The sequence below is a fragment of the Primulina eburnea genome, chromosome 16 (genome assembly GCF_022965805.1).
Source record: "Primulina eburnea isolate SZY01 chromosome 16, ASM2296580v1, whole genome shotgun sequence".
Taxonomy (NCBI): domain Eukaryota; kingdom Viridiplantae; phylum Streptophyta; class Magnoliopsida; order Lamiales; family Gesneriaceae; genus Primulina; species Primulina eburnea.
In genome coordinates, this window is record NC_133116.1 from 28,191,056 (window position 1) to 28,263,144 (window position 72,089).

General features: G+C 38.8%; 1 protein-coding gene, 1 long non-coding RNA gene and 1 pseudogene across 2 annotated transcripts; all 3 read left to right on the top strand.

The window, feature by feature from the left end:
- The first annotated feature begins 25,214 nt into the window (after window positions 1-25,214).
- Window positions 25,215-36,448, top strand: LOC140817440 (uncharacterized). The gene is made up of 2 exons (XR_012114768.1): window positions 25,215-25,503; window positions 35,956-36,448. It is a non-coding gene; the product is annotated as an uncharacterized lncRNA (long non-coding RNA).
- A 920-nt stretch (window positions 36,449-37,368) lies between these two features.
- LOC140817439 (uncharacterized) lies at window positions 37,369-48,204 on the top strand. Its single transcript, XM_073177118.1, has 2 exons — window positions 37,369-38,214; window positions 47,897-48,204. Exons 1-2 carry the CDS (start codon window positions 37,491-37,493, stop codon window positions 47,950-47,952), a joined length of 780 nt encoding a protein of 259 aa, XP_073033219.1. The 5' UTR covers window positions 37,369-37,490; the 3' UTR covers window positions 47,953-48,204.
- On the top strand, window positions 42,347-43,707 carry LOC140817227 (uncharacterized; annotated as a pseudogene).
- Window positions 48,205-72,089: the final 23,885 nt, after the last annotated feature.

Here is a 72,089-nt window from a genome sequence, read left to right on the forward strand (position 1 = left end):
ATTTTTACCTCAAAAATTTCTAAAATTGCAATTTGGCCCTACAATTCTCAAAAATTGCATTTTTGTCCCAAATAATTTCGAATTTAGCCCAAATAAAACCTTAAAATTCTCGGAAAATTAAGAATTTGACCCCAAAAATTCGAAAAATTCAAAAACAGCACTTAAAATTTCGATTTTGCAATTATGTCCCCATACATTCGGTTATTGCAATAAGGTCCTTAAAACCTTTAATCGATTAAATTCAATCCTTAAGTCCAACTATTTAGAATACACAACCTAATTTATTATGATTTTCTCTTAGATTCAACAATTTTTCCATGAACTTCGAATAAGCAATCAATTGTTACATTATCAACCACTGAAGTTGAATTTGTTGCAGCGACTTCATGTGCATGTCAAGCTATTTGGTTGAAAATAGTTATCGAGAAGCTTAAATTCAGTAATCGTGATCTTATTGCAATTTATTGTGATAATAGTTCAGTCATAAAAATGTGAAAGAATCTAGTACTACATGAAAGAAGCAAGCACATTGATATAAAATATCATTTTGTAAGAGACCTCATAAAAAATGAAACAACTTATCTCATATGTTACAGAAATGAAAACCAAGTCAACAATATGATAGTAGTTTACTTTATTGATATGAAAGAATACATAGTAACAAAAAATGCAAAAGAGTATTGATAGTATTCGAATTTTTATTTGAAAGAATGTATAGTTATGTATCAATTATATTAATTAAGTATTTAAATTAAATTAAAAAAATTATCAATTATTAAGTAATAGTAGGAAAAATGAAACAATAGTAATGTATAATTATCTATTAGTTAATTATATAATTAGACCAGAAAATTGAAAAGTCACTTAAATAAATAAAAATAAATTAGTTAATTAGGTAATTAAATCAGAAAATTGAAAGTCACCTAAATAAATAATAGTGAGAAAAGAATAACTAAGTAAATTCACAAATCAAACTCATATATTTATATATAGAGTTGACTTCATATGTATATTTTGAGAAATGTGTCCAGAGTTATAAACTGTTACTCAAGTCATCATTGAATAAATGTTTTGAGAACACAAAACAATATTTCAACAACAAAACTTAATATTTCCAATTGGATATATGTATAAAATATATATCTCAAGTCATCCTTGATTAAATGTCTATATTTAAATATTTGTATAACTTAAATATTATCATTGCTTACGCACAAATTTCAAAATGTATTTTTAAATATATTACTCACAAAACCATAATCCAAAACACCCACAAAATATTTGAATATCCCAAGTCGCAGAAACGGTCTGACTAGAAAATCATTCAAAACTTGATCGAAGAACCATCGTTTATTGAAGAAGCTATAGAGTCGATTACACCTTGATTGAATGCCTCAATTTTTAATTATATTATATACGAGATATAGTCTATGCATCACACAAATGAAATACTAGTACATATGTTGCATATTTTCACTATCGTAAGTGTACGGAGTCAAGTTTTAGTACTGTCATGAGTACAGATATCGATCCCAAGAGGAGTAATTATTTAAAACTGTATATTAAGTACCATAATTGACATAGTTCAACTTTATTTAGAAAAATTCAATGAGATAGTTTATAATCAATTCAAAGAAAATAACGAATCATGTAAATCTTAACACGCAGTTGAAATTCAGTGATTAAATCAATCTAGAGATATGATTTCGTCTGATCTCCCCTATGCTAAATTAAAATTGACTAACATTAAATCTCGTCATGTTTATTAACCAAGAACTCGCAATTTTTCTATTTCTTTTTTCAAGTGATAAATAAAACTGTATTATCTAGTACTGATTTTAATATATCTATTCAAAATCAAGTAACAAATAATATATGCAAACAATGTTCGTTTTATGGATTCACCATAGTTATACATCTTTTGCATGTTATAAACATCAGACGATGTGATTTCCCCAATCCTAATTTCAATCCCCTCTCTCGAGTGTTAGATCTTAATTATTTGATCAATCGAATTATGGCATGTAATCCAAAAGCATTAAAGGCAAGAGATCACAAATAAACACGATAATTTAATTCAATGAAAATTCAAAAATCCAATAACATAGGTTCGACCAAGACTACGTCAATATCTAGAAAATAAAATTAGTTCATACTCGAATCTAGATTACAACAAAATCTGTTTGTAATCACTAAAAACATAAAAGTAAAGAACCGAATTAGAAACGTGTTGAAGAGAGATGAAAGTGTGTCTCCATGTCCGGATTAAGAGTCTTCTGTCTCCGTTCTTCGTGTCCCGTCCTCTGTTGGCTCTGAATTTTTTCGCTCTTTTTAATCATGTTGTGTCGGCCGTTTTAGAATAAATTATATCCCCCTTTTAAAGTTCACGACGAAACCTAATTAAATCTGAGATCTGCACCGCGCGCATATGCATGCCAAAGACTTGCACATATGCGTGATAATCTATGTTTTGTGTTTGGGGAAATTTGTCTCGCGCGCAAATGTGCTCCTCTGACTCGCGCATATGCGCGGGTCTCTCTGCTTGCCAAGCTCACTATTTTCTTCCAAGCGTCATTTTCATTCCTTTTAAGTCCATGTAATACGCCATACCTAGATTCCTGAATTCACAACAAAAACAAAAAAAAAAAGCATAATTCCGCCCAAGAAAACTAACAATCTATACGAATTATAAGGATAATTTAAGTGCACGAATTACACTTATCAACATATAACAACAACCTCTCTATCTCTATATATATATTATCAGAGTTTGTAGGACCGAGCGCTTGCCGCTTTACCAAAAGTTATAGCTAGTGGTAATTGTACAACTCAAATATTTTAAACCGCACAGCAGCACAAGCACCACGGTTCGATTGCTCTATCAAGCAGGGACAATTATTGCACACAACAATCTCCCTCCTAATAATTGCACTCCTTGTAATCAATGGAATCGAAACCGTGACCTTGGCTCTGATACCAATTGTAGGACCGAGCATATGCCGCTTTTCCAAAACCTATAGCTGGTGGTAATGGTGCAACTCAAATCTTTTAAACTCAACAAGCACCACGGTTCGATCCCTCTACCAAGTAGGGAAAATTATTGTACACAAAAATCTTTCTCCCAATAATTGCACTCCTTGCAATCAATGGGAATCGAACCCATGACATTGGATCTGATACCAATTGTAGGACCGAGCGCTTGCAGCTTTACCAAAAGCTATAGCTAGTGGTAACGGTGCAACTCAAATATTTTAAACCGCACAACAGCACAAGCACCACGGTTCGATTTCGCTACCAAGCCGGGACAATTATTGCACACAACAATCTTCCTCCAAATAATTGCACTCCTTGCAATCAATGAGAATCGAACCCGTGATCTTGGCTCTGATTCCCATTGTAGGACTGAGCGCTTGCCGCTTTACCAAAAGCTATAGCTAGTGGTAATGGTGCAACTCAAATCTTTTAAACCGCACAGCAGCACAAGCACCACGGTTCGATCGCTCTACCAAGCAGGGACAATTATTGCACACAACAATCTCCATCCCAATAATTGCACTCCGATCCTTGCAATCAATGGGAATCGAACCCGTGACCTTAGCTCTGATACCAATTATAGGACCGAGCGCTTGCCGCTTTACCAAAAACTATAGCTAGTGATAATGCTGCAACTCAAATCTTTTAAACCGCACAGCAGCACAAGCACCACGGTTCGATCGCTCTACCAAGCAGGGACAATTATTGCACACAAAAATCTTTCTCCCAATAATTGCACTCCTTGCAATCAATGGGAATTGAACCCATGACCTTGGATCTGATACCAATTGTAGGACCGAGCGCTTGCCGTTTTACCAAAAGATATAGCTAGTGGTAATGGTGCAACTCAAATATTTTAAACCGCACAACAGCACAAGCACCACGGTTCGATTTCGCTACCAAGCCAGGACAATTATTGCACACAACAATCTTCCTCCAAATAATTGCACTCCTTGCAATCAATGGGAATCGAACCCCTGACCTTGGCTCTGATTCGCATTGTAGGACCGAGCGCTTGCCGATTTACCAAAAGCTATAGCTAGTGGTAATGGTGCAATTCAAATCTTTTAAACCGCACAGCAGCACAAGCACCACGGTTCGATCGCTCTACCAAGCATGGATAATTATTGCACACAACAATCTCCCTCCCGATAATTGCACTCCTTGTAATCAATGGGAATCAAACCCGTGACCTTGGCTCTGATACCAATTGTAGAACCGAGCACTTGCCGCTTTACCAAAAGCTATAGCGGGTGGTAATAGTGCAACTTAAATCTTTTAAACTACACAACAGCTCAAGCACCACGGTTCGATCGCTCTACCAAACAAGGACAATTATTGCACACAAAAATCTTCCTCCCAATAATTGCACTCCTTGCAATCAATGGGAATCGAACCCATGACCTTGGCTCCAATATCAATTGTAGGATCGAGCAATTGCCGCTTTACCAAAAGCTATAGCTAGTGGTAATGGTGCAACTCAAATATTTTAAACCGCATAGCAGCACAAGCACCACGGTTCGATCGCTCTACCAAGAAGGGATAATTATTGCACACAACAATCTCCCTCCCAATAATTGCACTCCTTGTAATCAATGGGAATCAAACCCTTGACCTTGGCTCTGATACCAATTGTAGAACCGAGCACTTGGCGCTTTACCAAATGCTATAGCTGGTGGTAATGGTGCAACTCAAATCTTTTAAACTACACAACAGCTCAAGCACCACGGTTCGATCGCTCTACCAAGCAGGGACAATTATTGCACACAAAAATCTTCCTCCCCATAATTGCACTCCTTGCAATCAATGGGAATCGAACCCATGACCTTGGCTCTGATACCAATTTTAGGACCGAGCGCTTGCCGCTTTACCAAAAGCTATAGCTAGTGGTAATGGTGCAACTCAAATCTTTTAAACTACACAACAGCTCAAGCACCACGGTTCGACGCTCTACCAAGCAGGGACAATTATTGCACACAACAATCTTCTTCCCAATAATTGCACTCCTTGTAATCAATGGGAATCGAACCCATGACCTTGGCTCTGATACCAATTGTAGGACCGAGCGCTTGCCGCTTTACCAAAAGCTATAGCTAGTGGTAATGGTGCAACTCAAATATTTTAAACCGCACAATAGCACAAGCACCACGGTTCGATCGCTCTACCAAGCCGGGAAAATTATTGCACACAACAATCTTCCTCCCAATAATTGCACTCCTTGCAATCAATGGGAATCGAACCCGTGACCTTGGCTCTGATTCTCATTGTAGGACCGTGCGCTTGCCGATTTACCAAAAGCTATAGCTAGTGGTAATTGTGCAATTCAAATCTTTTAAACTGAACAGCAGCACAAGCACCACGGTTCGATCGCTCTACCAAGCAGGGACAATTATTGCACACAACAATCTGCATCCCAATAATTGCACTCCTTGCAATAAATGGGAATCGATGCCGTGACCTTGGCTCTGATACCAATTGTAGGACCGAGCGCTTGCCACTTTACCAAAAGCTATAGCTGATGGTAATGGTGCAACTCAAATCTTTTAAACCGCACAACAGCTCAAGCACCATGGTTAGATCGCTCTAACAAGCAGGGACAATTATTGCACACAACAATCTCCCTCCCAATAATTGCACTCCTTGTAATCAATGGGAGTCGAACCCGTGACCTTGGCTCTGATACCAATTGTAGAACCGAGCACTTGCCGCTTTACCAAAAGCTATAGCTGGTGGTAATGGTGCAACTCAAATCTTTTAAACTGCTCAACAGTTCAAGCACCATGGTTCAATCGCTCTACCAAGCAGGGACAATTATTGTCACAACAATCTTCCTCCCAATAATTCCACTCCTTGCAATCAATGGGAATCGAATCAATGACCTTGGCTCTGATACCAATTGTAGGACCGAGGGCGTGCCGATTTACCAAAAGCTATAGCTAGTGGTAATGGTGACATTCAAATCTTTTAAACTGAACAGCAGCACAAGCACCACGGTTCGATCGCTCTACCAAGCAGGGACAATTATTGCATACAACAATCTGCATCCCAATAATTGCACTCCTTGCAATCAATGGGAAATAAACTCATGACCTTGGCTCTGATACCAATTGTAGGACAAAGCGCTTGCCGCTTTACCAAAAGTTATAGCTAGTGGTAATGGTGCAACTCAAATCTTTTAAACCGCACATCAGCACAAGCACCACGGTTCGATCGCTCAACCAAGTAGGGACAATTATTGCACACAACACTCTCCCTCCCAATAATTGCACTCCTTGCAATCAATGAGAATCGAACCCGTGACCTTGGCTCTGATACCAATTGTAGAACCGAGCAATTGCCGCTTTACCAAAAGCTATAGCTTGTGGTAATGGTGCAACTCAAATCTTTTAAACTGCACAACAGCTCAAGCACCCCGGTTCGATCGCTCTACCAAGCAGGGACAATTATTGCACACAACAATCTCCCTCCCAATAATTGCACTCCTTGCAATCAATGAGAATCGAACCCCTGACCTTGGCTCTGATACCAATTGTAGGACCGAGCGCTTGCCGATTTACGAAAAGCTATAGCTAGTGATAATGGTGCAACTCAAATCTTTTAAACCACACAACAGTACAAGTATCACGGTTTAATCGCTCTACCAAGCTGGGAAAATTATTGCACACAACAATCTCCCTCTCAATAATTGCATTCCTTGCAATCAATGGGAATTGAACCCATGACCTTGGCTCTGATACCAATTGTAGGACCGAGCGCTTGCTGATTTACCGAAAGCTATAACTAGTGGTAATGGTTCAACTCAAATCTTTTAAACCACACAGCAGCACAAGCACCACGGTTTGATCGCTCTACCAAGCAGGGACAATTATTGCACACAACAATCCCCAATAATTGCACTCCTTGTAATCAATGGGAATCGAACCCGTGACTTTGGCTCTGATACCAATTGTAGGACCGAGCGCTTGCCTCTTTACCAAAAGCTATAGCTGGTGGTAATGGTGCAACTCAAATCTTTTAAACTGCAAAACAGCTCAAGCACCACGGTTCGATCGCTCTACCAAGCAGGGACAATTATTGCACACAACAATCCTCCTCTTAATAATTGCACTCCTTGCAATCAATGAGAATTGAACATATGACCTTGGCTCTGATACCAATTGTAGGACCGAGCGCTTTCCGCTTTAAGCTATTTCTAGTGGTAATGGTGCAATTCAAATCTTTTAAACCGCACAGTAGCACAAGCACCACGGTTCGATCGTTCTACCAAGCAGGGACAATTATTGCACACTCAATCTCCCTCTTAATAAGTGCACTCCTTGCAATCAATGGGAATCGAACATATGACCTTGGCTCTGATACCAATTGTAGGACCGAGCGCTTGCCGCTTTAAGCTATTGATAGTGGTAATGGTGCAATTCAAATCTTTTAAACCGCACAAGCAGCACAAGCACCACGGTTCAATCGTTCTACCAAGCAGGGACAATTATTGCACACAACAATCTCCCTCCCAATAATTGCACTCCTTGCAATCAATGGGAATCGAACCCGTGACCTTGGCTCTGATACCAATTGTAGGACCGAGCACTTGCCGCTTTAACAAAAGTTATATCTAGTGGTAATGGTGAAACTCAAATCTTTTGAACCGCACAGCAGCAGAAGCATCACGGTTCGATCGTTCTACCAAGCAGGGACAATTATTGCACACAATAGAGTTGTTGCACAAATGTTGGGTATTTCTAAATAAATTATATACATTAAACGTTAATATAAATTAAATAAGTAATATATTTTATATTTATTAAAATATAGATAGCTTAAAATTAAATATTTTATTATGATATAAATATTGGGCCTTTAAGGGGTGTAATTCTAAAAATGTTAAGAAGTTGTCGCAGTGTATGTCAACAAGCGCTGAAACAAGGCATGAATATATGTGTGTGTATTTTAGAGTTTCTAATTTTTTTATCCTTTCCACTTTGAGGTAGGGATCTATTTATACTTTTCCAAGGGTTGTGGTGACTTTTTCGCTATTTGTATCCTTGGCTTGAATTTAAATCCGATCTTTCGTATCTTGTGTTAAATCAGTGGCTGAGATTTCATCTTGGCAAGTGAGAATAATCTAGTTATAACAGTTATGATGTATTCCTTTTGTATATAAAAAAACTATTGTATTCTAGACTCTCCACAAGCAACAAGATTTCTCTTTTTCTTCTACACTTCTTATCATTCTCTCGCACAACACAAATGATCAAGAAGAAAAGTTCTTCTGGTGCATATAAGTGAGTCACGCATCCATTCCAACAATTGGTATCAGACCACCAAGCTAGTCCCGGCGTGTTCTTCTTTTGGAATGAGGTCTGCGAAGTACGACATTGAGAATTCACAGGAAAGAACGATTTTGGTCTATGGCGTCTCAAGATGCGAGCCCTACTAGTTCAACAAGGTCTTGAGGAAGCGCTGGAAGGAGAAAAATTCTCATCTACATTATCAGCCGAGAACAAGAAAATATTCTTTATAAAGCCCATAGCGCTCTGATTCTTTCTTTAGGAGACAAAGTACTGCGAGAAGTCTCTAAGCATAACACAATAACCAAAATTTGGCAGAAGCTTGAGCACCTGTACATGAAAAATTCATTGGTCAACAGGTTGTATCTAAAGCAGATGGCTGGAGGAAGATCTTTGGAAGATCATTTGGACGATTTCAATCAAATCTTCTTGGATCTTGAAAATATAGAAATTAAAATTGAAGAATAAGATCAGGCACTCCTCCTCCTCCGATCACTGCCCAGGGAGTTTGCCAATATCTCGGACACATTGATGTATGGAAGATATTCAGTTACGCTTGAAGAAGTACATGCTGCCCTTTTCTCCAAGGAATTAAAGAAATGATCCAAGGAAGTAGACGAGTCAAGAAGTGAGGGACTCAATGTTAGAGGAAGAACTAAGAAGAAGGATAAAAGGATGCGCTTCTTGTGTAAGAGGGAGGGTCATCTTAAAAAAGATTTCCCAAATCGAAAGCAATATAAAAAAATTTTCCCAAATCGAAAGCAATATAATCTGGACAAGAAAGGTGATCGTGGAGATGCTGAAGTAGCCTCTGAGTGGTACGAAAGTGCTGAAGTTATTTGTGTCTCAGATAACAGGATTACTCAAGAATGGGTATTGGATTCAGGTTGTTCCTTTCAAATGTGTCCTCACAAGAATTGGTTCACTTCATATAAATCTTGTGATTTAGGACAAGTACTGCTCGAGAATAATTATTCTTGTAAAATCACTGGCATTGGATCCATAAAACTCAATCTTACATATGTGACAAATAAGGTTCTAACATATGTGAGACATGTACCAGAACTAAAAAGGAACCTAGTGTATTTGGGAATGTTTGATTCCCATGTCTTTTGCTGTAAAACTTAAGGTGGTGCCCTAAAGTCTTAAAAGGTTCATTAATAATGATGAAAGGTAGATTAGAGAATGGGCTATGCTTGCTGCAAGCCAAAGTGGTCACTGAAGATGCAAGTGTTGAAACATAAGCTAACTTAACTAAGGGTCAGATTTGGCACATGAGACTAGGTCATATCAGTGAAGCAGGCCTCAAGGAATTGAGTAAACAGGGTCTCTTTGGAGGTGACCAAATATCAGAATTTTAGTTTTGTGATCATTGCATCTATGGCAAAGTAAAGAGACTCAGATTCTCCACTGGAATTTATAGAACCAAGAGTATACTTGAATATGTTCATAGTGATTTTTGGGGGGGCTGAAAGAGTACCCTCAAAGAGTGGTGACAAATATTTTCACTCACTGATGATTTCTCGAAAAGAGTTTGGGTTTATATACTAAAGCACAAAAGTGATACATTTGTGCATTTCAAAGAGTGAAAGGTTTTAGTTGAAACCCAAACTGGAAATAAAATCAAGACAATTCAGACTGATAATGGATTGGAATTTCAGAATAATTTAAGCAATTTTGCAACCTAAATGGAATGAAAAGGCATCTCACTGTAAGAGGAACCCCACAACAAAATGGTTTGGCAGAAAGAACCAAACCATTATGGAAAAGGTGAGATGCATGTTGTCAAACGCATCCCTGCCATTAATTTTTTTGGGCAGAAGCTGTATCCACGTATGTACACTTGATCAATAGGAGCTTGTCTACTGCATTAGAGTTTAAAACTCCTATGGAAATGTGGTCAGGAAATGCTCCAAATCTCAAATATCTCAGAATCTTTGGTTTCGTCGCCTATGTGCATGTCAACCAGGGAAAGCTAGAGCCAAGATCGATAAGATTTATGTTCCTCGGTTACCAAGAGGGTGTTAAAGGCTTCAGGTTATGTTGTAATGAGAAGGGTCAGTCCAAAATAATAATTAGTAGAGATGTCGTGTTCAGGGAAAATGAGATATATCATTTACCTAACTCAAAAATGAATGGAGGCTATTCGGGTGAAAATGAGGAAATTCATTTTGAGGTGGACTCATCAGGATTTTCCCAAGACGATGGTAATAATCAACAAGTAAAGCCTCAAACTGTTCACCAAGTCGAAAATGATTATATGCTTGCAAGAGACAGAACCATAAGGAATATTACAATACCTAAGAGGTTTCGGTATGCTGACATGATTTTGTATGCTCTTATGGCAGCATCTGAAAGTGAAGAAGAGACAATGTCCTTCAAAGAAGCCATGAGCAATAGCAACTCTGAAAAGTGGTTAGATGCAATTAAAGATGAAATGAGGTCTTTAGAGAAAAACCAAACATGGGTTTTGGTTGAAAGACCTCTGAACAGAAAGTGATAGGCTGCAAGTGGGTGTTTAAGATCAAAGAAGCTATTCCAGAAGTTGAGAAGGCCAGATTCAAGGCAAGGCTCGTGGCTAATGGGTTTTTACAACGTGAAGGAGTGGTCACAATGAAGTATTTTCCCTGTGGTCAAACACGACTCAATTAAAATTATATTGTCCCTAGTAGCCAATGAGAACTTGAAGTTGGAGTAGCTTGATGTAAGAACAACCTTCTTGCAAGGTGATTTAGAAGAAAATTTTTTTATGACACAACTTGAAGGCTTTGCTAAAGTAGGAGAAAAAGAGAAAGTGTGTCGTTTAAATAGGTCCTTGTATGGGCTTAAGAAATATCCACAATAATAAAAAGGTTTGACATTTATATGCTCAAATATGTAAGTTTGACAATTGCATTTATTTCAAGAAAAGTGAAAATGGAATTGACACTTATTTATTACTTTATGTAGATGATATATTAGTTGCATCTAAGTGTCAAACTGAGATAGATGTGACAAAACAACTACCTAAATATTGAATTTGAAATGAAAGAGATGGGGCCAGCTAGTAAGATCCTTGGTAAGAAAATCAGGAGAAATAGAGATACAAGTAAACTATTTATCTCACAAAGGACTTACATTGAGAATGTGTTGAAGAGGTTTAGGATGGAAAACTCTAAACCAGTTCAAAATCCTATGGCTCAACATTAGAAATTGTCACTCAAAGATTCTATTGAAAGTGAAGAAGAAGTGCAATACATGGAGAAAATCCCTCGTGCTAATGTTGTAGACAGTCTTACGTATGCCATGATTTGCACATGTACTGGCCTTGCCTATGCAGTGAGTCTGGTCAGTCAGTATATGAGTAACCAAACGAAAAGATCACAAATAAAGTTTGCTAAAAACACTTGTTTAAATATCGTAAACAATAACGTGAAATCATAGTATTTGAAACATTGCATAATTTCTTAAAAACATGGACGGCCCTCGGGTTTAGCCTCCTGCTCAGTCAAAGTCGGCTCATTGGTCCCCACCCCTCATCTCCTCAAATGTCATCGTCACCTGCATCGATCAAGTTTAATGAGTCTAAAGACTCAACATATATAAACTGGAGATGCAAGTAATACATAATAAAACTACATGCATCTTTAAAGTAGGGCTTACATACTTGAAACTTGAACATAATAGCATAAACATACTTGAACGTAGTTGCATAAACGTAGACGTGCCATCATCATAAAACTTTTCTTAAACATACTTGCATCCTTGAGCATACATAACATCATTTTGCATAGAGATATGTTTCAAAGCAAGTGACTCATACATAAATGTGCCTGATCAAAATAAACGATAGTACTGAGCTGACAAGGAAAATCCACTGCCACGTACATGAGATCCCCGGTCATGCTTTACCGGGTGGATTGGTCTCTGGTCATGCTTTACCGCTTTCCAATCCTGATCTAAACCCGGTCATGCTTTACCAGGGTGGAGAGGTCCTCGGCCACGTTCACCGACTTCCAAACTCATTCATAATTTGGTCACAAGATATTTGGCATACCTCAAAAACATAAAGATATTTTCTTTTGCACGTCGAACATACTTTCTTGGCGTTGAGGGATTCGTTGGATCTCGCTTGAGGCCACTGGTGCACGTACTAACTGTTAGAGTAGGTGCTCGTCGAGCCAAGTGTTGGCCGAGTGTTCACAATGAAACTCTATGTATAAACGATCTTTATTTTAATAATATTTGAAATTATTATTTTGGCACTTCTTTATCTGTATACCCATGCTAGTTGCATAGATAAAGTCCTTGAATATACAAATAGTAGAAAGAATATGAGATGCTCATATGATGAGTATCATGAAACTCATATTTGGAATACTGTGTATTCTAAACAGTTCCTAGTCGATTCAGCCGCCGCTAGTAAGGATATAGGACGCTCGAGTTAGAGACTAGTATCTGCGATGTGAGTACCATGTTTCATTGGTAGGGGACATTGTGATGTCCGAGCATGCAGATAGGTGCTCCTGGTAGAATGCACTGAACAACCCTCCATAAAGGACTTTCCAAGTGGTTCTCATTTATCGAGTGGAAAAGTCCTAGTTTATGGTTGTACACCATTAGTCCTTATGACCCGGGACAACATTGAGACTCTATGTGCTAGAATTACACTTTGACTTGTTTACCGACTCTCATGGGGTCATTAGGTGGCAAAGTTGGGTGTTCTGTCGAAACATATAGGAGTCGATGCATTGTAGTCGGCGATTCACCGCTTACCTTCGGGTATGGATATCCTATGTGTTCTCATGTGTATGTAGGTTGAAATCTCTGATCAGAGTATGGTGGTAATTATGAAAGGGGTTTCATAGATTACACCATCGATGCAACTACGACATGACACATAGTATCGATTCATTGACAACTCTCGATAAACCAATGGTTGTCGAATCGGTCGGGATATATGAGTTGAAGGGACCGTACTGTACGCTAACCATAATTGAATGGTTCTTGCAGGCACTATCATTTGATACCTAGGGAATCATGTAAGCGATGCTGCTAGGCATTTAACATGATTCGTTAGGTGCTATCAGACTTGAGTTCTGACATTCTTATTATCAAGGAGTTGATAATTAAGAATGGAGCAATTGGGGTATGCTCATATGAGGACATGTTTAGTCCGAATCACATGGAGATGTGAACCCACGGCTAGTTGTATCAATGAACCATTGAGGGCCACACAAGTACTAGCTTTCTAGATCTCGTTGAGAAGTAAAATTGTTCAATGTGTTGAACGGCTTGTAAATGAGTTTATAAGCATAAATAAAATAAAAGAATGACTTCTATGAGAGAAATGTGACTTTTAATTTGTGGAAGTGTTCCTAGATTAAAAGTTGACCAAATAAATAATGTATTTGAAAATTGTGATTTTCATAAACATTATTATGGACTAAATTAAATTAATTAAAGTGTTGAATTAATTAAACATTAGTGGGCCTAGTAGAGTCCAAATAATTAAATTAATTCAAGTGTTGAATTAATTAAATCACATTGGGTCTTGTAGAGCCCAATATTAAAATAATTATTCGACTAGTGACTTGAGTAAATTCTACTAATGTTTAATTAGTCTCAAATATGTTTGAGACAATTAAAATAAGTCCATGGATTTTTAATTGATAAAAATCAAATAACATTTCATGCATGGGAGATGAAAGGTTGGGAGACAAATTTTTGTATAACCAAGGCTTGGCACAACTTTTTAACTCAACTTTTCCCACAACCAAGAAAAGTCTTCCTCCCTTGTCTAATACATGCAATGGCCGAAATTCCAAGGGCAATACTCTCCCAAAATTCTCTCAATTTTTCTTCTTCAATAGTTGAGGAAAGAAAACACTTCTCAAAGAAAAATGCTCTAATTTTTCTAGTGCAAAATTAGAGTGGTTCCAGCATGTTGGTGGTGGGCTTAATATTTGAGCAAGGTGGGCTCAAAGGGAAGCTTGAAGATTGTCTTGCCATTGAAGAGCTAAGGTGTTTACATCTTAGTTGGAGCCATCATCAACCTCAAGAGGTTGATAGGTAACTATTTCTCAACACCCTATGTATGACAAAGTTGAGATTTTGTATATGCTACACCTATTACTAGGTGGCCGAATTTTTCATGTGATTTTTCGAAAATTTTTGTTGCTTCCGTTGCGTTTTCGGTCGCCTAAAATCGATCCCTTTCACTAACATGAGTTCAAACAGTTATCTTTCATAACTTAGATGTATTAGTCATGCTCACACCCAAAATAACAAAAGGGCACACATACCCCGTGTAAGGGTGCGGGTAGGTGCTAGAATTTTGTATTTTGAAGGAAAAAGGGCACGGACTCCGTGTAAGGGTCCGGCTAAAGGTCCGTGTAGGCTCTGAAATTGTAAGCCAACGGAGAAACACTACACTTATGGCTTATTCCTCCTAACTCGATCATACAGACTATGAACCATATCCTAGGATGCTATGGCACTTATTCAAACTCAAACAAATGCACCAAACCACTACGCGTCACAAACAACGCAACCCAATCCGTGAACCCTGACATTTGACACTAAAACGCATCATACGACTTCTAATGCAAAAAATTCCTATCGTTACAAAATGAAACACCAAAAATCATCCCAACATCATAATCAACATACTTAAATGCAGCAGCGAACACCCGTCGATCCCCAACGAAGCTTGGAACAATAAAACTTCAAGAACACATCCAGAGCGCATTTTCAGAAAATCACAGTTTGAGCAGTCCCACGAAAGCGATCATAACGCACTCATTTCTTATTCAATTATTTCGGATTTACTGTCAAATCGAAGATATCAAAAAGTTATACGTGTTATATGTTGAAATTTTTTCCAGAAAATTGACCAAAAAATTGCAGTATTTAAAATGACAACAAATTTCGAGTTTTTAGATCCAAAAGCGGTTCAAAACCGATCCAAAAAGTCTTTGCTCAAACTTTTCACAGCAAACATGGATTTTACGCATAATAAACATAAGAACATATAATATAACAAGATCGATGCAGAAACAAAAGATTATACATGCCTTTTGATATTTAAAATCACGATACGACGATACCGAAGCTGGACGAGTGCAAGGGTTGAACCAGAGCGATTTGTGTCTCGATTTTCTTGAAGAAACCAACGATGAATTGCTGGTTCAAAGGGAGAGGGGTGGCTGCTGTGGTATTAGAACCCTAAGCTTCTCTCAAAATATGAAGTGGAACAAACCAAATGAAGTGTGTGTGTGTAGGTCGTGTATGGGTGTGTGTAAAAGTGTGTGCGTGCGTGAGTTTAGGTTTAATTAAGGAAAATTTTGCTTAATTAGCTAATTAAAAAGTTAATCCACACTAACCTTAACCAATCCCTTAATTAAAATAAAATGCACATGTGCTAGACTTTGAAAGTTTTAAAGTCCTAAAATCACTGAATAAATAAATTAGGCTTTTAAAATGCTAAAAAATAAATAAATTATTTAAAATGTCGCAAACCCAACTTAAAATAAAATACCACATTTTAAAATGGCCAAAATCGTCGCCGGTCTTTTTTACTCGATCCCGCATCGAATAATCGCCTGAAACATGAAACTCAAGAAAATATTTTAACATACATCACATAAACATAAATAACTAAAATAATGCAATTTAATAAATCATGCATCGCTAAAAATTATTTTAAACTTAAATAAATAATTTAACAATTAAATAAATGCATGGGTTTTACGTGTACTGAATTTGGGCTTGACAGTGTACGCTAACCATAATGGAATGGTTCTAGCAGCCACTATCATTTGATACCTAGGGAAGCATGTAAGCGATGCTGCTAGGCATTTAACAAGGTTGTTTGGTACTATCAGACTTGAGTTCTGATGTAATTATTATCAAGGAGTTGATAAGTAAGAATAGAGAAACTGGGGTATGCTCATGTAAAGACGTGTTTATTCCCGAATCACATTGAGATGTGAACCTAGGGTTAGTTGTATCATTGAACCATTGAGGGTCACACAAGTGCTAACTTTCTAGATCACGTTGAAAAGGAAAATAGTTCACTGTGTTGAACGACTTATAAAGAAGTTTATAAGCGCAAAGAAAAATAGAAGTATGACCTCTATAAGATAATTATAGGGAATGTAAATTTTAATTTTTGGACGTGTTCCTAAATTAAAAGATAACTCAAATAAATAATGTATTTGAAAATTGTGATTTCCATAAACATTCTTATGAACTAAATTAAATTAATTCAAGTGTTGAATTAATTAAACACTAGTAGATCTAGTAGAGTACAAATAATTAAATTAATTGAATTGTTGAATTAATTAAATAACATTGGGTCTTGTAGAGCCCAATAGGAAATAATCATTCAATTAGTGGGTTTGAGTAAAATCAAGTAAAGTTTAAATGGTCTCAAATGTATTTGAGATATTTAAATAAAATTCCACGGGCTTTGTAATTGTTACAAGCCCAAATAAAATTGCATGCTTGGGAGGTAAAAGGTTGAAGGCAACTTTTTCAACAAACTAAGCATGACATGCATATGCAATTTTTTACTTTTCATACAACCAAGAAAATTTTTCTGTCCCCCTTCACTCCTAGCCATGGCCGAAATTTCCCATTCCTTTTTCACTCCAATTTTTGCTTCTTCAATTGTTGAGGAAACTAAACACTTCTCAAAGAAAATACTCTAATTTTTCTAGTGCAAAATTAGAGTGGAACTTCCTAGTTAGTGGTGGACCTAATTTGAAGGAAAGAAGAAATTTGAGCAAGGAGTACTCAAGGGAAGCTTGTAGATTGCTACGATCGAGATGTATAGATCATGTTCATGGATTAACGAAAATGTGCAAAAGCTCTACCTTCAAGAGCTAAGTTGTTTACAACTTAGTTGGAGCTAATAATCAATCTTTGTGATTGATAGGTAAAATTCTAAAACACTCTATGTATGACATTTTTGTGTTTTATGGTATTTGCTTCACACAATAAGTTGGGTTGCTCGGTTTTCTTGTAAAATATTTTGTTTTGAAACTTTTGTTGCGTATCTGGCACCGTAATCGATCCCCTTCAGTTCAGACCCTAGATGCTCTGGGTTGAGGCTCTAGCCAGTCCGTGGGTGGCTGGTCGTAGCGTGTGGCTTGGAACGAGAGGGTGGAAGCATGCGATGGCCATGTTTGGTGCTTTCAGGTGAACCAGCTGCAATGGATGGCAAGCCAGGGCTAGGTCGGTGTAGGAAGGTTTACTCTGGTCCTACGAGGGTCTGGTTCGGGTATCGTCCAGGCTAGTTTGGGCTAGGGTCGATCTACGGCTAGATAGTGTGGCGAGGGTTTTGCCGTTTATTGCGTAAAACTCCATCAGGTTTTTGGGCACCCTTCGAGGGTCTTAATTGGTCTGACTTAGGTTGTTTAAGGTCCAATTAGGTACTATTAAGTCATGGTTGAAGTTTGAGAAAGTTTGGTTGAGTTTCGAGTTGATTTGGGTCAAAGCCAGGACTCTGGTCCAAGTTTTAAAACGAATTATGAAACTTAGTCAATGGGCTTGGGTTATCTCTAAGAAAGGATTAAAAGTTTGTTTTAAGGTGTTTTGGTAAACTTGGATGGATTCGGGTCGAAGTTCTAAGGTACAGGGGTAAAATGGTCAAGTTAGGGTTTCAGGGACAAAATGGTCATTTTACACATGAACTATGTTAGCATTCCTTCAGTGTCCTGATAACTGAAATTTTATGTTTAAATATTTTTATTTTAAATTAATAAGGATTTTTTGTAAAATATTAAAAACACGTTGCATGCTTGGTTTCAAGAAAATGTTATATGCATGAATTTTCACAAGTGATGGATATGATAAATGTTTTTAAGGGGGTGATTTTATTGTGACTAATACGAGTACGAACACGAAATGATACGATGACATGTAAGGTCGAGGCTCAATTGATGGGTGAGAGTGTCGCTGATGTCCTTGCCACCTGGTACCATTGTAATACGTAAGATTGATCAATTGACAAACAGCTGATACGAAAGTCACAACTAATGATCTAATTTCATCTAAGGGGAAAACGTATATGTGCATGATGTAAGGAAATGATTATGTTTATATTTATGAAAGATCATGAAAGTTATGATAATTACAGTACTTTTCATTGTTGCATGTTATGTATATGTATAATCTGTTATCGTGGTTAAGGTGTGTTGAGTCTTTAGACTCACTAAGTGTGTTTGGTGCGGGTGAGCATGAGTATGATGAGACATGAGGTGCTGATGACTGATCTGACTGAGCTGGTAGAGCACAAGGACCCGAGGACGTTGCGTTATTTCACAAATATGATCTTTGAGGACATGTTTAGCTATCATTTTAAACATTTTTTATTTTAATGTGTTTATGGTTCGATAGATTTTAGCATTTTTGCTTGATGTTTTTGCTCTTGCACGGCAGACGCGTAGGGTGGTTCATTTCTATGAACTTTAACTACAGTGATTTATACGGTAGTAGGATTTATTTTAAATATATGTTTCGAATTTTTATATATAGTGGCGTATGTGTATGCTTCGGCTAATTGCTAGATTTTAACAAATAAAATATTCAGTAGACGTTTAGGGTGGTTTCAAAACAAATTGATGTCAGACATCATTTCATTAGAGATCATGCTTTGAAAAAGGACATAAGGCTGGAATAAGTCTCAACTGAACAACAAGCAGCGGATATATTCACCAAATATGGAAGGTCTAGGAAATTCGAATTACGTAACCAGACCGCAAGCAATCTAGGGTTTTTATAAAATCATTGTTTAATTATTTTAAAGCTTTCAAGACATGATTATTGCATGATTATATATGTCACTTCATGTTTTATTTAAATTTTCATGCATTAGGGCTGTAAGTTGCATTTCGCGCTCGAACAAAGAACGGAGACCGGAGATTATCAGAAAAAATGTTTTTGTTAAATAATTATTTGTAATTATTTAATATATGGTGTATTTAAGTGTGGTTTTCGAAAATGGGCCTTGGTTGAGTATTTTTACTAGTCGGGTCATATTTTAACCGGTACACAAATTTTAGCGAGCCGAAGGACTTTTTGAGGGTTCCAGCAATATTTTAAAAAACGTTATTTACGAAATTTTTCCGGAGTGTTTTTGGACTTGACGGGTTTATTTAATGGCATAATTGGCCTAAAACCTTTTTAAACTCCTTTAATGATTATTATTGGACCATTAGTGTATCTTTTTATTAACCTAATCACCACATAACCTAACCCTAACCCTAATTCAAACTCGGCCGCCCCCTTCCCTCACTTCAGCAGCACATTTCGAAGTTTTATTCAGCAGCGAACTCGATAATTCTTCAAATTTTTCAAGAAAGTTTCTCCCCCATATCTCCGGTGCTCGTCTTATGTGTAGTTATCAAAGTTTTCGAGCATTTAAACGCAAAGGCACGCCAGAAATCTTGTTTTACTCATCATTTACGCTGCTTATTGTGATGTGTGTGTATGTTTGCATGATAAGTTATTTAATCAAGCATGTGGTATCGTTTTCAAAAAATTTTACATGAATTATGCACAGTTTTGGCTTGTAACTCACGTTTTTCTTGATATTGATGCAAGGGGCTGCTATGGGCATGGGTTAAGGGGATGTACACATTGTGTAATGCCCAGAGCAATGATTGACATGTACGAATTCATAGATATGTTGTGAAGATTGTACATAACCATAAGAAATAAGAAATGATATCTATTGAGATTAGATTGACCGATATCGAGAATGTTGGATTATTTATATTTCGGTGAGACCGGAAGGACCGAACCAGGATCGGATCGTCCGATGCGTTCGGATCGTCCGTTCGGCGTTCGGAGCGTCCGAGCCAGGTGGCTGGACACATGGATGGCATGCAGAGTTCGGATCGACCGATCGTAGTTCGGATCATCCGAGACAGTTGGCTAGAGACGTGGAAGACATGCAGGATTCGGAACGTCCGAAGTGAGTTCGGAGCGTCCGAAGTGTGTCAGATCGGAGCGTCCGAAGTGGATCGGATCTTCCGATCATTGTCTATAAATAGAGGCACGAGATTTCATTTGATTAGTAAGTGTTAAAGAAACATTTCCTAGAAAGTGTTAGACATTCTATTGCAGATTCATCTTCACGACTGTAACAGCAATTCTACGACGAAAGGTATAATACATGTTTTGTTTTGGGGAATCACGACTCAAATGAGATCACATTTGAGTTTCCCAACCAAAACCACATACGAGTTTTATTGTTTATATCTTGATATAGGTATTATTATTATAGATTTGTTTATAGATCTTGTATGCAAATCTCGCTATGCTTTGTTTACAGATCATGTTACATTGCATTAGATGTTTATTAGAACTTGTATTCAATTCTTATTATGCTTTGTTTACAGATCATGTTACATTGCATTAGATGATTATGCTTGTTTACAGATTTTGTATTCATGCATTAAGATAGGACAGTCTGGAGATCAGGCAGACTTCTAGATGTTCGGTTCTATCCCAGCTTAGGGGAAGATCACCGCCCCTTTGTAGACGTGGATACAGATCAGGCCGAAGTCTAGGAATAAGACGTACCGTCACCCCGATTGGGAGGGTAGGTGATAGATCGTCTTATTCACACCGGGATCCCTAGAGTTTTAGTCGAGTCGCATCTAGACATGATTAGGCTCGCATTTCATGATTTTATATGAATGACATTCATATCAGCATGTTTCATGTTTTATAGTATTTATATGCATGTTCACATGTTTATACTGGGATGTGTTCTCACCGGTTTTCCGGCTGTTGTTATGTCTGTATGTGTGCATAACAACAGGTGGGGCAGGATTTGGGTCGAGACAGAGATGATCGTGTTAGCGTGGAGATCTCGGGCCTAGCAGACGGACCAGTAGTTGTCTTTTGTTATGTACTGTATTTTATTACTGGTTAGTTGAGGATATACGGAACAGGACATAGATTTTATGTTTGTATGTTGTAAATTAAATAAAGAACTTGTGCTTGTCTAGTTACATTTTGATTTAAATATAAAAGCGAAAAATTGACCCACATTTTAGAATAACAATCCATTTAATCCCAAGAAAAAGATTTAGAGCCCGGGTCCCCACACATTGTGAGTATGGTTTCAAGGGGATGGAGACAGTAGGTAGTCGAGGGTCAATGAAAGCCAAGCGCTGGTTACCTTGGTGGTTGGTTCGGGTATGGCTAGATAGAAAGATTTGAGTTTGCAGTGGCTGAAGGGTAGTCCCAGGCTGTGGACCAGGATCTGGTGGGTCTGAGACATGGCATACGATGTCTCGAGCATAGCTGTTTGCGGGCTAGGGACAGGTCATAGGTGATAGACGCATTTGGAGCTGGGCCTTGTGGTGTTTTGAGAAGCTGGCACGTCTGCATGAATGGGGCTGTAGGCGTGGGTTTGTTGGTCCAGGAGAGAGTTCACGGCTTTTTCTTGGTCTTAGGATATTTGTTTAAGGGCTGGTCACATTGGTTCGGGCCTAGATTCGAGTTTTGGGAGGCTAAGTGCACTAGGGTTTGAATTTTGAGAAGTGCCGAAATTTGCAACTGCTGGTCGAGGGTTAACAGGGCTTTGTATGGTCTGAACTTGGGTATTCGAGGTTTATTTAGGTTTCTTTAAGTCATGGTTTAAGTTTGGAAAATTTTGGTTGAGTTTCGGGTTGATTCAGGTTGATTCGGGTTAAAACTAGGACCCCGGTCCAAGTTTTAAAATTAATCGTATAAGTTATGAAACGGGCTCGATTTTACATCTAAGAATCGATTTTAATTATGTTTTGAAGTGCTTTAAGACTTTTGGTTGGCTTCGGGTCGAAATTTTGAGGTTCAGGGGTTAAATGGTCAATTAGGGTTTCCAGGAATAAAATGATCATTTTGCACTCGGGTCGAGTTAGCAACCCTGACGATGCCTTGATCACAAATCTACATGTTTTTAATGTATATGCTTGATTTTAAGGAAATTTTACATTTATGCATGACTTTTAAAAAGTGATGAATATGATGACATGTTTTGAAGGATGGGAGTTGGTTGTGACTAATACAAATACGATGACATGTAAGACCAAGGCTCAATGGATAGATAATATTATCGTTGATGTTCCCGCCGCTTGGTAACACGTTTATACGTAGATGGATCAATCGAATAGAGCTGATATAAAAATCATAACTAATGAATTTAATTCAAATAAAGAAAATGAACACGTATATGATGATACGATGAGACATGTTTTGACACGTTATGCTTGTGTACGATACGTTTACGTTTCTAAGATCACAAAACGTATGTTGATTACAGTACTTTTTACTGTTGCATGTTATGTATATGTAATTTTTATAACGTTTATGATGTGTTGAATATTTAGACTCACTAGGTATTAATGATGTAGGTGAGCGTATCGATGAGGAGACTGGAGAGGCCGAAGTCTGAGTGGACGGGGCTGGATGTGCGCACACTAACCCGAGGACCTTATTTTGCATGTTTCATGTTTTGTCGTATTTTCTTTTAATGCAGCTTTTTTATTGATAATTGAATACTTTTATTTTTAAATGAGTAAATTTCAGTTGCATGCATGCATAAAATGTTTATTTCGAATTTAGTTTTAAAAAATATTAGTAGAAGTTTCAAAACCACTTCCTAACACTGAGTTTTCTTTCTTTAGAAATGTTTTAGGACTCATTTATTTATCTTAATAATTTAGGAGGAATTTTGAGTTTCCAAAAGTCAACCGTAAGATAGAAGTCGGTTACCCTTAAGCTCAACTAAATTTTAGTTTAGTATCTCAACTAAACCGAGACACTGTGCTCTCGGAACAACTGATCTTATCATTTAGTTGACAGAATTCTTAATCTGTTTAATTTCTCATCAATATATGTTGATTTCTTACCAATCCATTTCTAGGATTAGCAGTTACTAATTCAAATCCTTTGCCACGTGTCAGAAGAAATTTGAAAAGTCATAGAACATATATTCAATCTAGACTCTTTACATTCGTTACACTTGGTATTTTTCGGCAAATAATTATGCATTTTATCATATTTCAACGCACAATCTCTTTTGTGATCTTCATTTTCCAAACACTTTCAAATCTCACAACTACAATAAAATTGCAGCAACTGCAACACCTGCTTACATTATGAATGCTCTTGCAACCGATTTCGACTTTATATATGCCATGGGAGACACTTCATTTACAGAAGTTTTCAAGGCACTTGAATCATCTGGACTCAAATCTTTTCTAGGCCCTTCTTTAGACATATATGTTCCTGAGCTGCTAGAAATCAATGAAAGAGGAAAAGTGATCTGTGTTGGGAAGCTCATTTTCATTAACGGGAGAAATGAAATCAACAAATCAACCTCGACGAGTGTTTCTTCGCAAAGATATTTGAGTTGCCCTCTGATGGTTGGACCAACTTCTCTTCCATTGAGGCCATAGACATCGAAGAAATGATGACCCTCTTCTCTTCCTCTGGGAAAGCTGTTAGAACCCGAATTTAATTATTCAGTATTTGGCAAGAATTATAAATAATTATTTTAAAGTGCTAAATTAAAATAATTACGCCAAATAATTATACTTGTGTGTTAAAAATATGTATTAGAAAATATCGGAATTATAGACGATATTAAAATGCATATCGGAATTTAACAGCACGCGAGAGTTGTAATTTTTGGATCGGGTCACATTCTAGCATTTGGGCTTAATCATTAAATTCATGTATATAGATATGTTTTTAGTAGGAAGCCCATTTCTCCCAAGCCCAACCCATTTCCTCCTTTAACCTTCTCGTTTCTTCTCGTTTCTTTTCTTGGCATCTAATCTGTTTTCTTTTCCAGCCTTCATTCTTGCGTATTTTGTGTACTTTAGGGCTTGATGATCTCATTTCCAACTCTATTTCAGTTCAAAGGAAGCTTTTGAAGGTAATCCCTAAGCTTAGTTTTTCAAGTTTGTCCATGGAAAAAGTTGGTTGCTGTTTTTTTGAGTTGCAGGTTTTTGGGTTCTGTTTTTTGGGTTTTTGGTGTGTTGTGCTCTAAGATTCTTGACTTGTGGTTCATAAAGAACTTATAGCTCTATGTCTAAGCTTTCTGTAGCCACTGACGAAATGGAATTCCAATTTAAAATGGATTTGATATGATTTTTTCACCAAACTGTGTCAAAATGGAAGTCTGTGTTGGAGCAGTGCAGAGTAGCTTCTGTAATTCGAGTTTATGACATTTTTGCTCTCGGATTTTGGACTTGTGATCCAAAAGAGAGTTTTAGGCTATGCGTTGTCTTCGTATTGATATAAGATTTGTTAAAATCCATTAAGAATTGAGGTCGTTATGCTGTTTTTGCTGGAACTGCTCAGTTCAGACTTCTGTCCGCGAAGTGTGCATGTAGTAGCGCCTTCTTGTTAATTCTAGGATTATTCTGTTAGGGACGCTGGAAATGGTTTCTTCTAGGAAAACTTAGATATTTGAGTTGTCTTTCATCTCCAATTGGCGGATATTGATTTGAGTCAATGATGAGTTAGATATGAATTTTATACTTCTAAGTGTCGAAACTAAATCTGTCACAGACCTTGCATCTCATGGTTGCTGGTTTTGGGCGTTTTTCAGTGTTGAGATTTTTCAATTTCATGTTGATGTCTTCTGATGAAATATGGCATTTTGAGTTAGGATTCCAGCCATGTATGATAAGTATGTTTTGGTTAAGTTTTGGTTGAGTTATGGCCTTACAACGAGCTTAGGTCCAAGCTGGAATTAGTAAAATTGTTTTTGTCTAAGAGTTGAATATTTATTTGATGGTAATTAATTATTTGCCACAGGTTTTAGTAGCCAGGAAGCACCGAGGAGTTTATAAACTATTGTGGTAATTTAATTTGAAGGTTAAGGTACGGATTGATCGATCTTTACAACGTCTATAACGACGTGTAATTAAATTGATGTGATTTTATGAAAACCATGTGTTTATGTGCTCTTTGTGCTGTTTGGGTGTATTTTAGGATTATTCCTCATTTTTTTAAATAAATGTGAGTTTTTAAATATATTGGAATAATCTGTGAATTCATATGCATTGTTGAGCACGCATTCATATCGAGCCATGACTCCGTTGTTTCCGAGATTTCTGTTTACTCTTGGATGAGTTATTTAGACATCAGAGCCGAGGGCGTTTAAGCGTCACACCTCTGATGACTAGCGTAAGTGTAACGAACCGTACTTAACTACTTGGAATTTGCGGAAAAATTAAAAATTTTATTCAAATAAAACGTTTGTACGGACGTCACCCAACATTCACATAAATATCGTTAAAATATTCCATCATCCAATAAACGTTTGCTAAAAGAATGCTGTCTCAAAACGTCTCACATAAAAAAAAACAAAACATCAGAGTAGTTTAAAAGTTTGCATAAACATAAGCTCGCGGTCCTCGGGTTTAGCCTGCCACTCAGCCCAAGCCTGCCCCTTGGTCGCCACCTCCTGTCTCCTGCGCATCGTATTCACCTGCATCGATCAAGTCTAGTGAGTCTAAAGACTCAACACGTATAAACTGGAAGTAACGAGTACTACATAATAAAAATCGCATGCTTCTTTAAAATAGGACATACATAACTTTAAATTGGACTTGCATAAACTTCAACTTGAAATAAGCTTGAACTTGAACATACATACTACGACGTGCCATGAACATAAACTTTTCTTAAACATGCTTTCATACTTCAACATACTTAACTGCATAATTTTACGTGGAGGATGTTTCAAAGCAAGTGACCCTTAACATGATAAACGCCTGATCAGACTCACCACAGTACTGGGCTGACAGGGACGTATCCACTGTCGCATACATAAGATCCCTGTTCATGATTTAACAGGCCAGTTGATCCACGTTCATAATTTAACGCTCCACAACCACGATCTAACCCGTTCATAATTTAACGGGCGGATTGGTCCCCGTTCATGATTTAACGCTTTCCAATCCTTAACTTTCGTTGGTCACAAGACAATTAGCATACCTCAAAGCTTAAAATACTTTCTTGCACGTCATACATACTTACTTGGCGCTGTGGGATTCGTTGGACTTCGACCGGGGCCGTCGCTGCGACATACTAACATGAATTTCAATCTTAACTTGCATAACTTAAACGTAGAGAAATGATGCTTACTCTCGAGCTCCATCATATCTTAGGACCTTCTATAATCTCCCATGACATGACCTTAACAACCCTTGCACTAACCCATGACATCAAACCTTGGAACCAAAAATAATATTCTCCCCAAACAGTGTGTACACGGACCCCTAGCCCGGGTCCGTGTACTGGTCCGTCTACCTACTGTATCATACGTGCCGTGAACAAGAAGGGGCACGGACCCCGTGCTTGGGTCCGGATGGGGGTCCGTGTAGGCTCTGGAAGAAGGCATCGACTGAAACATGAAGACACGGACCCCGTGAGAGGGTCCGGGTGGGGGTCCATGTACGTACTGCCTAGACGCACTAAGTGAAAAGTAACGGCACGGACCCCGTGCTCAGGTCCGTGTCCGGGTCCGTGTGGCCACTGTACGTCGAAACCTGCGAGAAATCTTATACACTGTCTACACACCCAAGTTGACACTTGAATATAATGGTTCAACACTTTAAGACCCTTCTTAGGACACTATAACATTGCATCAAACTTATACAAACACCTCAAAAATACGACGCCCACTATACAACACAATGCAACACCAATTATGCAATTGACATCAATCGATTTCCTACGACTTTAAACCGATTCAAACGCCTAACGACGTCCAACGAAAACCATGAAAATACAACAAACCTCAATACTAACATACTTATACGCAGCAACGATCGCCCGTCGATTTCCAACGAAGCCTGCAACATAAAACTTCAAAAATACAATGATACCAAACTTTTCTTAAAATTACAGTTTGAGCAGTCACACGAAAAATATCATAACTCTCTCATTTCTCGTCCAAAAATCTCGTACTTTATATCAAATCGAAGGTATCGAAAAGTTCTACGTTTTTGCCGTTGAAAGTTTTCCCAAAATATGAACAGAAAATTCGCAGTATTTGAAAAGACAGCAAAAACGAGTTTTAGATCTAAAATTTTACCCTCGAAATTGATCCGATCTATAATCCGCTCAAACTACTAACATGATACATAACTTTTACGCATAAAAATCAACGCAACACATAATATGACTTGATCGATACAGCAAGAACAGAATATACGTGCCTTATGATATCAAACGTTACCGAAACGGCGTCACCGAAGCGGAGATAGAGAGGGGCTTGATCCGGGACGAACGTGGCACCGTTTTCTTGCAATAATATTGACCGAAATCTGCTGGAATTTGAGGGGGAAGGGGGCGGCTGCTCTAGGCTAAGAACCCTAGGTTTTCTTTCTCTCAAAATAATGAAACTTGAATTGAGACTTGTGTGTGTGTTTTGTGCGCTACAGGTGTGTGTAAAAGTGTGTAATTTGTGTGTGTAGCGTGTGTTTTAAAATATTAGGAGACTAACTTTTGTTTAATTAAAATAATAGTCTACTAATCCAAAACACTAACTCACACTTAACTTTTAAATAAAGCTCTTTAGTTAAAATTTCACACACCATACTAGACTTTAAAAGTTTAAAAATCACTAATTAAATGTTTAGGCTCAAAATACTAAAACTCGCTAAATTATTTAAAATACCCCCAAACTCAACTAAAAATAAAATACCACTTTTAAAATTGCCAAAAATCGTCCCCGGGTCTTTTCCTCAATCCCGCCTCGAATAATCGCCTGAAACATGAAACTCGAAAAATATATTTTAACGTGCATTGCATAAACGTAATTAAATTAAAAATAATGCATTTAAATAATATGCATGACTAAACTTCTTTAAAATTAATTAAATGCTTTAATAATTTAAATAAATGCATGGGTTATACGTGTACTGAAATCGGGTTCTACAGTTCCTCCCCCACTTATATAAATTTCGTCCTCGAAATTAAGTCTTACCGAACAACTCCGGGTAGCGAAGTCTCATATCTGCCTCTGACTCTCAAGTGGCCTCTTCCACTGATTGGTTCAGCCACTGAACTTTGACTAGCTTAGTCACTTTGTTCCGGAGCCTGCGCTCCTGACTGTCGAGAATTTGAGTCGGTCTCTCCTCATAAGACAAATCTGGAGCAAGCTGCAAAGGCTCATAACTCAGAATGTGCGAAGGGTTAGCCAAATATTTCCTTAGCATCGAGACGTGGAACACATTGTGTACCCCGGCCAGATTCGGCGGAAGGGCTACACGATAGGCTAATGTCCCAACTCTGTCAAGAATCTCGAACGGTCCAATAAACCTCGGACTCAACTTGCCTCTTTTCTCAAATCTCATAACACCCTTCATGGGTGCTATCTTGACGAAAACGTGGTCCCCAACGGCAAACTCGAGATCTCTCCTCCTCTTATCGGCGTAGCTCTTCTGACGGCTTTGGGCGGTCTTCATTCTGTCACGAATCTTGACCACCACTTCTGCAGTCTGCTGAACTATCTCTGGGCCTAGATCTGTTCTCTCACCAACTTCGTCCCAATGAACTGGCGATCTGCACTTCCGACCATACAACGCTTCATAGGGAGCCATACCAATAGATGCTTGGAAGCTGTTGTTGTATGTGAACTCCACTAGAGGTAGTCTAGACTCCCAAGTTCCTTGAAAATCAATCATACAGGCTCTTAGCAAATCCTCCAGAATCTGGATCACTCGCTCAGACTGACCGTCTGTCTGCGGGTGAAAAGCCGTACTAAACAGTAGCTTCGTCCCCATGGCAGCATGCAAGCTCTTCCAGAAGGACGATGTAAACCTTGGGTCCCTGTCGGACACAATCGAAACTGGGAAACCATGCAAACGGACTATCTCCTTAATATAAAGCTCCGCATACTGCGTTATGGAGAAAGTCGTCTTCACTGGCAGAAAGTGCGCTGACTTAGTGAGTCGGTCCACTATAACCCAAATAGAATTAAAACCTCTGACTGACTTAGGTAACCCAACGACGAAATCCATAGTGATGTTCTCCCATTTCCACTCTGGGATAGGGAGGGGCTTAAGCAAACCTGCTGGCCTCTGATGCTCTGCCTTTACCTGCTGACATGTGAGGCACTCAGATACAAATCTGCGGATGTCTCTCTTCATCCCTGGCCACCAATACAGAATCTGCAGGTCTTTGTACATCTTGGTACCTCCTGGGTGAATAGAATACGGAGATGCGTGCGCCTCTGTCAGAATATCCTGTCTGATCGAATCAACACTAGGCACCCACATCCTGCCTCTGTATCTCACGATACCATCTGACACTGTGTACAAAACACTGCCCTTAGCTTCATCCTTCAGTCTCCATTTCTGTAGTTGCTCATCTGAAGACTGTCCTGCTCGGATGCGGTCTAGTAAGTCAGATTTGACTGTCAGATTAGACAGTCTAGGAGCTCTGCCCTTATGATAAACCTCTAGACCAAACCGCTGAATCTCAGACTGAAGAGGTCTCTGAACTGACAATTGTGCTATGACTGCCACTTTTCTGCTCAAAGCGTCTGCTACGACGTTAGCTTTTCCCGGATGGTAGCTAATCTCGCAATCATAGTCTTTCACAAGTTCTAACCACCGTCTCTGTCTCATATTCAGCTCTTTCTGCGTGAAGAAATATTTGAGACTTTTGTGATCGGTGAAAATCTGACACTTCTCGCCGTATAAGTAATGTCTCCAAATCTTCAATGCAAAGACAACTGCGGCTAATTCCAAATCGTGAGTCGGGTAGTTCTTCTCATGCACCTTTAACTGTCTGGAAGCATAAGCTATAACTCTACCCTGCTGCATCAACACTGCTCCTAAACCGAGTTTAGATGCATCGGTGTATAACACATAGTCCCCTTGCCCTGATGGCATGGCTAACACCGGTGCTGAAATGAGAGCTTGCTTCAAGGTGTCGAAGCTCTTCTGACATTCATCACTCCACACAAATTTAGCATTTTTCTTGGTTAGTGAAGTGAGTGGCACTGCTATAGACGAAAATCCCCGAATAAACTTACGGTAGTAACCCGCTAAACCCAAAAAGCTGCGGATCTCTGATGCATTCTTTGGCTCTACCCATTCCTTGACAGCTGCCACTTTGGCTGGATCCACTTCAATCCCTCTACTAGACACTATATGCCCCAAAAACGCGACTTTCTGCAACCAGAACTCGCACTTACTGAATTTTGCATACAACTTACGGCTCTGCAAAGTCTGCAAAACTGTCCTCAAGTGCTGGTCGTGCTCCTCATGGCTCTTCGAGTATATGAGGATATCGTCAATGAACACTATGACGAACTGATCGAGGAACGGCTGGAATACTCGGTTCATGAGATCCATGAAAATAGCTGGAGCATTGGTCAATCCAAACGGCATCACTAAGAACTCGTAATGCCCGTGTCTGGTCCTGAAAGCTGTCTTATGCACATCTGCATCCTTTACTCTCAGTTGGTGATACCCTGATCGAAGATCGATTTTGGAGAACACGACAGCTCCCTGCAACTGATCGAACAAATCTTCGATCCTAGGCAACGGGTACTTATTCTTGATCGTTACCTTGTTCAACTCACGGTAATCGATGCACAGTCTCATGCTCCCATCCTTCTTTTTCACAAAGAGTACTGGTGCGCCCCACGGTGAGAAGCTCGGGCGGATAAACTCCTTGTCTAAGAGTTCTTGAATCTGCTGTTTGAGTTCTAGCATCTCTGCTGGAGCTAATCTGTACGGTGCCATAGAGATGGGCACTGTACCTGGCATGAGGTCAATGGCAAACTCCACCTCTCGATCTGGTGGAAGGCCTGCGACGTCGTCTGGGAAGACGCTTGGAAATTCACTGACTACTGGCACTTCCGAAATAGAAGGAGTGGGCACGTCAGGCGCTGCTATAACACTGGCCAAGAAAGCCTGACATCCCTTTGAAAGTAATTTCCTCGCCTGCATGCACGAAATCATACGAGGAAAACTTCTCCATCTAACCGGCTCGAATAAAAACTGCTCCATACCGAGCGGTCTGACCAACACTGACCTCTTCTGAAAATCGATTAGAACTCTGTTCTTAGTCAGCCAGTCCATACCCAAAATGATATCGAACTCTGGCATCGGCAAAACGATCAAATCTGCATACACTAGGTGGCCCTGTAGTTCTAGATCGATATCCCTGATCACACTGGTAGCTAACAACTCTTCCCCTGATGGGACTGTCACTGAGAAGTTCAAGTCTAGACCGATGGACTTGATGTCCAGGTGATTAGCAAAGGTCTCTGATATAAAGGAGTGAGTGGCTCCTGAATCTATCAGTGCAGTGGTAGCTAATCTCTTTATAAAAATGTTCCCTGAGATACGTTAGCACAACACGACTTATATCCAAAATACTAACGTTAACCTTACGCATAATAAAATTCAATGTCCTATGTCATTCCCAAAATGCTAACAAGATAATGACCCAAATATATCCTAACAACACTAGCATCCTAATAATCCCAAGTAAAATTCCACATGCAAGGCAAAATACTACTGAGCTTAGGTAGAAAAGTTTACCGGTCAGTAAAGTCGTGTCTGGATCTGCCTCCTGAGCATGCATGGCAAAAACCCTCCCTTGGGTTGGTTGCTTCCACTGCGGACACTCCTTAAGCATGTGGTCGGTTGCACCACACTTGAAGCACTTGCCTGATCCATACAAGCATGGTCCTGGATGTTGGCGGTTGCATTTAGGACACACTGGGTAAGCGGCGGGCTTCTGAGGCGCCCCCTGCTGATGCATCGGACCCTTGCCCTTCTGTGGGCCATGGTGAGGTTTCTTTCCAGGCTGCCCCTGGTAAGGTTTCTTAAATGGTGGCCGCTGCTGATACTGTTGCTGCTGTTGCGGTGCCTGAAAGGGCCTCTTGCCCAGGCGGTCCTTCTCAATCTCCCTCATGTCCTGCTCTGCCTCCAACGCCCTCGCTACTGCGACCTCATAGGTCATAGGCCCTACCACCTTCACGTCACGGCGCAAGATCGGCCGCATCCCAAGGAGAAAGTGTCTCACCTTGGCCTGAGCATCATTGGCGATCAAGGGCATAAATTGGCAACCCTTCTCAAACTTCTGCACATAATCAGCTACGCTGCTATCTCCCTGTCGTAGTGTCCTGAACTCTCCAATCAGTTTTGTACGCACTTCCTCAGTGAAGTACTTGGAGTAGAACACCTCCTTGAACCCATTCCACGTGAGAGTCTGTAGGTTAACTATCACGGATGCGCTCTCCCACCAAACTCTTGCACTCCCATGAAGTAGAAAGATAGCGCACCTCACTCGATCAGTATCCTGCAACTCCATGAAATCGAAGATTACTTCGATGGATTTAACCCATCCCTCTGCTATCAATGGGTCCGTCGTCCCTGAGAATTTGTCTGGGTGCATCCTGCTGAATCTCTCATAGACAGCCTCAGCTCTGGGTCTCGCCCCTGCATCAGCCACTGTCTGGTTACCCATAAACTGGGCAAAGAACTGAGTCATTCCGGCCATCATCTGGGCCTGCATGTCGGGTGGTGGAGGTGGTGGAGGATTGGCTCTCTCCTCGCCTCGAGGCTCTCTGTCCTCCTCCCTATCTTCCCGGTTAATCTCACGTCTAGGAGGCATACTGTTTAACATAATTTACCCAACACGTAAACCCAACATGCATGATTATAATACCAATGACAAAAGATGCACGTAATTTGAACTTAAAACATATACATGCTGAAATCATGACTTAATGCATAGTACATAGCATAACTCAAAACTTTTAAAACTTACAGACTTGAGGTGTGACTTCGAGAGCTTCTTGCGACTGGCAGTAGGCGTAACCCTTTACAAGAACGCCGCTCTGATACCAACTGTAACGAACCGTACTTAACTACTTGGAATTTGCGGAAAAATTAAAAATTTTATTCAAATAAAACGTTTGTACGGACGTCACCCAACATTCACATAAATATCGTTAAAATATTCCATCATCCAATAAACGTTTGCTAAAAGAATGCTGTCTCAAAACGTCTCACATAAAAAAAAACAAAACATCAGAGTAGTTTAAAAGTTTGCATAAACATAAGCTCGCGGTCCTCGGGTTTAGCCTGCCACTCAGCCCAAGCCTGCCCCTTGGTCGCCACCTCCTGTCTCCTGCGCATCGTATTCACCTGCATCGATCAAGTCTAGTGAGTCTAAAGACTCAACACGTATAAACTGGAAGTAACGAGTACTACATAATAAAAATCGCATGCTTCTTTAAAATAGGACATACATAACTTTAAATTGGACTTGCATAAACTTCAACTTGAAATAAGCTTGAACTTGAACATACATACTACGACGTGCCATGAACATAAACTTTTCTTAAACATGCTTTCATACTTCAACATACTTAACTGCATAATTTTACGTGGAGGATGTTTCAAAGCAAGTGACCCTTAACATGATAAACGCCTGATCAGACTCACCACAGTACTGGGCTGACAGGGACGTATCCACTGTCGCATACATAAGATCCTTGTTCATGATTTAACAGGCCAGTTGATCCACGTTCATAATTTAACGCTCCACAACCACGATCTAACACGTTCATAATTTAACGGGCGGATTGGTCTCCGTTCATGATTTAACGCTTTCCAATCCTTAACTTTCGTTGGTCACAAGACAATTAGCATACCTCAAAGCTTAAAATACTTTCTTGCACGTCATACATACTTACTTGGCGCTGTGGGATTCGTTGGACTTCGACTGGGGCCGTCGCTGCGACATACTAACATGAATTTCAATCTTAACTTGCATAACTTAAACGTAGAGAAATGATGCTTACTCTCGAGCTCCATCATATCTTAGGACCTTCTATAATCTCCCATGACATGACCTTAACAACCCTTGCACTAACCCATGACATCAAACCTTGGAACCAAAAATAATATTCTCCCCAAACAGTGTGTACATGGACCCCTAGCCTGGGTCCGTGTACTGGTCCGTCTACCTACTGTATCATACGTGCCGTGAACAAGAAGGGGCACGGACCCCGTGCTTGGGTCCGGATGGGGGTCCGTGTAGGCTCTGGAAGAAGGCATCGACTGAAACATGAAGACACGGACCCCGTGAGAGGGTCCGGGTGGGGGTCCGTGTACGTACTGCCTAGACGCACTAAGTGAAAAGTAACGGCACGGACCCCGTGCTCAGGTCCGTGTCCGGGTCCGTGTGGCCACTGTACGTCGAAACCTACGAGAAATCTTATACACTGTCTACACACCCAAGTTGACACTTGAATATAATGGTTCAACACTTTAAGACCCTTCTTAGGACACTATAACATTGCATCAAACTTATACAAACACCTCAAAAATACGACGCCCACTATACAACACAATGCAACACCAATTATGCAATTGACATCAATCGATTTCCTACGACTTTAAACCGATTCAAACGCCTAACGACGTCCAACGAAAACCATGAAAATACAACAAACCTCAATACTAACATACTTATACGCAGCAACGATCGCCCGTCGATTTCCAACGAAGCCTGCAACATAAAACTTCAAAAATACAATGATACCAAACTTTTCTTAAAATTACAGTTTGAGCAGTCACACGAAAAATATCATAACTCTCTCATTTTTCGTCCAAAAATCTCGTACTTTATATCAAATCGAAGGTATCGAAAAGTTCTACGTTTTTGCCGTTGAAAGTGTTCCCAAAATATGAACAGAAAATTCGCAGTATTTGAAAAGATAGCAAAAACGAGTTTTAGATCTAAAATTTTACCCTCGAAATTGATCCGATCTATAATCCGCTCAAACTACTAACATGATACATAACTTTTACGCATAAAAATCAACGCAACACATAATATGACTTGATCGATACAGCAAGAACAGAATATACGTGCCTTATGATATCAAACGTTACCGAAACGGCGTCACCGAAGCGGAGATAGAGAGGGGCTTGATCCGGGACGAACGTGGCACCGTTTTCTTGCAATAATATTGACCGAAATCTGCTGGAATTTGAGGGGGAAGGGGGCGGCTGCTCTAGGCTAAGAACCCTAGGTTTTCTTTCTCTCAAAATAATGAAACTTGAATTGAGACTTGTGTGTGTGTTTTGTGCGCTACAGGTGTGTGTAAAAGTGTGTAATTTGTGTGTGTAGCGTGTGTTTTAAAATATTAGGAGACTAACTTTTGTTTAATTAAAATAATAGTCTACTAATCCAAAACACTAACTCACACTTAACTTTTAAATAAAGCTCTTTAGTTAAAATTTCACACACCATACTAGACTTTAAAAGTTTAAAAATCACTAATTAAATGTTTAGGCTCAAAATACTAAAACTCGCTAAATTATTTAAAATACCCCCAAACTCAACTAAAAATAAAATACCACTTTTAAAATTGCCAAAAATCGTCCCCGGGTCTTTTCCTCAATCCCGCCTCGAATAATCGCCTGAAACATGAAACTCGAAAAATATATTTTAACGTGCATTGCATAAACGTAATTAAATTAAAAATAATGCATTTAAATAATATGCATGACTAAACTTCTTTAAAATTAATTAAATGCTTTAATAATTTAAATAAATGCATGGGTTATACGTGTACTGAAATCGGGTTCTACAGTAAGGGCCGATCAGTTCTGCAGACTGACACCCCTGACGCAGATGTGCAGGGCCGAGGGCGTATTTGACACGTCACACCCCTGGCACATGTGGCCACAGTTGTTACTATCGTTTCTTTGGATCCACTTTGATACCCGAGATTATTGGTACCCTACATGCATTGCATTGCATTGATTTTATTACATGTCATTTATTTATGCTGTAATTTATTTGATCTTCGTACTGGGGTTTGACCCCTGTCCCTCGGGGCTGCTGTGGTTTGTTTTGTGATTCCATAGCAGGTTATACAGGTGGTTCTGATGCAGCTGGCGGAGCGTCTGCCAGTGGAGCTCGGTGAGTCGGTTTGAGTTGGGAGTCCCCAGATATACTATTTATATTGAGTCATTTGCCGAGGAGATGCCTCGTGTATTTGTATGGTTGTATTTTGAGTGTTAGATATTATTTGGTGTGATCGAGCCTAGCTGGCTCTGTGTGCAACTGGTATTCTGTTTGTTTTATTGGACTCTATTTTCAAGTATACATGTTTTGTTGTGTTGTTTTGGAATTTTTTGTATTTTATATTTACGGGGAGGTAATGCCGAAATTTTTGTAGGCCCAAAATGGAAAATTTTTACTCGTTTTCGCTGTTTACGCTAATAAATCCTGTTGTTTGATAATTAAAAATTAATCATGAGCACGGGCCCTCACAGTTGGTATCAGAGCGTAACTTGGGTATGCTCGAATTAGAGTCTAGGACACTCGAGTTTAGACACAAATAAATTGATTGCGTATTTGATTTACTACTTTCTCTTTATTTGATTTGCATGCTATGATTATTTAACTTAGCTTAGATAGAGCTGGTAGTGAAGTAAGTTTGACGCTTCGTTTATTTGTACCTAGTGGAGTAAGTTTTAAATTTCCTTGAACCCCTTCGGTGCTGCTTACTATTATTTTTCTGCTTGTGGATTAATCCTTGTGTCTTGTAGAATGGCATCGGGAGGAAGAGGCGGAAAAGGAAAATAAGTTATCCAAGAGTCTGAAGCTCAGAACATAGGGAATACTGAGGGTATTGACCGAGGTAGACGTGGCCGCCCTAGAGGAAGGGCAAATCAAAATGTGAATATAGAGGTAGAGGTAGAGCAGGAGCCACCAATTCGTCCGGAAAGGCAGGTTGCAAGAAATGTTGAAGTGGATCGCAAAGTTCAGCAGCTGACCCAAAAAATGAGAGAAATGGAGTTAGTGATTGCTAAATTCCAAGATATGTGTCCTCCAAAATTCTTTGAAAATGATGGTGGTGAAAAAGCAACGGGATGGCTGAAGAGTATGAATTATTTAGTTAATTTGGTGGAGTACACTCCAGAACTGAGACTCAAGTTAGCTATTTACCAACTCAAAGATCGAGCACAACTGTGGTGGGAAGCCACAGAGTAAGCAATCCGAGAATCTGGTCAGATAATTTCATGGGAGGTATTTCGTACTCATTTTATTCAAGAATACTCGCCTCCATCTTATTATTCTGCTAAGGAATCCGAGTTCAATCAGTTAGTTCAGGGAAATATGTCAGTGGGAGAGTACGCCTCTCAATTTTCTGCTCTACTAGCTTATGTACCTCATGTATCAAATAGTGATCGATCCAAGCTTTCGCGTTTCATGCAAGGACTGAATCGGACGATACCTACGTTGGTTATGACTGGAGCACCAACTACTTATGCTGAAGCGGTAGAGAAAGCAAAGAATATTGAGGCTAGTTTGCTTTGGGGAGGATCACAACAGGTTCCATCTTTTACTTCCCAAGGGTCCGGGAGTAGCATTCAGATGCCCGTGGGCATACCTCCTTATCAGCCTCCACAGTCAAACCCGCCACCGAAGAATCAGAAATTCAGAGCTAAAGAAAAGCAGTTTAAGAAGAATTCTTACAGTAGTTCATCTAGTTCAGGCAGTTCTCGTGGAGGAAGACCTAGTGGTTATGTTCGAGATTCTTGTGGGAGATGTGGAGGTAGGCATCCTACTACCCAGTGCACAGGAGTTCAAGGAGACTGCCATACATGTGGATTACCGGGACATTATGCAAGAGTTTGTCCTAATGCGGGAAGACAGCAGTATCAGCCCTCACAGTTTAGCCAATTTCCACGAGCCCCAGTGCCTAGACCATCTACTCCACAGCCTAGCTACCAACAGCCGAGAAGATCTGCTCAGCAGTACTTTCCAGGACCTCAGCAGGCTAGGGTGCATGCTTTGACACAGGACCAAGCTCATGAGACGCCCGGAGGGGTCATTGCAGGTATATGATTTATTTTTGATCATCCTACATATCTATTGATAGACACGGGAGCATCTCATTCATTTCTGTCTGCTGCATTTATCGATAAGCATGAGATAGCTACTACCTTGTTGTTGGATACGGTGTCTGTGTCTACCCCTGCTGGTGTGTATTTGACGTCTCGTGAGATAGTTCTGAACTGTGTGATTAGATTTGATGATAACCTTATCATAAATAATTTAATAAAATTATCTATGTCTGACTTCGACTGTATTTTGGGAATGGATACTTTGTCGAATTATCGGGCCACCGTTGATTGTTTCCATGGAGTTGTCAGATTTAGACCTTATTTTTGCGATAAGTGGAACTTTTATGGTAATGATTCTCAGTCACGCATTTCATTAGTGTCAGCAATGGAAATGTTTAGACTACTATCGGCAGGGAATGAAGGATTCATGATTTATGCAGTTGATGTCACCCAGGAAGAAATGTTGAAAGTTTCAGATATTCCTGTGGTAAAGGAGTTTCCTGATGTATTTCCTGATGAAATTCTTGGCTTTCCGCCTCAAAGGGAAATAGATTTCAGTATTGAGTTAATGTCAGGGACGAATCCAATTTCTAGAGCACCGTATCGTTTGGCTCTAGCGGAGTTGAAAGAACTCAAGGAACAATTACGAGACTTATTGGAGAAAGGTTATATTAGACCAAGTATGTCACCTTGGGGAGCTCCAGTATTGTTTGTAAAGAAGAAAGACGGGACGATGAGGATGTGTATTGATTATCGGCAATTGAATAAAGCTACAGTGAAGAATAAATATCCACTCCCGCGTATCGATGACTTGTTTGATCAGTTGCAGGGTATGTCTGTGTATTCCAAGATCGATCTTTGTTCTGGATATCATCAGCTTAGAGTTAGAGAAGAAGATGTTCCTAAAACTGCATTTCGGAAATGTTATGGGCATTATGAATTCTTAGTCATGCCTTTTGGATTGACTAATGCTCCAGGGGTTTTCATGGATTTGATGAACCGTGTTTTTCGAGAATTTTTAGACAAATTTGTTATTGTCTTCATCGATGACATTTTGATTCATTCAAAAACAAAGAAGGAGCATCGAGAACATTTGAGACTAGTCCTCCAAACACTCAGAGCAGCACAATTATATGCTAAATTTTCTAAGTGTGAATTTTGGTTGGACAGAGTAGTATTTTTGGGTCATGTTATATCTGCTCAAGGAGTTTCTGTGGATCTCAGTAAATTCGAAGCTGTTATTAATTGGCCAACACCAACAAATGTTTCTGAGATTCGTAGCTTTCTAGGATTAGCACGGTATTATAGGCGTTTTATTGAAAGATTTTTCGTATTGCAAGGCATGTGACTCAATTAACGCAAAAAGATCGACGTTTTGTGTGGACTGCAGAATGTGAATCAAGTTTTCAGACTTTGAAGGAAAAGTTGACAACAGCTCCAGTGTTAGCTTTACCTTCAGGCTTAGGTGGATTTGTTATGTGTACAGATGCTTCTCTGAATGGACTGGGATGTGTTTTAATGCAAAATGGGCGAGTGATTGCATATGCATCTCGACAGTTGAAGCCACATGAGACTCGATATCCAGTTCATGATTTAGAATTGGCTGCCATTCTGTTTGCGTTAAAAATATGGCGTCATTATCTGTATGGTGAACAATTTGTAATTTATTCTGATCACAAAAGTCTCAAATATCTTTTCACACAGTCCGACTTGAATATGAGACAACGTCGATGGATGGAGTTGCTTAAAGACTTTGATTGTGAGAATCAATATCAACCATGGCGAATGAATCTAGTTGCAGATGCACTTAGAGCATCTCCAACCCATCTCTATTTTGGAGGAATTCTCCAAAATAGAGTATGGGTTGGTGCTCCAACTCAACTCCAAATGCAATCTCCATTTTAGAGACTGCAACAGTGATCCTCTATTTTTGAAGGATCACTATTCATTTGAATATCAATATAGAGATTCCACCAAATTACTGAAATGTCATCATAACAATTGCAATATAGTCCTTTTGAAAAAAAAATTTAAGAAAGTATCATTGTTCTCAATCGACTGGTGACTTCAAGAAGAAAAGATCGACCAACACACAAACTTGGTCGACTCACACACCCACACTTAGATCAACCAAAGCACCAACCAAAGCATGGACTTGGTCGCTTTGGTCGACCAAAGCACAACACATGTGCTTTGGGTGCTTTGGTCGACCAACCAAAGCACAACTCGACCAAGATAAAGCTTGGAAGTGGGTCGGTTTTGTTGATCAAACGTTGTTTTAATTTTTTAATGAATTAATTATAATTTATTATTTATAATAGTTATCAAATGGAACTAGTGAACAATTTAATGACAAAGAAATACATAACACAATTTATTACAAACACTTATTATCGACTTAATTTAAATTGATAAACATGTGAAATTTTTAGACATAAAAACGTAGACAATACTAAAAGTGACGTATCACCAACAATAAAAAACACACACACACACAACAACAATAAAGATAAACATATTTTTAGTTCATTGCAATCATGAGAGTAAATTAGTACGGTGACTCGTATGGTGAAGTTCCTCCGAGGAACTCTCCAAACGGTGTAGAATTCCCGTCAGAGCCATCCGCCGTCTCCATTCTTTTCTGCCAAATTTTTTGTTGTTCTTTTATCAAGTATGCACGGACTGATTCATCAACGCACATAGGGTTCATCCTTAGTATTTTATTTTCTTCTTTAAAAGCCATTATCGCATTCCTTTGTTTCTCAATATCAATGAGCTGTTGTCGATGTACCTCAGCATTCTCCATCACAGCCAACATTTTATCAGTACATTTGGCCATGGTGGAGATGTCCTTCAAGTGTTCTTCAGTAGCTTTTCTTTTGGCTTTGGCCTTTTTTTATGCCAATTGGACGCTGAGAACTCCCTCCTGACGGATTATCTTCATCCAGGTTTATAGCAAACGCAGATAGCCCTGGAGAATCGGGTGTCGGTGATTCGGTGTTGGGAGAATATTCAGACTGTGATGAGTCGATACTCCCGTGGTTTGGTATGAAATTAGGTAAAATAGCGTTTGATGACCTAAACTTCTCTTGGTCCTTAAGCAAAGACCATACATGATCCAACCGCCAAGTCGACCCAGCTGATTGCTTAAATAAGGCTTTTGCTTGATCCAACTATAATAAGGTATGAATTGTATCTTAGTCACATAAAAGTAAAAAAATATAGTTTCACAGAAGTATGATAACAAAAAATTAATTACTCACAATGTCTTTCTCAGAAGCACCACTTGGACGGCTAAGTTCCACCTGGCTAACACATGAACTAAAGTTTTGGACAATCTTGTTTATGTTGAACCAGCGACATTGGAGGGCCTTAGTACTTCGAGGCTTTGTTGAGTTACCAGCGAGTTGTTCGTTGTATGTAGCTGCCACTCGTGACCATAACCTATCGTGTGATTGGTTTATACCAATTATTGGATTTTGGGAGACATCAAGATAAGCCATCACAAGTAGTTTGTCCTCCTCGATTGAGAAGGCAACACCACGTTTAGATGAAGTCATTTGATTGTAAATAATTATTCAATTTGTAGGAGTGGTCTCAATGCTTCGTATGATGCTTCAATTTATAGCCAAAACATTTTGACAAGAAATCTGGATCAACGGTCTCAGTTAAAATTAAATCTGATCTAACGGTAGAAATTTAAATTAATTAGATTGATTTGTTTGGGGATACGAAATTTGATGACTGCAACTATACAACCCATCACATGGCTTTTATTTTAAATGCACAACCCGTGACAGCTAGTATATAGACAAGAGTGGGCTATTGATTTGTCTCTGATTGTGACTAGACACCACGTGACAGCTGACTGCAACTAGACAACTCCTCAGTTGGCTTTTACTGGAAATGCATAGCCCGTGACAACATGCATTATATAAATTAGACAACCCCCCTTGTCAGTTGGATTTATTGAAATACACAACCCGTGACAAAAAAAAATGAGTTGGCTTTTATTCCATATAATATTAAAAATAAATTAAAATATCTAACATAAATAAACTCATAAGTGTCACCACTTATTTAAAGACCAGTGACTTCTTGATAATTTACTGAACTTGCTCAAAAATGAATTTTCATGAAGGAGGTCCTTCAAGTTTTTCTTTCTATGCGTCCTCGTCGTCATCTGACGACAAAGATCAACCTAGTGCCAACATACAGAATGAGTTGAATCGCATTGACGAACAACAAACGGTTTTAAGCCAGCTCATAAACAGTGCTACCGTTGTATCCAATTACTTCCAAGAAAGTGATAATTTGCACCGACAAGGCTCGATCACTGGCCATGTTGTGATTAATCGAGACAGATTAGCTTCCGAACAACGCTTGTACAATGAATATTTTTCTGAGTCTCCAATGTACAATGAATCAATGTTCAAGAGACGTTTTCGAATGTCCCGTCGGCTATTCTTGCGAATTATGGAATTCGTTCAACAATATGACAATTACTTCGTACAGAAAGTAGATGCGTTAGGGAGGCCCGGGTTGTCCCCATACCAGAAGATAACAGCTGCAATGCGTATCTTAGCATACGGTATGGCGGCAGATTCAACGGATGAGTATATTAAAATCGGGGAGTCTACTGCGATTGAAAGTTTAAAAAGATTTTGTCGAGCTGTGGTGGAGGTTTTTGGTGACTGGTATCTTCGGTCTCCAAATGCTGAGGACATTGAAAGGATTCTCCTTATTGGAAAACAACGTGGATTCTCGAGGATGCTAGGAAGCCTAGATTATATGCATTGGAAGTGGAAAAACTGTCCAACAGGTTGGGCTGGACAATATGCTGGTCGTAGCGGAAAACCAACCATCATTTTGGAGGCCGTAGCAGATTACGAGTTGTGGATATGTCATGCATATTTTGGTTTGCCAGGTTCAAACAATGACATTAATGTGTTATCAAAATCTCATCTCTTAGTTAATTTGACCAATGGTGTAGCTCCCCCTGCTAACTATGTCATACAAGGAAAAGAAAATACCATGGGATACTACCTAGCAGATGGTATATATCCAAAGTGGGCTACTCTAGTGCAAACAATCCACAATCCACAAGGTCCAAAGAAGAAATATTTTGCAGCACGACAAGAAAGTTGTAGAAAGACGTTGAACGAGCATTTGGAGTATTGCAATCAAAGTGGGCGATAATCACTGGACCTGCACGAGTTTGGAGCAAACAAGTGCTGCATGATATCATGACAACATGCATTATAATGCATAATATGATTATTGAAGACGAAAGGGAATTGAATGTGCCAGTCACAGATTATCGTGAGGCACCCATCCCAGATGTTGAAATGGCACGTGATGATCATGTCCGATTTCAAGAGTTTCTTGCACGCCATCGTAAAATAAAAGATAAATCGGCTCACTATGCACTCCGAGATGCTCTTATTGACCATTTGTGGGAGGAGTACAGTAATTCGGAATATTAGTATTTTTAATGTCAATTTGTATGTTGTTCTTTAAATCATGTGTCGTTTATGTTTGTCTTCATTTATATTTTATGTCTGTTTGATTAATGTTGTCTTTTGTTTGCAATCTGATGACAAAATAAATGTATTGTTTTAAATAAACGAGTCGAATACACATGTAGTTGTGTTATGTTTAGCGAATTAATTAAGTTTATTTAAATAATACATTATGAAATTAATTAATTAATTATATATATATATATATATATGTGTGTGTGTGTGTGTGTATTTGAAAATGAAATAAATTAGAGAAATGAAATACTTTGGTAATATTTAAAAGATATGGGTTGAAAATGAAATAAATTAAAGAAATAGAGTATTTCTTAATATTTAAAGGAAATGGGTTGAAAATGAAATAAATTAAAAAAATAGAGTATTTGGTAATATTTAGAGGATATAGGTTGGAGAAGATTTTTAAAAATAGAGGTCATGAATCTCTATTTTAGATGATAGAGGATGAAAAATAGAGGATATGGGTTGGAGATGGCCTTAGCAGGAAATCTCAAAACGCTATGCTGACATCTCTAAATATTTCTAAAGTCCACGAGCATTTGGGAACATCAGGATGGACTTATCAAACAAGTGGAGATTACTTTATAGTTTCATCTATCAAAGTCGAGCCACAGATAATATCAAGTATTAAAGCAGCGCAGAAAACTGATCTGTATATTCATATATTGAAAGAATTGGCTCAAACAGATTAGTCAGATAAGTTCAGCGTTGCCTCAGATGGTAGTTTGCGCTTTAATGGGAGACTTGTGGTTCCTAATTTGATAAATCTGAAAGAAACTATACTACGTGAAGCACATTGTAGTCGACATAGCATTCATCCAGGAAATCGAAAGATGTATCATACTTTGAGAGCTCATTATTGGTGGAAAGGTATGAAGAAGGAAATTTCTGATTTCGTGGCTTAACTTGCCAACAGATTAAAGCTGAACGAATGAGACATGGCGATATGTTAAATATTCTGGAAGTACCACAGTGGAATTGGGAGCACATTGCTATGGATTTCGTGACACACCTACCTCGTTCTAATCGTGGTTGTGATACAATTTGGGTGATTGTTGATAGATTGTCTAAATCAGCCCATTTTATTCCATATGACCGTACTTGTACTTACAAGAAAATGGCGAAATTGTATATTGATCATGTGGTGAGATTGCATGGTGTGCCAATAACCATAGTATCAGACCGCGATCCAAGGTTTACTTCAAAATTTTGGAGTAGTTTGCAATCAGCTTTGGGTTCAAAGTTGGCCATGAGCACTGCTTATCATCCTCAAACAGATGGTCAGTCAGAAAGAACCATCCAGAATCTAGAGGATATGTGGCGAGCAGTTGTAATGGATTTCAGGGGTGGTTGGCAAGAATCATTGTCTCTAGTCAAATTCTCTTACAATAATAGTTTTCAGACAACGATCTGTATGGCACCATTTGAAGCTTTATATGGCAGAAAGTGCAGATCTCCGATTTGTTGGGAAGATGTAGGAGAACGACAGATGCCTAAACCAGAGTTTGTACAAGAAATGAAGATAAAGTTGAATTGATCAGAAAAATAATGAAAGCAGCCCAGGATCGTCAAGCAAGTTATGCTAATAAAAGGCGTTGGCCTTTAGAGTTCCAGGTTGGTGATTATGTTTTCTTGAAAGTATCACCGTTTTGTGGTACTATGAGATTTGGACGTAAAGGGAAGTTAGCACCACGTTATATTGGTCTGTATGGGATTGTTGAGAGAATTGGCACTTTGGCTTATCGTTTGGACTTGCCGCAGAGTTTGTCTGCGATACATGATGTGTTTCATGTATCGATGCTGTGGAAGTACGAGCCAGATCCATCTCATGTTTTGAGTACCGAGGATGTGGAGTTAGATAGTTCTCTAAGTTATGTTGAGCATCCTGTTCAAATTCTTGATCGCAAAGAGAAGCAACTCAGGAACAAGACGATTCCTTTGGTTTTGATGCAGTGGAGTAGACATGGGATGAAGAAGCTACATGGGAGTTAGAGGCTCGAATGCGTCAAGAGTGGCCTCACTTGTTTGAAAATATGATGAATAACTCCATGTACTCAGATTTTCCTATGTATTATCAGTGGTAAATGTTTTAACCACTTTGTGTACTAGTGTTTTGTATGTTAGATTTCGAGCTCGAAATCTTTTATTAGGAAGGAAGAATGTGAGAACCCGAATTTAATTATTCGGTATATGGCAAGAATTAGAAATAATTATTTTAAAGTGCTAAATTAAAATAATTACGCCAAATAATTATACTTGTGTGTTAAAAATATGTATTAGAAAATATCGGAATTATAGACGATATTAAAATACATATCGGAATTTAATAGCACGCGAGAGTTGTAATATTTGGATCGGGTCACATTCTATCATTTGGGCTTAATCATTAAATTCATGTATATATATGTGTTTAGTAGGAAGCCCATTTCTCCCAAGCCCAACCCATTTCCTCCTTTAACCTTCTCGTTTATTCTTGTTTCTTCTCTAGGCATCTAATCTGTTTTCTTTTTCAGCCTTCATTCTTGCGTATTTTGTGTACTTTAGGGCTTGATGATCTCATTTCCAACTCTATTTCAGTTCAAAGGAAGCTTTTGAAGGTAATCCCTAAGCTTAGGTTTTCAAGTTTGTCCATGGAAAAAGTTGGTTGCTGTTTTTTCGAGTTGCGGGTTTTTGGGTTCTTTTTTTTGGGTTTTTGGTGTGTTGTTCTCTAAGATTCTTGACTTGTGGTTCATAAAGAACTTATAGCTCTATGTCTATGATTTCTGTAGCCACTGACGAAATGGAATTCCAATTAAAAATGGATTTGATATGATTTTTTCACCAAACTGTGTCAAAATGGAAGTCTGTGTTGGAGCTGTGCAGAGTAGCTTCTGTAATTCGAGTTTATGACATTTTTGCTCTCGGATTTTGGACTTGTGATCCAAAAGAGAGTTGTAGGCTATGCGTTGTCTTCGTATTGATATAAGATTCGTTAAAATCCATTAAGAATTGAGGTCTTTATGCTGTTTTTGCCGGAACTGCTCAGTACAGACTTCTGTCCGCGAAGTGTGCATGTAGTAGCGCCTTCTTGTTAATTCTGGGATTATTCTGTTAGGATGCTGGAAATGGTTTCTTCTAGGAAAACTTAGATATTTGAGTTGTCTTTCATCTCCAATTGGCGGATATTGATTTGAGTCAAATATGAGTTAGATATGAATTTTATACTTCTAAGTGTCGAAACTAAATCTGTCACAGACCTTGCATCTCATGGTTGCTGGTTTTGGGCGTTTTTCAGTGTTGAGATGATTCAATTTCATGTTGATGTCTTATGATGAAATATGGAATTTTGAGTTAGGATTCCAGCCATGTATGATAAGTATGTTTTGGTTAAGTTTTGGTTGAGTTATGGCCTTACAACGAGCTTAGGTCCAAGCTGGAATTAGTAAAATTGTTTTTGGCTAAGAGTTGAATATTTATTTGATGGTAATTAATTATTTGCCACAGCTTTTAGTAGCCAGGAAGCACCGAGGAGTTTATAAACTATTGTGGTAATTTAATTTGAAGGTTAAGGTACGGATTGATCGATTCTTTACAGCGTCTATAACGACGTGTAATTAAATTGATGTGATTTTATGAAAACCATGTGTTTATGTGCTCTTTGTGCTGTTTGGGTGTATTTTAGGATTATTCCTCATTTTTTTTAAATAAATGTGAGTTTTTAAATATATTGGAATAATCTGTGAATTCATATGCATTGTTGAGCACGCATTCATATCGAGCCATGACTCCGTTGTTTCCGAGATTTCTGTTTACTCTTGGATGAGTTATTTAGACATCAGAGCCGAGGGCGTTTAAGAATCACACCTCTGATGACTAGCGTAAGGGCCGATCAGTTCTGCAGACTGGCACCCCTGACGCAGATGTGCAGGGCCGAGGGCGTACTTGACACGTCACACCCCTGGCACATGTGGCCACAGTTGTTACTATCGTTTCTTTGGATCCACTTTGATACCCGAGATTATTGGTACCCTACATGCATTGCATTGCATTGATTTTATTACATGTCATTTATTTATGCTGTAATTTATTTGATCTTCGTACTGGGGTTTGACCCCTGTCCCTCGGGACTGCTGTGGTTTGTTTTGTGATTCCATAGCAGGTTATACAGGTGGTTCTGATGCAGCTGGCGGAGCGTCTGCTAGTGGAGCCCAGTGAGTCGGTTTGAGTTGGGAGTCCCCAGATATACTATTTATATTGAGTCATTTGCCTAGGAGATGCCTCGTGTATTTGTATGGTTGTATTTTGAGTGTTGGATATTATTTGGTGTGATCGAGCCTAGCTGGCTCTGTGTGCAATTGGTATTCTGTTTGTTTTATTGGACTCTATTTTCAAGTATACATGTTTTGTTGTGTTGTTTTGGAATTTTTTGTATGTCCTATTTACGGTGAGGTCATGCCGAAATTTCTGTAGGCCCAAAATGGAAAATTCTTACTCGTTTTCGATGTTTACGCTAATAAATCCTGTTGTTTGATAATTAAAAATTAATCAGGAGCACGGGCCCTCACAAAAGCAATCAAGACCTTTGCCCCTAAGAAAGAAATGAAGCTGGAATACCAAATATTGTATGATATTGTGGCAAAGTCTTTATTGGCTAAGGCAAGATATTTTGCTACAATAATGTTGGAAAAGTTTCAAGTTATGGCCGCAATAATCAAGGGAATTAAGGTGAACTAGTTTTCTATTCTCTTCAACATTTTGAAGGTCATGGTTCAGTTTACCAAGCAATGATTTGGTTTTTCTATTATTCCTCTAAGTTGTCTACTTGAAGAAACAGGCGTTCCTAAGTGAATCGCAAACTCTGCACAATACTACATTGTTGGGTGCATCATCAATCTTCACTCTGAGACTCAAAGATCTCACTGTCTTCAATTCAACTGATAGAACTAAAAAAAGAGTTAAAGACACCTTCCAAGACTGATGTTCCCAAAGCCAAAATTGGTCAGTCTAGGGCTTTCAAATCCAAGCCTAAGAGGAAGTTGATCATACATCAAAATGATACTGAAGTTACACCTCCTCCACCAGTCAAGAAAGCCAGAACCACCAAAACCAATCAACGACAAGCAAATTGGCACCATTTCATTCTGAAAAGGAAAAGATGTATGAGATAAAAGCTCAGAAAAATAGTTAATCATGGCTCAAAACTGATGTCAAGACAACTACTGCTGAGACAACTGACAAGGGAGATTCTGATGAGCCCACAGAAAAGCTAACCCTAGTTGCAACAGATGTTCCCCTTCAATTAGTTGCTCAACCTACAATTCTACCAGCAATTAGGCCCAAAGGCGTAGTAATCAGGGATCCTATTGCATGTACCAGATCTGGCATAGCCTTCTCATATACTTCAAAAGGGACAGATTCAAAAGGCAAAGAAAAGATGGAATAAGATGAACAGTTCATACCCATGTCTGTTGTACAAACTCGGATCGACCTCTTGATGGACGAGGTAACTGAATATGCTGAGATCAAGACTGAATTCTAAAATGCATGTTATGAGAGTTTGTTCAAAGCTTGCATGAAAAGGTAAAGACAAAACAGAGAGAAAGAAATCGCAATACACAAAGCAAACCAATAAGAGGTGATGCGATCCTCCAAACCACGAAAAGCAAACGCGCTCAAAACGGGGTCACGCCCTCTATTCGATGAAATAAAGAAATGGTTGTGTTGTCCCGATCTATTTGACATAAGTACTGTTGTAATATTCACCTCTAAATTACAAATAATTTAGCAATAAATATTAACGAAGAGAAACAATTGAAATTCAACCGAATCTTCAAAGAACTCTTCTTTGACAATCCGAAGGAAGACAATCGACAAACGCCACAAAGTATTAAACTTTGATAAGTTTGATTTGACAATCCTTTAAGTGAATCGCAAACTCTGCACAATACTACATTGTTGGGTGCATCATCAATCTTCACTCTGAGACTCAAAGATCTCACTGTCTTCAATTCAACTGATAGAACTAAAAAAAGAGTTAAAGACACCTTCCAAGACTGATGTTCCCAAAGCCAAAATTGGTCAGTCTAGGGCTTTCAAATCCAAGCCTAAGAGGAAGTTGATCATACATCAAAATGATATTGAATTTACACCTCCTACACCAGTCAAGAAAGCCAGAACCACCAAAACCAATCAACGACAAGCAAATTGGCACCATTTCATTCTGAAAAGGAAAAGATGTATGAGATAAAAGCTCAGAAAAATAGTTAATCATGGCTCAAAACTTATGTCAAGACAACTACTGAGACAACTGACAAGGGAGATTCTGATGAGCCCACAGAAAAGCTAACCCTAGTTGCAACAGATGTTCCCCTTCAATTAGTTGCTCAACCTACAATTCTACCAGCAATTAGGCCCAGAGGCGTAGTAATCAGGGATCCTATTGAATGTACCAGATCTGGCATAGCCTTCTCATATACTTCAAAAGGGACAGAATGAAAAGGCAAAGAAAAGATGGAATAAGATGAACAGTTCATACCCATGTCTGTTGTACAAACTCGGATCGACCTCTTGATGGACGAGGTAACTGAATATGCTGAGATCAGGACTGAATTCTAAAATGCATGTTATGAGAGTTTGTTCAAATCTTGCATGAAAAGGTAAAGACAAAACAGAGAGAAAGAAATCGCAATACACAAAGCAAGCCAATAAGAGGTGATGCGATCCTCCAAACCACGAAAAGCAAACGCGCTCAAAACGGGGTCACGCCCTCGATTCGATGAAATAAAGAAATGGTTGTGTTGTCCCGATCTTTTTGACATAAGTACTGTTGTAATATTCACCTCTAAATTACAAATAATTTAGCAATAAATATTAATGAAGAGAAACAATTGAAATTCAACCGAATCTTCAAAGAACTCATCTTTGACAATCCGAAGGAAGACAATCGACAAACGCCACAAAGTATTAAACTTTGATAAGTTTGATTTGACAATCCTTTAAGTGAATCGCAAACTCTGCACAATACTACATTGTTGGGTGCATCATCAATCTTCACTCTGAGACTCAAAGATCTCACTGTCTAACTGTCTTCAATTCAACTGATAGAACTAAAAAAAGAGTTAAAGACACCTTCCAAGACTGATGTTCCCAAAGCCAAAATTGGTCAGTCTAGGGCTTTCAAATCCAAGCCTAAGAGGAAGTTGATCATTCATCAAAATGATATTGAATTTACACCTCCTACACCAGTCAAGAAAGCCAGAACCACCAAAACCAATCAACGACAAGCAAATTGGCACCATTTCATTCTGAAAAGGAAAAGATGTATGAGATAAAAGCTCAGAAAAATAGTTAATCATGGCTCAAAACTGATGTCAAGACAACTACTGAGACAACTGACAAGGGAGATTCTGATGAGCCCACAGAAAAGCTAACCCTAGTTGCAACAGATGTTCCCCTTCAATTAGTTGCTCAACCTACAATTCTACCAGCAATTAGGCCCAAAGGCGTAGTAATCAGGGATCCTATTGAATGTACCAGATCTGGCATTGCCTTCTCATATACTTCAAAAAGGACAGAATGAAAAGGCAAAGAAAAGATGGAATAAGATGAACAGTTCATACCCATGTATGTTGTACAAACTCGGATCGACCTCTTGATGGACGAGGTAACTGAATATGCTGAGATCAAGACTGAATTCTAAAATGCATGTTATGAGAGTTTGTTCAAAGCTTGCATGAAAAGGTAAAGACAAAACAGAGAGAAAGAAATCGCAATACACAAAGCAAGCCAATAAGAGGTGATGCGATCCTCCAAACCACGAAAAGCAAACGCGCTCAAAACGGGGTCACGCCCTCGATTCGATGAAATAAAGAAATGGCCGTGTTGTCCCGATCTTTTTGACATAAGTACAGTTGTAATATTCACCTCTAAATTACAAAGAATTTAGCAATAAATATTAATGAAGAGAAACAATTGAAATTCAACCGAACCTTCAAAGAACTCGTCTTTGACAATCCGAAGGAAGACAATCGACAAACGCCACAAAGTATTAAACTTTGATAAGTTTGATTTGAGAAACACACAAAGGTGTATACAAAACCAAGCTTTGAAAAGTTGAGTGAAAAACTCTATCAATAAGATTAAAATCAAAATAATGTAATCTAATGTTTACAATGAACCATTTTCATCCATATATTGTTAACAAAATCTAAAAGCTTGCAAAATCTAGTTACCTAATAAATTAAACTTTAAACTAGGAAACAAGATTATTTTCTCACAGGAGAGGCGCTCGGGCGCGAGATTCTACCGCTCGGGGGCAGGGTTTTCTGGACTATGCACGCTCGGGGGTAAGATGTTACCACTCAAGCGCCGATGATTCTAGAATTCACGTTCTAGACAGAGAGTTTGGCGCTCGGGCGGTATGATTTTACCGCTCGAGCGCGAAGTGTTCTACCTTCCTCTTCATTTAACACTCGAACAGCGATCATATGGCCTCCAAGCTCATTTCCATGCATCACGAACCCTTCGAGGCTTGGAACCTTGCTTGCAAGCTCTTCACGATTGCTCATACGTCTATGCAATGGTCCTTTGAACCTCCTTCCAATCATTTGCGTGCCATGCCCGGCCAGATTCATCTCATACTCCCCTTCTTCAAAAAATTTTTCCTCAAATCTTGTCTACCTACGCAAAAATGAAGCATGTCAGTAATGAAAAGAATTAAATTATCAACATGATTACCTTTCAATTCAAGTTTGTAGGTGTTATCGTTTGCTCGCTCCATCAGATATGGAAACCGCAACTTCACGGCCTCCTTTCCTACGTACTTATACATTGCTCCGTACAATAAATAATAAATGATACAAAATGACATTAATAAAATCTCATTAAGCATCACAAAATTAAGTTCATTCCCTTCTTAGACCTAGTTAACAACATAATAAAACCCATACAAATGTACAACCATAGCTCACTAGGAATAAGATATAACTGATGCACAGACTATATGAATACACTCGACATCTCATTCTCCCGTATGCAATGCATGTACCCCAATCACACTAAACATGTCGTTCATATGCAACCAACACATATACTCATGCATTATGTCGATGATAAAATAGCAATAGTATGCTCCACTAGCACGTAACTCATACAATGAATTTAGAGTAAACAATTTATCCTCCTTAAAATTGTATTCATTATGATCATAGAAATTCTTATGTTCAATGTATGTTTCACAATTTCACTCAATATACCTCCTCATTTGCAACCATAGTAAAAATTTATGCATCCTATCTATGGCTCTAGTTACTTCATGGCTACCAATCAAACAAATGTAATGTGCCTCAATATCAAGCAACAACTCATGGAATGGGTGTAGGATGAAAAAAATTTATTCTCTTTAAACATGTATTCATCATGAACAAAGAAATAATCAGGTTCATCCTTGCACCTTTCAAAACCATAATCAAACCAACATAAATCATGCAAATAGGGCACACTAAATGTACTATCCATGTAATCTTCACAACCATCATCAATCAAATATAAATCATGGAAATAGGACACGTCACATGTACTATCAATGTAATATCCACAAAAATCTAAGTCTAATGCATATAAACCCTTGTGGCAAACAAACCCCATCAACTTAGTAAATCGTGAGACATCAAAATTCATAGTAGGTACATGCAATTCATCCATGGTCTCAAATCCATAACAATCAATGAATACGAATAAATTTACAATCATCCCCTTAACCACCAAATTTGCAACACGTTCTCCAAGCTTTGGAAAACGATACATCAAAGAATTAGAATAAGGACGAAAGTCATACCCCATGATTATTGTGTTGGCAACTAACCTTATCTCACCTTGATTGCCTCCAATGTCATGTTGATCACCACACATGCCTTCCTCCACCATCAGTTCTTGCTTTTCTCCTTATCATGACATTTCTATATTCCTGCAAGAGTGAAACAACAATGCTCGGGATTGAACCGGCGATATCATCATAGTGATAATAAATCTCTTTGTACAAAGGTACTATAAGGGGTTTATACAAAAGTAAATAACTCTCAACCTCACTCTTTTGGGCCTTCAAATTATTTTTCTTTTTCTTTTTCTTTGGCCTCCTTTTATTTTTCATCTTCTCTTTCTTTTTTCTTTTCTATGGCCATCTCACTTTTTTGTTCACCCTTTCTTTCGGTTATTTCACATTTCTTTTCACTCAATTCATGAATAAATTTCAATTGATCCTCAAGAACATTTGGATTCAATTGAACCAATGAAACATTTTGTTCCTAAAGAAATTGTTGTACAATAATTGCTCCTTTCCTACTCCACACATCTATATTAGACAATTTAAGCACTTCTCCTCCATCTAATGATGCATTCTACGTTGTAAATCGTTCAACAACATTCAACTCACCAACTAGCGGACTACCGTCATCATCAAACCTAGCCTCAACTTCAGATTCAAGTTCATCTATGAACTCAACTTGAGATTCAGATTCAACTACACCATTAGCCTCATATTCGGATTCAACTACAAACTCAATCTCAATCTGCTGTTCAAGATCAAAAAATGACTCTACTACTGTCACACCATAAGTTGGACATTGCCTAATATCATGACCAACTGCTAAACACCAACAACATATAATATCACTAGTACTAGAATTTGAGTTTTTAAATGTACTTTGATATTCATATTTGCTAGCTTCGCGTCTCGACTCCTTCTTTGGCCTAGCACTGATTTTTTCCCAAGCTACTCCGCCAAGTGGATGTCAAAGACTCCCTAGGCACATCACATTCACTTTTTTTTGCCTAATCTTCTATTCTCCTTACATCACCTATAATCATCACGACCCAGATGCAACGATCTACTTCTTTCAACTCCATTACTTCGACTACTCTCATCATCATGCCCATAATATGTCTCAACTTCTTCCTCGCACCGCCTATATCTTTCTCGTAAAGGCTTAAACTCCTTCTCACACATTCTATCCAACCCTCCTAACATTGTTTGATATTGACGATCTTCAATCATTATACATGCAAGAAAATTTTAGCATAAAACAATAAAGAATAAAGTTTCCTCACCACAAATTCTCACTAGTCACTCCAATGAAAAATCACTCGACTCTCAATTTTTTTTTCTCTTTTTTTTTACTCACTACAAATACCTCACACGTCACTCCAAGAAATAAACGCTCATACTCAAGTAATTCACTCGAATTTTGAGAGTTCTCTCGTAGGGTAAAGTTTCAGGCTTTTTAGCTTGTGTGCATTAAACTCACAAGTTCAAACTTCACGACACTTGAAAACTGACTGCGTAAAACAAGAAACTTGAATTTTTTTTTATTGGGAGAGTAACTTGAATATGACTCACAAACGAGATAAAAACAAGATTCAATGCTAAATAATAGCACGATATTTTTTTTGGATAGTGAGAGACACTAGAAAATGACTCCCACAAGATAATAGAACAAAATACCAAAAAAAATTATGGCAAAATTTCGAAATTTTAAAACACTTTTTTTTGGATTGCACAACGATGGCCGTGCAAACTCGAAAAAAAAAGAAAAAAATTCAGAAATTTCGAGAATCGCAAGATTCACTAAAGATGACGAACGATAGGATAAACATATCTGAAAACAAACGAAGGATAAACACGGATCTGATAATAATAGGATAAACTTACTTGAATCAAAGGGAACCAAAAGCTCTGATACCAAATGATGCGATCCTTCAAACCATGAAAAGAAAACGAGCTCAAAACATAGTCACGCCATCGATTCGATGAAATAAAGAAACGTTTGTGTTGTCCCGATCTTTTTGACACAATTATGGTTGTAATATTCACTTCTAAATTACAAAGAATTTAGCAATAAATATTTATGAAGAGAAACAAATGAAATTCACACGAACCTTCAAAGAACTCGTCTTTGAAAATCCGAGTGAAGAACAATCGACAAACGTCACAAAGTATTAAACTTTGATAAGTTTGATTTGAGAAACATAAAAAGGTGTATAAAAAGCCAAACTTTGAAAGAAAAACTCTATCAATATGATTAAAATCAAAATAATGTAATCTAATGTTTACAATGAACAATTTTCGTCCATATATTGTTAACAAATTCTAAAAGATTGCAAAATCTAGTTACCTAATAAATTAAACTTTAAACTAAGAAACAAGATTATTTTCTCGCAGGAGGCGTGCTCGGGCACGAGATTCTACCGCTTGGGCGTGGGGTCTTCTGGACTATGCACTCTCAAGCGGTAAGATGTTACCGCTCGGGTGCCGATGCTCAATTCACATTCTGGACAGTGAGTTTGGCGCTCGGGCGGTAGGATTTTACCGCTCGAGCACGAAGTGTTCTGCCTTCCTCTTCATTTAACACTTGCACAATGATCCTATGGCCTCCAAGCTCATTTCCATGCATCATGAACCCTTCGAGACTTGGAACTTTGCTTGCAAGCTCTTCACGATTGCTCATACGTTTATGAAATGCTCCTTTGAACCTCCTTCCAATCATTTGTACGCCATGCCCGGCCAAATTCATATCAAGAGGAGAAACAAGGTTATTTTCGAACCAGGGGATTAGGTGTGGTTGAATTTGAGGAAGGTGGGATTTCGTAGAAGAGGAGTTGGAAACTCCTGCCAAGGGGCGATTATCCATTCCCAATGCTAGAAATATCAACGACAATGCATACCAATTGAACTTACCAGGTGAGTATCATGTAAGTTCAACTTTTAATGTTACTGGTCTTTCATTATTTGATGTAGGAGAAGATCAAAATTTGAGGACAAATCCTTTTCAAGAAGGGAAGGATGATGCGATCAACAATACTCCTAAGAAAGCAGTGTGAGTCTCGTTAGAGTTGTCGGCCAGGACCAATTACGAGGGGATGGAGCAAGAAGTTCGAGGAAGCTCTCCAAGGGTTCATGGAAAGATACCAAGAGCATACCAATCAAGTTTGTGGTCATTATAATGTCTTTCAAGTGTTGAATGACAAAAACGAAAGCATCCAAAAGAGACAGGCGCGCCGCAGCAAACACTTGCTAAAATAGAGGCAGACGATGAATATGTCATTTCGGAATGCACAATAATATTCGAATTATGATTGCAAGGTGTTCAATATGTGCAATCTGACATAGGAATTTGTGCATGTTGTGTCGCAACAAGCGCTGGAAAAAGACATAAACAGATTGTAAGTCGAGTCTAAAGTAAAAATTTATCTCCTTAAGATGAATATGTCTCACACACGATGTTTATGGAACGCGACAATGATCTCCCAAAATACAATGAATTGAGTTTCGTGATAGGAGCACTCCAAATCACATAACTATGCGAATATAAAAATGATTTTCAAACCATTTTTATGACGAACAAAAATTTAATGCGAATATTGGACAAAATTATGTGATTTTTTTTTCTAATTGTGTAACCTCCTTATATTTTGGTATAGAGATCTATTTATAATTTTCCAAAGGATGGAGGGACCTTTTCGCTAACAGTTGTGTTATCGGGCTTTATATTAAATTTATCTATGAGATCTTGATCTATATTTTATATTGTACTTCATTTGGTGAGCCACAATCTTGGATCACATCTTTTTCAATCTAATGTGTCCATTTGAATTGGACGATCTCTCATCTCTTTAGGATGATAACATCCCGTGGATGCAACCCTAGATCTACCAAATCTCATTCGTCTATCTTGATCCAATGATACATTTTTCATCTTCCTTGTCACGCCCCGAGCCCGGGCCCGCGCCTGCGTGACTGCACAATGGGCCCTTATAGCAACTATTTCGTATTCGTCCTCGCTTTACGAAAATGATTAACCCAAGTTGCTATATAAGTCCATTGTAAGCCATTATAAACTCATTTTAAATCTTTGATTTTTTCGATATGGGACAAGGGTATCACAATCACCCCTCCTTCAGAACGCGACGTCCTTGTCGCGGCCTGACCCCTCGATCCACCAGCACCGAGAATCTAGAGGTGGCTCCTACAGGTTCAAGAGGTGGCTCCCGTCATGTAGCATTTTGCCCCGCAGGTTCAAGAGGTGGCTGTCATGCACGTAGCACTTTGTCTCGCATACCACTTATTTCCCGGTGTTCCATGCCGGTGACCGCCTCTGATACCATTCTGTCACGCCCCGAGCCCGGGCCCGCGCCTGCGTGACTGCACAATGGGCCCCTATAGCAACTATTTCGTATTCGTCCTCGCTTTAAGAAAATGATTAACCCAAGTTGCTATAGAAGTCCATTGTAAGCCAAACTTATTTTAAATCTTTGATTTTTTCGATGTGGGACAAGGGTATCACATTCCTAATCTATATCAAACTTTCCAATCAGATCACATCAAATGGTTTGGATTGCACCTACTCTTGAACCATCACAACACTTCATCGTGACCCTACAATCAAGATCCAAAGGCTCTCCACCGGCACCGTCTCATCCAAGTGGCTCCTAGTCATTCGTCACATCACCCCCTTGCCACGTGTATGCTAACTGTACAATTTTCCACATCATCGAACATCCATTTTCGAGTCGTATAAGGAAAGGCTACTCATGGCGAGGCATAAGTGCAAAGTGCGTCATTGATGCAAGGCCTGATCGGTGCATTGCAGCTCCCTCGTCCTCGGTTGGCCTGAGTGCAATTGACTTGAACATAACAATAAACCAATACACGAAATGATATACAAGGGCCTGAGTGCACTTGACTTGAACATAACAATAAACCAATACACGAAATGATATACAAGGAAGATATGGAAGTCATAAACTTCCAATGTGAGACAAGTTCTCATCGTTTCCCAATACAACCTTCGAGGGTTTTGTTATCAACTTTAAATAATTAATTTTTCATTCACCACAAATCGGCTTCGAGCAAATTAATATGACAAAAAACATCTACTCGAAATGTATATTATAATTTTCAAGTAAATTTTAAATTTTATAGGTTGAATTCCATTCAATTAATTTTTTGAATGTTAATGGATCTGAAACCCATTTTTCCAACAATAAAGACACTAGGAAAAGAGAAAATTTCATATTTTTTGAGTCTTTCATTGGTCTTGTTAACAAATTTTTAAAAGTATTAGTGAGTAATCCAAATTCTCAAAAGCATTTAATACATGAATTATTTAAAAAAACAAAAACAAAAACAAAAGCAAAAAGCAAAACCGAAAACATTTGAAATGTTCATCAGTCATGTATTGGTAGAAAACTGCATATTGTTACCCACTCTCTTATTAAGTTCAGAGATGATTCACCTTTTAGTGCATTTTATCGAATTCCTTAATCTTATTGTAAAATTCTTATTAATTTATTATTGTTTAAATTAAGGAAATTTAGAATCCCACAAGATCATGTCCATTTATAAAAAGACAATATTATCTCATCACTAAACTATCATTTCTACTTAATTTCACGTTGATCGGCTTCCGACTGATTTTCAATGGATGTCGACTGATTTCGATTGATTTTAGTTCGTTTGACCTTGTTTCGAATGATTTTAAGTTCTCGTGGACAAGTTTATTGGTTTCCACTTATTTTTAATTCATTTTGATTGGTTTCGACTGACTTTCAATTCATGTAGATTGATTTTGAAAGAACTTCAATTGATGTTAACTGGTTTTGAATGATTTTTAGTTTTCATGAACTTGTTTTTGATTATTTTCATTTTACTATATTTAATTTTTTAATCAAAATAATAGATAGAGCTTTAGTGGTGTAATAACATAATATTTTCTCAATAGACAATATGTAGGGTTTGAATCTAGGCACGAGCATAAACCCAGAAAAATTAGGATTTTGGTCTTGTAAGTTAACATATTTTGGATTTTAGTAATGTTACTCGTCAAAGTTTAGTTTTCATCATGCAAGTTAGATCTTATTTTTGTCTAGGTCCTTATTTTGCTCAAATCGTTAAATCCAACTAATATTGTTTATTTAATATCTATGTTATTATGTAGCTGATAAAACATTTATTACATATATTAAAATCTAACAAAGCAAAATGAAAAGCTTTTTTCTCTCATTTTAAAATGTTGGGTATCGTTTTAATATCGGTTTATTTTTTCCATTTATTTTTGTTTCACTACAAGAAATTCTTCATATAACAACGCACATACGACAACGATTTTTGTGAAAAACCGTTGTCGTATGTTTTTAACGACGATTTTAGCGAAAATCGATGTCTTTTGGAGGTCAAAGACAACGGTTTTTAGGGTCAATGACAACAGTTATATGAACCGTTGTCTATTAACGTGTTTTTTTTGGACAATCGACAACGATTTTAAGAAACCGCTGTTGATTAACGTGATTTTTAGACAAACAACAACGGTTTTGGAAAACGTTGCAATATTTAGCGAAGGATTTTCTAAAACCGTCGATAAATTTAGCGACGGTTTCGTATCAACCGTCGCTAATTGTAGCGACGGTTTTAAGTAAAACCGTCGCATGTTTAAAATTAATGACACGATTTTACTACTTCACAACACTTAAAATTTTTCTCTCTTATACGATTTTAGTTTCGATTGTTTGTTTCTTTTAGATTTATTAAATTATTAAAAGTATTTTTTTTATTTTTCGAAACAAATTAGCGACAGAAATCTTGATTACTAACCGTAGCAAATTCTACCTACCACAACAGATAAAAACCGTTGCCGTTGAACAGACTTTTAACAACACCCTCAGTTACAATAGTTTTAAAAAAGCTACGACAATGGATATGTCGTTTTTGTTGTAGTGTTTAGATGTATTTTAATGTATAACATTGTTGCGTGTTTTCCCTACCGCAAGTATACGGTGTCAAGTTTTAGTACTGGTTTGAGTACAGATATCGATCCCACGAAGAGTAATTATTTAAAATTATATATTAATTACCATAATTGACATAGCTCGACTTTATTTAGACAAATCAAATGGTTGGTTTATAATCAATTCAAATAAAATTACAATTCCTGTAATTCTAGCACGCAGTAGAAAATTCACTGAGGAAATAAATTTAGAGATATGATTTCGTCCGGCTTCCCCTATGCTAAATCAAAATTAACTAACGTGTTATTAAATTGCATCGTATTTACTAACCACGAACTCGCAATTTGTTTTCTATTCCCTCTCTCGAGTGATAAATAGAACTGTATTACCTATTACCGATTTTAATATGTCTATTCAAAATCAAGCAACACGTAATAAATGCAACCAAGGTCCTCTTATGGATTCGTCAGAGTTATACGTCTTTTGCACGTTATAAATACTAACGATGTGATTTCTCCTGTCCTATTTTCGATCACCTCTCTCGAGTGTTAGATCTCAGTTACTAGATCAATCGAATTATGGTCAGTAATCCAAAAGCATTAATCACAAGAAATCACAAATAAACACGACGAATTAATTCATGAAAATTCAAAATGTCACTAACATATGTTCAACCAAGACTACATCAATCTCTACAATATAAAATTAGTTCATACTCGAATTTAAATCAATACAAAACCTGTTTGTAATCATTAAAAACGTAAAAGTAAGAAACCGAATTAAGAACGTGTTGGCGAGAGATGAAAGCGCGTCTCCGTGTCCGGATTCAACGTCTTCTATCTCCGTTCTTCGCGTCCCGTGCTCTGACTTTTTCTCTCCTTTTGTTCGACTAATATGACGGATGCGTGTAAAGAATGCGGAACCCTTAAAAATCCACGCGAAAACCTATTTATTTCTGAAAGCTCGCGCCGCGCGCATATGCGCGCTGCTCTCTGGATGTCGCCTGTTGTCTCTCGCGTATATGCGCGGCTTGAGTGGCGCATATGCGCGAGACTCACTGCATGGGTCGCGCATGTGCGCGGCTTTGGGGGCGCATGTGCGCCGTTCTTTCTGCCAGTTGCGCGCATGTGCGCGAAAATAAGTCGCGCATATGCGCGGGGCTTACTGCATTCCACCCTTCGGGGCATTGCTCACACTTCTTCTCCTAGGCGCCATTTTAGCTCATTTTCACGCACATGTTGTATCCGCACCTAGATTCCTGCAATCACACCAAAAAACAACAAAAGCGCGTAATTTCGCTCAAAAAGACTAACAATCTATATGAAGTATAGGAATAATGTAAGTGCATAACATGCATTTATCAAATCCCCCCAAACTTAAACTTTTGCTAGTCCCGAGCAAAATAAAAATGAATAAAACATTAACTAGACTAAACTAAACTAAACACATCCTAAAGAAAATAAATAACTAAACGAGCAAGAATTGTGGAATAAAAGGATAACCTCTAGCCTCAGAGATTACAGTTTCCATGATATTGAATCGAACACATGCCTAATTACTCCAAGTTCACGTGCGTGTGTGTTCTGCTATTCTCGTTTACCCACTCCAAATGCCAAGATAAGTTCATAGATGTTCATCTCATAAAATTTTGGACTCCTCGACACACATGCAATTAGCAAAATCATTGAGACACACATTTACCTTCACAAATCAACAGGACTTATAGGATAACATTTGGCTAAACAAAGCGGTATTATGAAGACAACAATTAACCAAATAAAATCCAATATCATGAGATGGGCACATGTACACAATCAAATTCTGTGTCTATCGATGGCATTTTTCCAGTGTCCATAGGCTTAACTTTGACAACTCTTCTCCACTAGTATATTGGGTACGTGTGACTCGGTTAATAGGTCTTTTAAGCTTATAACGTTAGGATATGGCTAATGGCTTCAAATGAAGGTAGGGAGTCAAAAGTGAGAGAAAACAAACCAATTTATTTTTCAACACGCGTCTCCTTCCTTTTGTTTCACTTCCACTTGCCTTGTCACAACATTTTCACCATTTTGTCCTCCTTTTCACATCACATGTCATATTCTTTCCCTCTTTATTCAACTTTTTCTTTCTCTTTTTTTTTTATATAGACATTTCTTTCTTTCTTTTCACCTTTTCATGATATTCTTATACGCACACGAGGGAGAAGAACTTTTGTAGTGATACACAGGTTCGTTTTCTCTCAGTTTTCGGTGAGTATTAGTGTATATGCTCAAAAGTTTGTAGTTGACGTAGGAGTTTAGAATTGATACGAATGGGGGCTTTTGTGCGCCTTGGCACACTCCATTCGATTTTCATTAAGCTCAAACATGGGACACTAGGGTCTCTATGATGTTATGGGTAGGCTTGAAAGGCTCAAACGTTCCAAAAATTGCCTAAATCATCCCTAAGTCACACAATACCCGTATCTCGCCTCGAAGAGTGCCAAACTAAGTTCTAGACTACTTTCAATTTACCAATTAATAAACACAGACAGATCATGTTTTCGGGTATTCAAACAGAAAGAATTCCACATCTCATTCTCATTTAGGCTCAAAGGGCTAACAATTGACAAATTATTCAAGGAAAAACAGGCCCAACATAAATCAAAGACTGCCCGAATCATTTTTGTGTTAGTGAACATGTAACTCAACAACAAGTAATCAACATGCAGGTTTTGGAGTCCATTTATACAATTCAAATCACAAACCACATGAACACTCTCTTGACATCGGGTGTATCAAAAATCATAGTAATCGTGAATTAATGTGCAAACGGTTAAGTAAAGATAGCATGCATTCGGATTCGTAGTCAAGAAACAACATGAATTTCGGGTCACTCTCATCATTGTTTGGTTATTACCTTAATTCCACAATTCTAAAAAAAAAAATTTAACGACTACGAAAATAAAAATAAAGACTGAATTAAATATTTTTTTTATTTAAATAAACATAAAACATCAAAGCAACAAATCAACTCAGATCGAATTCAGCTCAGATCAAATAATCAAATCACCCCCCCAAACTTAAAACATGCATTGTCCTCAATGTATAAACAAGAAAGAAATGGGACACGCATACCTCACACGACGAGCGTCAGTGCTCGCCGTCATCATCATCGACATCCTCATCCATGTGCTGGGGTGGGGCCTGCAGAGATGGTCCTGGATACTGCGGTGGCCATGCAGGCGGCTGGGGAAACATGGGATCTTCTGGACCTATAGGCGGGAACCGCTGAGCGAGCACATAGGTGAAATCCATCATGAATCCCATAAAGTGGTCCGTGCAGTACTGAAGTGAATCTAGCACCTGGCGCTGCTCGACTAGTAACTGCCTCTGATCCTGCATCTCAATCTCTAGTCATCTCAATCTGTCTCCCCTGTGTTGTTGGGCTCCCTCAGGTGGTGGTGGTGGTGGAAGCTGTGCCTGTGGCAGGTCCTCGTCAACTGAATCAACGGGAGGCATATAGGGCGCAACGATGGGAGCCTTCGGCTTAAGCACTTGCTCATCAGGCGACCAGGAGACGCCGACCTATCTGCAGAGTTCGGTAACAATGTGAGGGCATGGAAGGGCGACCGGGGCTAATCCTATGCCGGCTCTCATGATCGATCCATATATTATTCTTCCCAAGTTAACAGATTTGCCCATCAAAATAGCAAAGACAAGCGCAACTTTGTCTTTGGTTACATCGTGGTAATGCGATGATGGGAGAACCCGAGCCAACACGAATGACGTCCACGCACTTGTATTAGGGTTCATCTCGGATTTCTTCAGCGAGACTGGACCACTCGCACTCATTTTCCATACGGCGCCTGCCTGACACACAGTCCGAATGACCTCTGAATAATCAACCCCATCGTCTAAGAATGCACTGTACTCGTCTTCTTCGAGGCTTGGCATCTGATATATCATATTTATCGTCTGAGAATCAAACGATACCAATTACCTCGCACCAGTACCTTTGACTCATCATGCCATATCTGTAGATTGGCATAGAACTCTCGCACGACAGAAATCACAACGTCTAGAGGCGGTTGAGAAAATTCAACCCATTGTCTTATTTCCAATTCACGCTTAATAAAACCACGTAATGTAGATAAATTAAATCTCCTCTCTGGGATAATCGACCGAGTCATCGAGCTCTCATACACCTGTTGGGCTTCCTCACTCCAAAACCTGTAAGAATCGAAGCTTGAAGAGGAAGAAGCACCCTTCTTTGATTTCTTCTTCGGTGACATCTCAATTAATGTATCAAAATTCACACCAACACCAACTAAATTCAACAAATCAAGTAGCAGAGCAAATATCTCACCACACCAACAAATCCAATAATCAATGCAACGTACAACCCAGTCACAGAGAATTTATACCAATTCGACGTACCCACTTCACAATCTCACAAATTTCCCATATCGATTTACACCAATTTCAACTATTTTCGAGATTTGAATCAAAAATCCGAATAGACCCTTGAGTTCACAAGAAAGTTACCAAAAACTGAAGTGTGATTGGCTTTCAGTGGAAGGGCGGCAGCGGCGTGGTGTTTCGAGGGAGGTGCGGCGGCGGCGTGCTGATGGGGAGCGACGGCGTGAGGAGCTGCGGCGAGGGTTTGTCGAGATAGTAGTGTGTTCTGAATTCTGAAATCGCGATACCCATTTTTTTTTCTTATATTGAGTCGCGCGCCTTGAAGTGGTGCATATGCGCCACTGCTACTGTCTCGACATGTTGGGAGGTGGCGCATATGCGCGCCAGGATTGGCGCATATGCGCCGACCTTTCTGGAAATTTCGCGCATGTGTGCGCCCGATGTGGCGCATATTCGCTGATCTCTCTGCCAATATCGCGCATGTGCACGAAAATATGTCGCGCATGTGCGCGGAGCACACTGTCCAAGCGATTCTCCAAATTTTTTTTTTAAATACCTGCAAAAAAATAACAAAATGCATATTAATACTTGAATCGAGAAAATTAAGATTAAAAAACTAAGGAATCGAAATAAAATAAAATAACTAAAATGAATGCAAAAATAAATAAATGTGGGTTGCCTCCCACACAGCGTTTGGTTTAACGTCATCAGCCTGAATTTCTTCATTCTACTTTGGTTCTTCCAGTGGGATGTTGTCCATTGTCGCACTTCATTTCCAAAGTAATGCTTGACCCTCTGACCATTGACTTTAAATGTCTGACCATTGTTGCATTTTAACTCAATTGCACCGTGTGGGTACACTGTTTCCACTGTGACTGGTCCAGACCATCGTGATTTTAACTTACCAGGGAACAACCTCAGTCTAGAATTGAATAATAACACATGTTGCCCTGGTTCGAAGTCTCATCGAAGAATCTGCTTGTCGTGCCATTTCTTGGTCTTTTCCTTGTATATCTTGGCATTCTCGTATGCATCATTCCTAAACTCTTCCATCTTATTCAACTGCAACAGTCGTTGCTCGCCCGATGCTCCCATATCAAAATTTAGCTTTTTCAAAGCCCAAAATGCTTTGTGCTCCAGTTCCAAAGGTTAATGACAAGCTTTTCCAAAGACCAACCTATAAGAAGACATCCCGATATGTGTCTTGTATGCAGTCCTGTACGCCCATAACGCGTCATCTAGCTTGATCGCCCAATCTTTTCGGTTTGTCTTCACTGTCTTTTCTAATATTTGCTTGATCTCTCGGTTGGATATCTCCGCTTGCCCATTAGCTTGCGGGTGGTATTCCAGTGTCACCTTGTGCTTCACATCATACTTGGCCAATAGTGAGTTAAAAATTTTGTTACAGAAATGCGTACCTTCATCACTGATAATGGCTCTAGGCGTTCCGAATCTTGTGAAGATGTTCCTGAGGACAAACTTAACAACAACTCGAGCATCATTAGTACTGGTGGCGATTGCTTCCACCCATTTTGACACATAATCAACAGCAAGTAAAATGTAAGATTGACCAAAAGAAGATGGGAAGGGACCCATAAAGTCAATACCCCATACATCAAAGAGTTCCACCTCCAAAATATTTATTAGTGGTAATTCATGTCGTCTAGAAATATTGCCAACTCTTTGACATTTATCACATGACTTGACTAAAGTATAACAGTCTTTAAATAAATTAGGCCAATAGAAACCCAGGTGTAATACCTTAGCTGCTGTTCTAGATGCTCCAAAGTGTCCACCGTAGGGTGAGGAATGACACTGCTCTAGAATCGTACCCACTTCTTCCTCTGCTACACATCATCGGATTATCTGATCAGCGCATCTCTTGAACAAGAAAGGATCGTCTCATAGATAAAACTTGGCATCATGAAGAAATTTCTTCTTTTGATGGTAAGTTAAATCTAGTGGTAATTCTCCTGCAACAAGAAAATTAGCTATATCTGCGAACCAAGGATGTGTAACATTTACCTTGAAGAGTTGTTCATCTGGGAACGACTCGTTGATAGCTCCACCTTCAGTTATTTCTTCCAGCTCTAGTCGTGACAGGTGATCAGCCACCTGGTTCTCACAACCTTTCTTGTCTTTGACTTCAAAGTCAAATTCTTGAAGTAAGAGGATCCATCATATCAACCTGGGCTTTGCATCCTTTTTGGCAAACAAGTAACGAAGAGCTGCATGGTCAGTGAAAACAGTTACCTTTGTGCCGATGAGATATGTTCTGAATTTGTCGAATGCAAACACCACTGCTAGCATCTCCTTCTCAATAGTTGTGTAATTCTGTTGGGCTGCATCGAGTGTACGACTTGCATAGTAGATGGCTTTAAACATCTTGTCTCGCCTTTGTCCCAATGATGCTCCCACAGCATAGTCGCTAGCATCGCACATGAGCTCAAAGGGCTCCTTCCAATCAGGCACTATCATGATGGGTGCAGAGATCAGTGCTGCCTTGATCCTGTTAAATGCCTGCAGACAATCATCGTCAAAAGTAAATGTTGAATCTTTTTCTAACAAATTACATAAAGGTCTAGTAATCTTAGAGAAATCTTTAATATAACGACGATAGAACCCGGCATGTCCCAAGAAGCTTCTGATTCCTTTCACATTTTTCAGCGGTGGGAGCTTTTCGATTGCCACAACTTTGGCTCTGTCTACTTCTATCCCTCTAGCCGAAATTTTATGCCCAAGCACAATACCTTCTGAGACCATGATCAAAAGATGAACTAAACACAAAAATATCATCCATAAAAACTTCCATTATTTCCTCAACCATGTCAGAAAATATGGCCATCATACACCTCTGAAAAGTAGCAGGTGCATTGCAAAGACCAAATGGCATTCTCCTGAAAGCAAATGTACCATAGGGACAAGTGAATGTAGTCTTCTCTTGATCCTCCGGTACTATGACAATCTGATTGTAACCTGAATAACCATCTAGAAAGCAATAATAATGATAATCACCTATTCTATCAAGCATCTGCTCAATAAAGGGAAGGGGGAAGTGATCTTTCCTAGTCGCATCATTCAATTTCCTGTAGTCTATACACACTCGCCAACCAATCACTGGACGAGTTGAAATCAATTCGTTATTCTCATTTCTTACTACAGTTATACCCCCCTTCTTAGGCACTACTTGTACTGGTGAAACCCAAGAACTGTCAGATATAGCATAAATAACACCAGCATTTAACAATAATACCCTCACACCTCTTTCATGGCTGGATTAAGCCTCCTCTGATGATCAACATAAGGGATATAGGACTCCTGCATCAATATTTTATGCATACAAACAGTAGGGCTAATCCCCTTTATATCAGCAATTGTTCATCCCAACGCAGATTTAAATTCTCTCAACACCCTCAACAACCTATCTTTCTCATCACTAGTAAGAGCAGAAGATATAATTACCGGATGTGACGAACCCTCGTCTAGGAATGCATAGCACAAGTGACTCGGTAAATCCTTCAATACAGGGGATGATTTTGGTACCTCTTTACTTGCATCCTCAAGTAACTCTTCAAGTTGGGCATTATTCTTTTCTTTAGGTAGCATATTGAGAGCAAGTAACTCCTCTCGCACATCCCAGTCCTCTTCATCCACTGTAGAAACTGACTCCAACAAGCATCTCTCCAAAGAGTCTTTTGTCATCCTACCTGCACCAACATGAGATACACATGAATCAATTATATCAATGCTATTACAAGTACTTACCTCAACTGGTCCTTTGATGGTGTTGTAGATGTTGAACACGACTTCTTCTCCACCTACTCTCAGTGTGAGCTCGCCCTTGTGCACATCAATCAATGCTTTCCCGGTAACTAGGAATCGTCTTCCAAAGATAAGCGGAGTCTCCTGGTCTTCTTCCATATCTAATATGACAAAATCAGCAGGAAATATGAATTTTTCTACCTTTACCAGCACATCCTCTACTATCCCTCGTGGATAGGTAAGTGATCTCTCCGCTAACTACAAAGTAATAGTGCTAGGTTTCACCTCGCCAAGCTCCAAAGTCCTGTAAATAGAAAAAGGCATTAAATTTATACTAGCACCCAAATCACATAAAGCTCTATTTACTCTAGAACCACCAATAACACAAGGAATAGTAAAACTCCCTGGATCTTTGAGTTTTTGTGGTAATTTCCTTTGGAGTATTGGAATGCACTCTTCGGTCAGCTTTACGGTCTCAAATTCTTGAAGTTTCGTCTTCTTGGACTATCACATCCTTGATGAACTTAGCATAATTGGGCATTTGCTCCAATGCATCGGCAAATGGGATGTTGATGTGTATTTTCTTGAAAATTTCCAAGAACTTCGCAAACTGATCATCTAGTCCTTTCTTCTTGAACATCTGTGGGTATGGAAGATTCACCTTTGGTAAGGGCTGCGGTTTAAGTACTTTCTCAGGTTCCTCTACTTTCTCTTCTCCAACGCTTTCGCTCTTTCCTTCGTCTTCCTCAACTGTAATCTCTACACTTTCTTCAGCAAGCTCTGGAATTCCGACTTCCTTGTCACTCCTAAGTGTGACAGCCTTGCACTGTTCCCTAGGATTCACCTCGGTATTGCTGGGAAACTGTCCTCGATTCTGATCTTTTAAAGCATTGGCTAGTTGCCCAATCTGTGTTTCCAAAGACTTCATCGTGGCACCCATATTACCCATGTGTGTCTCCATGTTATCAAGACGAGACTCAGTTCTCGCCATTCTCTTCCCAGACTCAGTCACAAACATCCCAACTAGATCTTCAAAAGATGTTGTGTATTAAACCCCGGTGGAGGATTCAACACGTTCTTGTTGTTTGCATAAGAGAAATTCTCGTGATTTCTCAAACCTGGATGATAAGTATTAGGGGGAGGATTACCTCAATAACCTCCAAAGCCACAGTTGTTGATGTACTGAGCTTCCTCCACAACTAGCTCTTCCTCAGCAGTCACAAATGCTACATCAGACGTAGATTGGCCTGGCTTGTTCATCGCTGCAATCTATGCGGTCAATACCGAAACCTATGCAGTAAGTGATGTGATCGGGTCTACGGCATACACTCCAGCAGGTTTCCTTGATCCATATCTCTCACTCGGCCACTGATAACTGTTAATGGTCATTTGTTCAAGCAAATCATAGGACTCATCAGCTGTTTTAGAAAAAATTGTACCTTCGGCGGCTGCATCCACATTCCCTCTAGTCGGCCCATCCAAACCATTGTAAAATAACTCTATCTGTACCCAATCTGCATAGCCATGATTCGGGCACTTCCTGAGTAGTTCCTTGTATCGCTCCCAGGCCTCATATAACACTTCGAGCTCTCTCTGCCTGAAATTGGTTATCTCTATTTTCAACTGAGCAGATTTAGCAGGAGGAAAATACTTCAACAGAAACTTCGTAACCAAATCTGCCCATGTAGTAATACTCCCCAAAGGTAGAGATTGGAGCCAACTCCTTGCATGATCCCTGAGAGAAAACGGAAACAGTCGCAATCGAATAATTTCTTCAGAAACACCATTAATTTTTACCGTGTCCGTGATCTCCAGAAAAGTTCTGAGGTGAAGATGGGGATCTGCTGTGGCTGCTCCTCCAAATTGGTTCTGTTGAACCACATTGATGAGTGCGGGTTTTAGCTCGAAATTATTAGTAGCAATAGTTCCACGAGCTATTCCAGAGTAGTGAGCGTTGATGATTGGGCGAAAATGTTCTCAGATAGGCACCTCTCTAGGGAGTTCATTCTGATGATCTCTGTTTTCAGCCATTGCTTTAATTTCGTCTCTCCTTGCTTTCCTTAATCTCCTGGCAGTTCTTTTGATTTCCGATCAAAAATTAGCAAGTCGGGATTTTGAAATCTTCGCATGCACTGCAAAACAAAAAGATTATAGATTAATAAAGTAAATAAAATAAAATAAAATAAAGTCTAAATTAAAGTAAAGACTAATTAGTAATGATATCAATATGCAATTAAATAATTTACTCCCCGGCAACGGCGCCAAAAACTTGTTGCGTGTTTTCCCTACCGCAAGTATACGGTGTCAAGTTTTAGTACTGGTTTGAGTACAGATATCGATCCCACGAAGAGTAATTATTTAAAATTGTATATTAATTACCATAATTGACATAGCTCGACTTTATTTAGACAAATCAAATGGTTGGTTTATAATCAATTCAAATAAAATAACAATTCCTGTAATTATAGCACGCAGTAGAAAATTCACTGAGAAAATAAATCTAGAGATATGATTTCGTCTGGATTCCCCTATGCTAAATCAAAATTAACTAACATGTTATTAAATTGCATCGTATTTACTAACCACGAACTCACAATTTGTTTTCTATTCCCTCTGTCGAGTGATAAATAGAACTGTATTACCTATTACCGATTTTAATATGTCTATTCAAAATCAAGCAACACGTAATAAATGCAACCAAGGTCCTCTTATGGATTCGTCAGAGTTATACGTCTTTTGTACGTTATAAATATCTAACGATGTGATTTCTCTTGTCCTAATTTCGATCACCTCTCTCGAGTGTTAGATCTCAGTTACTAGATCAATCGAATTATGACCAGTAATCCAAAAACATTAATCACAATAAATCACAAATAAACACGACGAATTAATTCATGAAAATTCAAAATGTCACTAACATAGGTTCAACCAAGACTACATCAATCTCTAGAATATAAAATTAGTTCATACTCGAATTTAAATCAATACAAAACCTGTTTGTAATCATTAAAAACGTAAAAGTAAGAAACCGAATTAAGAACGTGTTGGCGAGAGATGAAAGCGCGTCTCCGTGTCCGGATTCAACGTCTTCTATCTCCGTTCTTCGCGTCCCGTGCTCCGTGCTCTGACTTTTTCTCTCCTTTTGTTCGACTGATATGACGGATGCGTGTAAAGAATGCGGAACCCTTAAAAATCCACGCGAAAACCTATTTATTTCTGAAAGCTCGCACCGCGCGCATGAGCGGCGCATATGCGCGCTGCTCTCTGGATGTTGCCTGTTGACTCTCGCGCAGATGCGCGGCTTGAGTGGCGCAGATGCGCGAGACTCACTGCATGGGTCGCGCATGTGCGCGGCTTTGGGGGCCCATGTGCGCCGTTCTTTCTGCCAGTTGCGCGCATGTACGTGAAAATAAG

Coding starts and splice junctions, on each gene's coding strand:
- LOC140817439 (XM_073177118.1), top strand. CDS start 37,491: ATGTCAGTGGGAGAGTACGCCTCTCAATTTTCTGCTCTACTAGCTTAT. Junction 38,215..47,896: donor GCCCGGAGGGGTCATTGCAG/GTATATGATTTA, acceptor ATTCCATAGCAG/GTTATACAGGTGGTTCTGAT.